At 31.8% G+C, this 70,728-nt stretch overlaps 9 protein-coding genes across 10 annotated transcripts in view; 3 read left to right on the top strand and 6 right to left on the bottom strand.

Moving 5' to 3' along the window:
- LOC137820565 (Melibiase family protein) overlaps positions 1-9,118 on the top strand; it is an 11,866-nt gene extending 2,748 nt beyond the window's left edge. For both annotated transcript variants that reach the window (XM_068624707.1, XM_068624708.2), the window contains 9 exons: positions 312-370; positions 445-510; positions 599-682; positions 1,608-1,672; positions 1,757-1,839; positions 2,166-2,256; positions 2,760-2,818; positions 8,471-8,611; positions 8,809-9,118. In XM_068624707.1, the coding sequence (XP_068480808.1) occupies positions 312-370; positions 445-510; positions 599-682; positions 1,608-1,672; positions 1,757-1,839; positions 2,166-2,256; positions 2,760-2,818; positions 8,471-8,611; positions 8,809-8,919 (759 nt within the window). In that variant the 3' untranslated portion in view covers positions 8,920-9,118. The remainder of the gene's footprint in view (positions 1-311; positions 371-444; positions 511-598; positions 683-1,607; positions 1,673-1,756; positions 1,840-2,165; positions 2,257-2,759; positions 2,819-8,470; positions 8,612-8,808) is intronic.
- A 4,620-nt stretch (positions 9,119-13,738) lies between these two features.
- LOC137820564 (N2,N2-dimethylguanosine tRNA methyltransferase) lies at positions 13,739-16,715 on the bottom strand. The gene is made up of 6 exons (XM_068624706.2): positions 15,986-16,715; positions 15,661-15,861; positions 15,449-15,548; positions 14,819-15,019; positions 14,657-14,719; positions 13,739-14,018 (listed from the first exon to the last, which is right to left on the bottom strand). Exons 1-6 carry the CDS (start codon positions 16,594-16,596, stop codon positions 13,905-13,907), a joined length of 1,290 nt encoding a protein of 429 aa, XP_068480807.1. The 5' UTR covers positions 16,597-16,715; the 3' UTR covers positions 13,739-13,904.
- A 1,104-nt stretch (positions 16,716-17,819) lies between these two features.
- On the top strand, positions 17,820-22,458 carry LOC137820563 (uncharacterized). Its single transcript, XM_068624705.2, has 8 exons — positions 17,820-18,059; positions 19,074-19,250; positions 19,428-19,520; positions 20,161-20,343; positions 20,444-20,546; positions 20,627-20,809; positions 20,968-21,473; positions 21,559-22,458. Exons 1-8 carry the CDS (start codon positions 17,862-17,864, stop codon positions 22,342-22,344), a joined length of 2,229 nt encoding a protein of 742 aa, XP_068480806.1. The 5' UTR covers positions 17,820-17,861; the 3' UTR covers positions 22,345-22,458.
- Positions 22,459-27,324: 4,866 nt separating this feature from the next.
- LOC137820562 (small ribosomal subunit protein eS26y) lies at positions 27,325-29,180 on the bottom strand. The gene is made up of 5 exons (XM_068624704.2): positions 29,044-29,180; positions 28,862-28,954; positions 28,694-28,778; positions 28,469-28,602; positions 27,325-27,594 (listed from the first exon to the last, which is right to left on the bottom strand). The coding sequence occupies exons 1-5, from the start codon at positions 29,044-29,046 to the stop codon at positions 27,520-27,522; spliced, it is 390 nt and encodes a 129-aa protein (XP_068480805.1). The 5' UTR covers positions 29,047-29,180; the 3' UTR covers positions 27,325-27,519.
- Positions 29,181-32,827: 3,647 nt separating this feature from the next.
- Positions 32,828-34,757, top strand: LOC137820561 (small ribosomal subunit protein eS26x). The gene is made up of 5 exons (XM_068624703.1): positions 32,828-32,964; positions 33,044-33,136; positions 33,220-33,304; positions 33,396-33,529; positions 34,504-34,757. The coding sequence occupies exons 1-5, from the start codon at positions 32,962-32,964 to the stop codon at positions 34,576-34,578; spliced, it is 390 nt and encodes a 129-aa protein (XP_068480804.1). The 5' UTR covers positions 32,828-32,961; the 3' UTR covers positions 34,579-34,757.
- Positions 34,758-38,511: 3,754 nt separating this feature from the next.
- LOC137821378 (superoxide dismutase [Mn], mitochondrial) lies at positions 38,512-43,168 on the bottom strand. Its single transcript, XM_068625938.1, has 6 exons — positions 42,570-43,168; positions 41,801-41,847; positions 41,589-41,714; positions 41,416-41,472; positions 40,068-40,145; positions 38,512-38,900 (listed from the first exon to the last, which is right to left on the bottom strand). The coding sequence occupies exons 1-6, from the start codon at positions 42,886-42,888 to the stop codon at positions 38,808-38,810; spliced, it is 720 nt and encodes a 239-aa protein (XP_068482039.1). The 5' UTR covers positions 42,889-43,168; the 3' UTR covers positions 38,512-38,807.
- A 938-nt stretch (positions 43,169-44,106) lies between these two features.
- LOC137821377 (UDP-xylose transporter 3) lies at positions 44,107-48,645 on the bottom strand. The gene is made up of 8 exons (XM_068625937.2): positions 48,180-48,645; positions 47,900-48,040; positions 46,759-46,943; positions 46,186-46,253; positions 45,763-45,895; positions 45,049-45,210; positions 44,691-44,963; positions 44,107-44,595 (listed from the first exon to the last, which is right to left on the bottom strand). Exons 2-8 carry the CDS (start codon positions 48,018-48,020, stop codon positions 44,482-44,484), a joined length of 1,056 nt encoding a protein of 351 aa, XP_068482038.1. The 5' UTR covers positions 48,021-48,040; positions 48,180-48,645; the 3' UTR covers positions 44,107-44,481.
- Positions 48,646-50,636: 1,991 nt separating this feature from the next.
- LOC137820952 (uncharacterized) lies at positions 50,637-57,110 on the bottom strand. The gene is made up of 9 exons (XM_068625307.1): positions 56,798-57,110; positions 55,314-55,539; positions 54,144-54,320; positions 53,883-53,975; positions 53,330-53,512; positions 53,130-53,232; positions 52,865-53,047; positions 51,964-52,430; positions 50,637-51,657 (listed from the first exon to the last, which is right to left on the bottom strand). The coding sequence occupies exons 2-9, from the start codon at positions 55,512-55,514 to the stop codon at positions 50,902-50,904; spliced, it is 2,163 nt and encodes a 720-aa protein (XP_068481408.1). The 5' UTR covers positions 55,515-55,539; positions 56,798-57,110; the 3' UTR covers positions 50,637-50,901.
- Positions 57,111-65,613: 8,503 nt separating this feature from the next.
- LOC137823015 (UDP-xylose transporter 3) lies at positions 65,614-69,394 on the bottom strand. Its single transcript, XM_068628085.2, has 8 exons — positions 69,077-69,394; positions 68,857-68,993; positions 68,048-68,232; positions 67,877-67,944; positions 67,052-67,184; positions 66,418-66,579; positions 66,057-66,329; positions 65,614-65,955 (listed from the first exon to the last, which is right to left on the bottom strand). Exons 2-8 carry the CDS (start codon positions 68,975-68,977, stop codon positions 65,860-65,862), a joined length of 1,038 nt encoding a protein of 345 aa, XP_068484186.1. The 5' UTR covers positions 68,978-68,993; positions 69,077-69,394; the 3' UTR covers positions 65,614-65,859.
- Between the last annotated feature and the right edge of the window lie 1,334 nt (positions 69,395-70,728).

Raw genomic sequence — 70,728 nt, 5'->3', positions numbered from 1 at the left:
GGGTTCAGAGAAAGGGGCTGGTCCCCACAATGTAGTGAACCGTGATTTGAATCCCTATTGAGAAAGATGTTCACATTTAGTGTCTGACCGTCTCTCGATCAGGATTGCCTCTAAAGGAGGATACCTTTACCGAAACCAAAATAAAAGTAGACACATCTTAGAAAAATTATGCGAGTAATGTATCTTGAGCTGCCTTTTGAAATCATTCTTTTGTAACTTAACATTTAAGTAACATTGTTCATGAATTGGAATTGTTACTGGTTATATTTTTCTTTACTTATCAGGAATTTTAACTCAATTCCTTTTAACAGGGTGTAGATTATTTGAAGTATGACAACTGTTACAATCTTGGTATCCCTCCCAAAAAACGGTGTGTTCTCATCTTTGTCTCACCATATTTGTATTAGTTGTTAAATTGAGCCAATGTGGTTGCTTTTATTCCAGTTATCCACCTATGCGTGATGCTCTCAATGCAACTGGACGTAAAATTTTCTACTCATTATGTGAATGGTAATAAAGCATTTTTGGTACTTTGTTATCTGAGCTTAGTTACATTTAGCTCGATAGAATTCTTCATGGTCTGCTTTTGATTTTGCAGGGGCATTGATAACCCTGCCTTGTGGGCAGACAAGGTAGGTAACAGCTGGCGCACAACTGAAGACATCAATGATTCGTGGGCAAGGTTAAAGCTTTAGACTTTGATTTATAACTGGTACCTTTAAAGTTCTATTGGTGATGCTCATGGCTTAACGATAGATAATAGCATTAAACCAGCAAAAGTTGTGGGGTCAAATCAGTCCTTAGATACTGCATTGGAATTGTGCACACACCAACAGATTATTGGAATATATTTAATGGTGTAATGGTTACCTTTTTTGATCCCTTGGCTTGGTAGGAATGAAAATTTGCATAAGGTTGTAGCAATGAGTAGGCATGTGAAAGGAAGGGGAAAGTGTAGGGGATAAATGAGCGCAAAGGGTGGATGGTGTTTTTCCATCTATTCCTGGCAGGCAGAATAGGGAAAAGGTTTAAGAATATTCACATGCTTGTGAATACTCTGTCTTTGAAGAGTAAGAACATCAGTGAGTTCATCACTTAAAGCTCAGATAATCCTACCCAGCCAAATATTATCTTGTTGTCACATAGTAGCTGGACTCAAGAAATTAGATGCACTCTAGCGTACAGTTATTTTAGATCCTAGAATTCATGAAAGATCTATTAAGAATGTGTATGCAAATAGTGATTGGCACGAGTCTCATGACTATTTGTCATAAAGTAACACTAATAATCATGATGATAGAGATGACATTAACATAGTCAGGTATCACATTTGTTAATGTGGAATCTGGATTATCCTGCAGCAGCCATCAATTTTGTTTGAGGTTTGACCCTATGAAATAATCTAATACATTCCCTTGATTTTGTGTATATCTATTACTACAACACTCATTCCATAATTTGTTCTTCTTGGCAAACCATAGGTACCACGTCAAACACTAGCTATCATTTCAATACAAAGTTTTAATATTTGATCAATTCGGAAAATTCCTGTCCAAAATTATCTGTTTTACATGGTTGTATAATTTTTAACTTTTTTTTTTGTTTAGCATGACAACCATTGCCGATCTTAATGATAAATGGGCTGCATATGCTGGTCCTGGGGGATGGAATGGTAAACATCTTGTCTTTCTTGAAATTATATTGAAAATATTAGGAAAACCAGAAGCATTCCTACTTAACTCATTTTACCGGACAGACCCAGATATGTTGGAAGTTGGAAATGGTGGCATGACTTACCAGGAATACCGTGCTCACTTCAGCATCTGGGCTTTAGCGAAGGTGTTGCTTACTTCCTATATTTTCTCCCTGGCATACATCTATGCAAGATTAGTCATCTCAATTTAGTCTGTCATCACATGTTTTTCTATATGCTGCCCCGCAAATAACTAGCAATTTGAGATCTTAGAATAGCAGGCATAGTTGCGAAATTGATACTCTGGTGTAAACAAAATAAAAAACAGGGCTAGTCTGAATTCGTTTTCAGTTTGGCTTAACCATAATTTCTTTTGATTAAAGAATAAAGACAAGCTAAGCTTGCTAAGACTGAGACACACATTTTATATTTGAAACTTCACATGCTCAAAATTTTGAACATGTGTGTGCAGGCACCACTATTGATTGGCTGTGATGTAAGAAATTTGACTGCTGAAACACTTGAGATTTTGGGCAATGAAGAAGTCATTGCCATCAATCAAGGTCGCACCACTGCTTTCTATTATTGTTAACAAGTTGATGCATAACTCCCTCTGTGTGTGATGACAATGATCTTTCTTTTGTTATGTGGTAGTTGGCACTTCCTTCCGTCCTTTATAAATCAAATAGATAATAAAGATGTATTAATTAGTAATTTCGTTTTGTACCCTTCATTTATTGTGAATCTATGAGACAGATACACATTCTTTATGTATTTATTGGTCTATTACCAATACAAGTTTCACTTATTGATGGAAAAATTGTTTTTTGAATTAGGTGTTGCTTGATTTAATGTAACTCCTACTTAAACCAATTACTCCAAAGGGTATTTCTGGAATAAAAGTAAAATTTAGGACATTATTAATTAGAATTAACTTAACTATTTTTAATGTTCTTGGTGAATTTATTATTTGTTTCTTATATAAAAGATCGGAAGGAGTACATTTTTTCATCTATCTCAGTCACTAAGGTTAAGTAAAGATACTGATTATTTTATATCTCTGCAGACTCACTTGGAGTCCAGGGAAGAAAAGTCCAAGTTGCTGGAGTAGATGGTTGTGGACAGGTAAACTATTTTGTACCACCTTGTAAGGAATATATGTATTGTTTTAGAGGTTCATTGTAGTCATGCTTCTGATGTTGATTTAATTGGATTAGATTTCATCAGATTACTAGGGGTTCAATTAGTTAGGTGTTTTAGAGGTTCATTGTAGTCATGCTTCTGATATTGATTTAATTGGATTAGATTTCATCAGATTACTAGGGTTCAATTAGTTAGAAAAAGTCTAATGCAATCTAAAATGGTAAAGCAAGTTAACCTTAGTTTAGGATAAAATTCGTAAATATGAAATAATCTTAAATAAAAAAAATGATGGGTGTTTAAAGGGGGATTCGCCCACTTTTGGATCTTTTTGAGGGAGGATTCACAAGAAAGATTCAACAACAATGAGACCTGAGTTAAACCCACATAAGAGATTGAAACCACCTTCAATTCAAAACCTTAAGGCAATGGGTTTATGAGTCTTCTTCCTTATTTGGTGCTCAACTTTCGTATTTTTACTCAATGCAAGACTTAGACTCATACTTGAATTTTTAACAAAAAATAACTACAAAATCAATATCTCAATAACTAATCCAATCTGTTATAAATATAGAAATAAGGAATACATGTATTATTAGAAACATTTTTATTTCCTTTATCATATTTTTGTTATTAGAGGATATCAAATCTTTTCTATTTATTGTATTTTGATTTTTTTTCTCAATATAAATAAAACACTCATGAAATCTCAGAAACACACGATTTCAGCTTAATGTTTCTCTCTTAATTAAACTCTAACTTAATATCACGGTCTTAAGATTCTTGATTGAATGTAGTTTCATAGTCTCTTATATGAGTTTGTTCATGGTTATTGGTGCTGAATTTTGATGTAGTTAATTCTAGGAGCTTAAGGTCACTCGAAGAATTTGGGAAACAAAGGGAATTCCAATGGAAGAATGGATTCCGATTGTATTGAGTTAAGAGGAAGAATTCAGGAATTACTATTGAAGTTTTTTCTATGTTTTTTCATTCTCATAACAGCCTTATATAGCTATCTATACAGCTTCCTACCAACAGAAAAACAGAATAGAAAAACAAAATTGTGTAACTGCCAAACTAGCTTTGTCCTGTAACAAACCCTTCCCCTTCAAAGAATCCTTGTCCTCAAGGATGAAAATCTGGAAATCTTTGCGTGAAATCATAAAAGAATTCACAGGTAGCATCTTCAGGCAATTGGTGCTTCCATTTGACAAGGACTTTAGTCACAGCTCTGTTTTTTTCTTTTAACTGTCATGTGATCCAGAATTAATTCTGGTTCTCTTATCTGCACTTCAGTTTCTGGAATTGAAATCGCAGTCACCGTATCCCCCACATGGCGTTTGAGTTGCGAAACATGAAACACATTATGAATTTTAGATTGGGAAGGAAGTTGTAGCGTGTATGCCACTGCTACCATCTTGTCGTCAATTGGTAAAGGACCAAAGTATTTCGGTGCGAGTGTTATTTCGAAAAGCTACCGAAGTTTGGCGATAAGGATGCAACTTGACATAAACCATGTCACCGATTTCAAATGTTCTATCACTCCTGTGTTTGTCCGCTTGTTGTTTCATCCTTTTCTGCTCCCTTTTCATGTGAAACTTAATAAATTTCAATGCTTCCTCTCTCTTCTGCAATCTTCTATCAACTAATTCAATTCTTGATTCACCTGGCAAATAAGGGAGATAAAGGGGCGATTGTTGGTCATACACCACTTCATAAGGACTGGACTTAATGGTAGTGTGGTATGTAGTATTATAAAGGATAACTATTAAAGAATATGGATACAAGAGTTATAGAAGAATGCTAATATTAATTGTGTCTTTTCTAATTCTTAATTGTTTCTCCTTATAGAGGTGAATAACCTTTATTTTGTTTTTGTCTGTTATGATTCTAGTATTTATAGATTGATTCTTTATCTTTTTAGCTAAACATAGAATGAGTGTACTGCTTGTATATATTCAGACTATTTGTTTTGATTTCATTGAATAAAAAAGAAGAGATATTTATTCTTATATCCTTTGCCTTGCCTTCCTTTTACTTGTTCATCTTTGTTCTCTTTTGTTCATGTCTGTTCTATTTTATAATAATAACCATTTATACCACTCGTGAGGAACATCTGAACACATACATCGCAAAAATGTCTCCAAACATCTATTAACAATCTCCGTTTGGCCATCCGTTTGTGGATGATATGCAGTAGACAATTGAACCTGCACACCTTGAAAAACCATTAAATCCATCCATAATTGACTCACAAAAACTGCATCTCTATCACTAGTAATAGAGTCAAGAAACCCATGCAATTTAAACACATTATCAAGAAAAGATTGGGCTACTTCAGCAGCAGAATAAGGATGACTTAAGGACATTAGGTGGGCCAATTTGCTCAACCTATCCACAACCACATAAATGACATATTTTACCATTTGAAGAAGGCAGTCCTTCTATAACATCCATTGTAAATATGCTGCCAAATCTTCCAGGTATAGGTAAAGGTTGCAACAGTCCTGGAGACGCAGCTGCATCATATTTGCATTGTTGACAGATTTCACACCTCATAACAAAAGATGTCAATCTTTTGTCATTCATTTCCAATAAAAGACAGCTTGCAGTTTTTTTATAGCATCTTTACCTAAAAGGCCACCCACAGCAAAAGAATGTAACCAAAGAAGAATATCCCTTCTCAACTCAGCATCTTTGCCCACTACTAGTCGGCCTTTTCTGCGCAGAATACCTTGGTGCCATGTATAATGTCTATGAGTGGCTTCCATAGATTGGATATCCTGTATGAGTTGTTTTAAGAATATGTCCTGCTGCTATGATAATATAATTATGTCCATTAAGTCACTTTAGGAATAAGTGTAGTGATAGCCATATTTTCCACTATATCCTTCCTGGATAAAGCATCTGCAGCCACATTTGTATGACCCTGTTTGAATTCAATAGAGAAATCAAACTCCATGAGTTTGACCAACCACCATTTATGCTGGAAGGGTGTGGTCAATGGTTGACTCAATATGTACTGGAGACTTCTATGATCTGTTTTTATAATGAAGTGAGAAGAAAGCAAATAATGTCTCCACTTTTGTACTGCAAAAACTAAGGCTAACAATTCTTTTTCATAAGTGGAAAGAGATTGTTGATGTAAATTCAAGGCACGGCTAATAAAGGCTATAGGATGGTGTTCCTGCATTAAAACAGCCCCAATACCTGTACCTGAAGCATCCACCTCAACAACAAATGGTTTAGAAAAAATTGGTAAAGCAACGGGTGCACTTACCAAACTAGCTTTTTGATCCTGAAAGGCAGCTTTAGCTTCTGCAGACTAACAAAAACTATTTTTTTTTAGCATATTTGTTAAGGGTCTAGCAAAAGTTCCATATCCTTTCACAAATCTTCTGTAATAACCTGCTAGCCCAAGGAATCCACGCAACTGTTTAATTGTTTTGAGCATTGGCCACTGCTGTACAGCCATGATCTTTTTTGGATTAGTGGCTACTCCTTGTTTAGAAATCATGTGATCCAAGTATTCTACTTGTTCCACTCCAAAATAGCATTTAGATTTTTTTTCAAATAGAGATTGTTGTCGCATAGTCATCGGCACTTGTTCTAGATGAATCACATGATCTTCCAATGCTACACTGTAAATCAAGATATCATAAAAAAATACTAACAGAAATTTCCTTAAGAATTTGCTAAATACCACATTCATTAACCCTTGAAATGTTGTTGGAGCATTGGTGGCAAGGTGGTTGGCTCGAAAAAGATATCTTGGAATTGCAGCAGTGTAACATCTTATGTGTGCAATCTCTGGACTGGAAGAAGCATGAGTTGTTAAGAATGCAGCAGTGTAACATCTTATGCAGCACATACATGAAGCATAGAGATATGAACACCCGAATCAATTGTTTTCTCCAGCTGTTTTCTTCGTACAGTTTTCAGTCCTTCTTTAGAAGACCCACGCAATACAAACTTTCTTCCTTTAACCGAAAACTGCATAATCAACTTTTCAAAGTTCTAAGTAATATCACCCCGTAACTTTTCAATTGGACATCAAGAAAATTGTGAGTGTTGCCACTGTCAATAAGGATGTGGATTGGTCGTTTCTTGAAATACCCCGTTACTCTCATAGTTTAAAAATTTGCAACACCCGTAAGAACATGAACAAAAATGTGAGGGTCCAGTGACTGTCCAGGATCCGTGAGAAAATTTTGAGGTGAATCCTCCTCCTCCAAATCTGATGACCGATCATCATTGACTTCTAACACATGAATTTCTAACTTTTTGTGGGTTAGAGCATGTGCAAGCGTAAAAGGTTCATCACAGAAATAACAAAGACCCTTAGATCTTCTTTCACTCATAAAAGCAGGTGTGAGGCTTCTGTAGAGTTGCGGATTGAGTTGGGTTCGATTTTCAGTAGATGTAAAATCCCCTTTGATGGGAGAAGGAAGAGATAGGAGTGGCTTGGTTACAACACTGTTCTTGGGAAACTTCAAGAATTGTTTAGGTGGAGAGCCAGATGTTGCCGCAGATTCATATAACTTTGCCAGCTGTGCTGCTTTCAAAAAGGTGGTCGGCTGGAACATTCGAACCATCATCTGAATGTCATGTTTTAACCCACTCAAGAAACATCTAATTTTATATTCTTTGGATAGGTGTAATCTAGAAACCACGGATTCAAATTTTTCTTGATATTCAGCAACCAATTGGGTCATTGTAAATAACTCTGAATCATTCTGTCAACACTGGCTTAAATTCTGTCCTAACAGGGAGGTTGTCCAGGGAAAAAGATTTCACCAAGATGTGTGCCATTGTGAAGCTTTGCCTTCAAGATTTGAACAATGGCGAGCTTTGTTTTTGACCTCCTCAGCCGTACCGTCAATGGCAAAGTAAGTTTTGCAACGGTAAATCCATTGTTGCTTCACGTCATCACCATTAAAACGAGGAAATTCGATTCGGGCCAATCTGTGTGGTTGTGCCGGTTGGAAATCTGGGCCAGCAAGATGAGTCTTGAAACATTCTTGAACGCGTTCTGCCACAGCAGAGTCTAGCGTCTATCTCATGGAGATCATTATCTCCATGAATCTTGCTTCCAATCTTGCTTCGAGACGGTCTTAACGTAACGCGGCTTGACTACGTGTTGCTTCTGCCATACTCTTGATAGGAAGGTGCCCAGTTGATACCACTGATGTAGTTAATTTTAGGAGCTTAAGGTCACTCGAAGAATTTAGGAAACGAAGGGAATTCCAGTGGAAGAATGGATTCCGATTTGTATTGAGTTAAGAGAAAGAATTCAGGAATTACAATTGAAGTTTTTTCTATGTTTTTTCATTCTCATAACAGCCTATACAGCTTCATACCAACAGGAGAACAGAACAGTGTATGCCAAACTAGCTTTGTCCTATAACAAATTTCTCCGTGTATCTCATGATCATTATCTTTGGAACTTCACTTGTTTGGAGATGAACTTCTTAGAAAAACGAATCAAGAGCGATAAGGCTACTGCTATGCCGTATTCTGATATATTGAATTTGACTTTTTTTTATTTTTTATCAGCATATTGAATTTGAATTTGACTATATGATCCGAATATGCTACTATATGCTAAATTTGGACTTCACTTTTACATCTTTACAGGTTTGGGCTGGTCCTTTGTCAGGAAATCGATTGGTTGTTGCTCTCTGGAATCGGTGCTCAGAAGTTGCTACTATAACAGCTTCATGGGAAGCACTTGGGCTTGAATCTGGGGTTCATGTTTCTGTGAGGGATCTGTGGCAGGTAAGCTGGCCTAGTTGCATGAAACTGCTTAAGTCGGTCTTTCTATATGATCTTATTGGTTCTGTGTCTCATGCTAGAGCTTCTATTTATTTATTTTAGTATACCTTCCCTATTTTTTTGAAAAAAAATCCCTTACTACTGTTGTTTTTCCTATATAAGAGCATATTATGTGTTTTTTGCTCCTTATTATCTTGCAGCACAAGTTAGTAACTGGAGATGCAGTATCATCATTCAGTGCTCGAGTTGATATCCACGACTGTCAACTGTACATTTTCACTCCATTTATAGTTTCTCACTCTGTAGAGTAGCTCATACTTCATACACTCATGTTCATGTTCCATCTGTATAGCACTAGTCATGTCCAGTTTGGATTCGCTGCTTTCATGAAAGGGAACCTATGTTCGTTTTCTTTTCTTCTTTTCTCTTCTCTTCTGTTGCATTATTTGTTGGTTGAACTCAGACATAAACCACTTAGAATAATTTGATATCTTGGGTTTACATCTCAAATACATTGTGTACAAGATTCTTGGGTACCTACTCATTCATCCTCATCACATCATTTCTGTCCTAAAAGTTCCTTTCAATGGATTTATGATGAAAGTTTCTGTTAGAACTATTATTAATGATTTTTTATTTTGATTTTCAATGTGAATTTCAGTAGAAAAAAGTCTTTATGTTTTTCAACTCCTTAACCCATGAACCTAGCAGATTAACAATGAACAAAGGGCATAACAAATGGTCGTGTAGATTCATGTTAGGACAGAGTAACCAGATTATGATTTTGTTTATTAGAGACAAATTTAGAGATGTGTATGTCGTGAGAAGTTTTAGTAGCCCTTCTACCAAGGTTCTGATTGGTAGAGGGAGAAGAAAACAAATGAATAGATGAAAAAAGAAAGAAAAAAAAAAGAGTAGAAAGGAAATAGTAATTATTTGATTTGAGATAAATAAGAAAGAGGGAAATAAATTATGTTATTAATTATTAAATGCATTTTAAATATTTTTTACTACACTAGCTGTTCAAAAATACCAAGAAGACACCAAATTCTATCAAATAGTTTTCTAGCAATTTTAAGTTACCAGAAATTGTCGATTTTAGTGGTTGGGTTTATTTATTTTCATTAATCTCACTGAAAAATTTGGTATTTGTATAGTCATTTAATTGGTTTCTGCATTAGACACAATCCATTGGATATATAATACATTTAACATATTCACATAGTTTATTTAAAACATAATAATTTCATAAGGACAATTTGGTAGTCAATTATTTTTAGCACTAGATTTAATCAATTATAGATAATTCATTAAATGCACGTGAGTACACCAATTTTACTTAAATAATCGATTGTTTTTTCACTAAAATAATTGATATTATATGCATCTAGGATTGAAAAATAGTCGATTATCTTTATACTAAATCGACCATTTTATTCTTTATGTCCTTCACCAATATTTTTTTAAAGGATTATACTCCAAGGTTAATCCTCCAACACTCTAGAAAAGTTAAGAACACACATTTATATATTTCAAACATGTAAATATGTCATTTAATCCCAAACAATGTCATAACATAAAATGAACAATAAGAAATGTTCAAGTTGTAAGAAAAGTCTCCACACCTTAAGTGTAACTCCCAAAGTGAAGATAAAATCAAAGGTGAACAACTCTTTAGCAGATTTTAACACAAAAGAGTGAGGAAAAGATGAATGGAAGCTAAAGAAAAAGAAGAAGAACTAGTGCTTATGTGAGTGATTGCTTTCCTCCAACAAGGACCAAACTTCTCCTCCCTTGTTCAATTTTAAATTCATGGCCAAAGTGAGAGAGAGAAGAAGGCTCTCTCATGTGCTTATTTATATCATCACTTCTTTACCCACCTCCATAAATTTTTAAATTTCCAAAATTATTCTTCATTAAAAAATAAAAATAAAAATAAAAACAATGTTTTATACTATGGATTACAATTCAGAAGTAAAAAATTACAGCTTCCAGATTACGTAATTCAGAAGTCAAAAATTACAACTTTCAAATTACATAATTCAAAATCTATTTAACAACACACAATACTTGATTACGTAATCTGAACTTATTTACAAAAATAAATCTATTAGATTATGTCATCTGAAAGTCAAAAATTAAAAACTAACAATACCAAGCTAAACAGTTTACATAATTTGGTAGGTTTATTTTTTTTAAATAAGTTCCGAATTATGTGGATTATGTAATCTGGAAGTTATAATTTTTTACTTCTGAATTACGTAATCTGTAGGTAGGTAAAACATTGTTTCTATTTTTATCTTTTTATTTTATTGAAGGATAATTTTGGAATTTAAAAATATATGAACGATGGTTGAAGAAGTGATGGAGGTGCAGGAAGAAGCCGTCTTATATTGATTGAAAATTTTTGGAGACAAAACATTCACCTATAAACATTGACTTGAGTAGATGAATTTCAAGTTTGTTTGACTATTTTCTTTGTGGTATGAGAAGACTCTTTTTTTTCCTTGGAGTTTCTTTTATCATAGATAAAAAAGATTACTACTCAAAGTATTGGAACTTAATGTTATTACTGATTCAACATACTTTAATGACTTGACATACAAATGTTTTTTTATATATTTTTATGATATTGATCCTCATAGATACTCACATTAATTAGTTTTGTTTTTCATGCATAAATCATCATAGACACTCAAATTAATTGATTTTTATACAAATATAGCATCATATTCATAAACAAATAGGACAAACTAAATTTAAATATGGTTTTTAATTTCATTAAGTGTCTTTTAAAAATCAATATAATTATTGTTTTTAAATTAATTAGTTAAAGGATACTTTTTTTCTAATTAATATTAACCTCCATTGCATTTCATAAAAAATATAGAGATATTATATCATACTGAAATATACACTACAAGAAAATTATTAAATAAAAATTAATTTTAAAGATAAAAAATAATTAGTCATTATATTGATTAAATTTGATATTATTTTAAAGACTAAAAATTATTAGTATCTAAATTAGTTTCTACTATTAATAAAATTTATAAAGTAGTTTCTAAATTGGTATTTAATTAGTTGTCAAGGTTTTAGTCACCGATTACTTTAGATTTTAAAGTTGATAACAAATTAAATATCAATTTAAAAACTAATTTATAAAAAAATAATTAGTCATTATATTGACTAAATTTGATATTATTTTAGAGACTAAAAATTATTAGTATCTAAATTAGTTTCTACTATTAATAAAATTTATAAAGTAGTTTCTAAATTGGTATTTAATTAGTTGTCAAGGATTTAGTCACCGATTACTTTAGATTTTAAAGTTGATAACTAATTAAATATCAATTTAAAAACTAATTTATAAAAAAATAATTAGTCATTATATTGACTAAATTTGATATTATTTTAGAGACTAAAAATTATTAGTATCTAAATTAGTTTTTACTATTAATAAAATTTATAAAGTAGTTTCTAAATTGGTATTTAATTAGTTGTCAAGGTTTTAGTCACAGATTACTTTAGATTTTAAAGTTGATAACTAATTAAATATCAATTTAAAAACTAATTTATAATTTTTATTAATAATATAAATTACTTTAGATAAAAAAAATAGTATAGTCTCTAAAATAGTATCTAATTTAGTTTATATTAAAACTATATTTATTGTGTCTGGCTTCTTTTCTATTATTTTTTTTCTTTCTATTAAACAATCCACAAATGTTATTGATGGAGAGATAATCTTTACGTTTATTACGGTGAATGTTATGCAATTGAAATTCATTAACTAAGATAATTTTTGTCTGTGTCTTCTTTAATAAGGACAAATATTGAGTTTAAATGAAAATTAAAGGTAACTTATAATAAATTTATATCAATTAGTTGAATATAAATATGACTTTATACATGAAACAATTAAGTCGTTTAAATAGACATTATGTATGTCTAATTGATTACAGTTTGAAATTGAAAAAAAAATGTAGTTTTAAGAGTTTTTCTTATGTTTTAAATTTGTAGAATATTAATATTATTTATATTTAGGATGTTATAGTTAGGATGATTTTGGAATTTAAAACTTGTGCTGCTTGTTAGCTTTATTTAAAACCCATGAATAAAAGCTCAACAACATACTCCACATAGTATATATAATTATTATCAAAATAAGAGGAAGAAAAAAAAAGGCACTCAACTCAATGAAGAAAAGTATGATTTCACATTGAATTCAAACTAGCTGTTGATAGATATTAACTTTTCAAGAGAAGAGGGAGTAAAGAAAATATATGTTGAATTCTAATTTCAATCTTTTAACTTTTCACTTGTAGGTGAATTTAGTTCTTTATCTAATAAAAAAAGTCTACTTTAGTCATTTATTTTTTTTAAATGAATCAAAATGCATTTACATTTAGAGAAACTTAAACAACAGTTAAATCTTACACCTTTTGTATTACATTTTAATTCTATACACAGAATCCATAAATAAAAGTTTACCAAACTCCTCTATATAATACATCTCTTCTTTTAAAAGAATATATTTTGTACTGGATAAAAAAAAGCACCTTAGCTATGCAGATTACTCAGCCAATATGTCCCAGTAAATCATTTCCTTGTAACTAGTAACAGTAGCAATGATTACAATGCAGATTTGGATTAGAAGACCAAAGATTTCAAATGATCTTTGTCTTGCTTGATATGGTTTTGCTGCACTTAGAGTCTTCTATCTTCAATATTTGCTCCTATAAGCTCTCTCATACATATTCCAAAATTGGCAAAAAATAGTGTAGTATGCATATTTTTTACCTATACATGGGAAATTCTTCATTTTTTATTTTTTAAAATTTTATTAAGTGGTAGATTTGTATTATTACTAAACATGTTGAACAAGATTGAAATTGCATACATTTACAACTTTTCCTTCGTATGCATCCTTGAAGCTAAACAAGCTGTTACAGTGAAAACTTCTTTGACTAGGAGTAAATGATATTTGTGATATTTTGGCTTGGGTTAGGGGGAAATTTTGTAACATATTCAAAGGGAAAATAATGTTTTTCTGAAGTAATGAAAATATATATGTAACATTTTTTTATTGCAACAGGTATTATTTTTTAAAATTGTGATCATTATCTGTTGATAAGAAAAAATCATCAAATAACCATAAAAGCATTTCCATAATTAGGTTACAGTTGCAAAATTTTCACTTCTTCTAACTTCTAAACATTTATCAAGCATTGGTACTTGTGACTGTACTATGCTTGTGTGGTTCACAACCAGAGGACTTTCTTCAGCCCTTAAATTAAGCGATAGAAACCTGCAGTAGTTCTTTGGCAATCTTGATGCATTCTGTCATGGGGCAATTTGTCTTGATTGCATTTGTTGCAATGTGAGACCTGCTGGCAGCATAACCCTTCTGCAATAAACAACATTAAAAGCTCAGTAAATATCTGGTTTCTGGAGCTTTATTTGGAGTCAGCATGAACAATGTATGATCTCATTATCTCATCTAACCAAAGAAAGTAATGAAACTGACATTGATTTTAGTATGCTGTTTAGTATTGAAAGAGATTAAAGAGTATTTTAAATTTTTCAGCATTTAACCTCTTTTAGTGTATCTTTTTCCTATTGAAAATTTCCAAGGGAAAGAATACACTCATGATACATAATAAAAGGTAACAACCCTTTCGTTTTACATTTTGGTAAACCATACATCAGGAAACCAATCAGTTTTAGTGAACAAGTAAAGTTTTGGGCATTTACCTAAACAGGGGGCTGTGTTGTGCCATGTGATGTGAACAATGTTAAGTCATAAATGATTTCATGGCTTAACGTAGGAGTTTAATTAGTCATATTTGAATTAATGATCAATAAATACAATTATTAAATTAAGACTATCTATATAGATCAATGTAGTGATCAATAATCTTTTAGCAATTTTGAAAAAAGATCTAAACTAAATTTGTTTCTAACAAAAATCTTCCAAATATATACTCAATAAAGTACACAATTATGGCTTACTTTTTCTCAGATAAAAGATTTGTTAAAGAGTACCTGGTGCATGGCGCTAATCAAGGTCCTCAAACGTGGAGAATTGATTTTTGCACGGCTTGCCATCTGCATAAGTACACAAAATCCACCTTAAGCCATTTTTCTAACCAGAGTAGCTAACATTATTTCGCATTGCAACAAAGATACAATTTCAATAAGAAGCACCTCATCCAACTTAATGTATCCAAATGGTAACTTTGGGTCACTTTCATCCATCATCACTGTTATTAGCTTTTCAAGGCTGTCTTTACCATCACAGCCTATCCATCCCCACTCCTTGGCCAGATTTAGCATGTCCATAAGATAGGCAGCATCATGAAGAGGTCCCGTCCAAAGAGGCCCTGATACCACAAGGGAGTTTGAAACCTGAAAAAGAAATTAAAATAGAAAATAATTTATGCACTCATATAAAGTAATATTTTTCTGCAATATGGTCTGCAGAAAATTTAAACCACACCACAAAACTTGAACGGTTTTCCTCATTCCTGTTCCATAAACCATTCATTATCATGTGTGAATAATAAATGAATCCAAAAGGTGAAGAGGGTTACATCTTAGTTGTATTACATATAAATAACAATTACAACGAAGGGAAAAGAAACGAATACAGTCGGAATTGATTATTTCTTATGCAGTAACAGTTCAGATAGGAGTTTAAGATTAAAAAAATAGAGATGAATAAAATATCATATAAATCTGAGAAGGATTGTCTGGCAATATTCCTTGACAGCACAAGTTAAACTCACAAATATGAACAAACCTCAATGATGAAGTCTCAAACAAACCAGACCATACCTCTGACACGCTGCACGAGCAACTTATCTGACCCAGTTGATCCCAAGAAAACTCATGGGAATTTCCACACTGGTTGCAGTAGCCAATGTAACCATAATACCTAAGATAGTCACAAAAGTAATAAATAAAAGAGTAAAAAACATAGCAAATAAACAAGAACACACAGAAAGAAATGGAAAGATAAGGTTAACACAGACACAATGATACAATACCTACTGTCATGAATCTTCCCGCGATTCAATCTGAGCAAGACTCGAAAAACAGGTCCATGAAAGGCATAGTAAGAAAACAAGGGTGTAATATGATACCCCAACACCGAAGCCTCCCTGGCAACCCCACCAATAAGCATTCGCAAACCAATCTCGTTCGCATACGGCATAGGGCGCACATAAGCTCCATATGCGGCTAAAGAACTGCAGAAAAGCATGAAGTTAACCAACTGGGACCTAAATCCATTACAACAGAACATGCAAATAAACAAACAATCACTTATTAACCATACATAACATAGAGCAAAAGAATAAAAAGGATTCTTACTGATGAGGACGGTGGCCACCAGATGAGTAGCCATCAGTGGAAGTAACATAGAGCAAGCCACCGAATTTCAAAGTACAAATGGCAGACCTCAAGAACGAGGAATCACTCCCAAAAGAATCAACATCAATAAAATCAAATAAATTTTTCTGCAAATAATAATCGGTCATAACCCTATTAGCTTCCAAATGGGTAACCACCCATCTCCCCTCTTCTTCCGAGGAAACTCTGGACAAATTCTCGACAATGGTGCTTCCATAACTCTCATTCCCATCATTTGCCGCAACAAAATCCGCTTCAGCCTCAGCCAAGTACCGAAGTGATCGAATTCCACATCCACACAATGCGTCCAGGACGCGCAACCTTCCGTTGCTTTTCTTGTGTAACGAAGCGGCCAAAACGCCGAGGTCTCGGCCGGTGGCACTTTCCTCTCGAAAAAACGCGTCTCCTGCGCTAAACTCCAAACCCCTTTCAATGAGGTAACTCTCGCGGGTTTTCTGCGGAAAGACTGGAACTTTAGCACCGTCACACTTAATAGCAGAGAAGGAGTTATTTGGAAAATACAAGCGAGGTGACGAAAGAGTTTGACAAGGAGAAGAAAGAATAAATAACATGTCGAAGATTACGCTCAGAAAGAAATGTAACAGTCTAAGTGGTCTTAAGTCAAGTGATGAAAAAAATTGAAACCCTGAGAAATAATGCTTGTGTGTCAATAACGGATAGAGTCCAGACTTTGCTTGTCCAATATAGGTGGTTTTATTTTTTATTTAGTATTTTTTATTTTTTTTTGTATATATAAAGAGCAAGGATCACGTTTCCTGGAACAGGAGAGTTAGCAGCTTCTAACGTCATGGACCACTGTGTCAGTGACTGACAGGGAGGGAGTTTCTTTAGAATTTTAACTGGTGTGAACGTTGGCAATGAGGTTCAGAGCTTATGACCATGCTGCATTCCAGGCAAAAGCTAGAAGCTTTCTTCAGTTTCTGTAGTAAATTCGCTTTCCCTTAACCTCTGTTGTTGTGGGTGATGATCATTGAGGTATGGCTGCAGTGTGGTCTCATGGGAGAAATTTTGTGACTCAAAAACTGCTATTTTCTTTAGTCATCCGTTTCTTGTCCATCTTTGTTCAATGTACCTTCCTTCATGGTCCTCGTGTGACTTAATTGTTGAGTTCTTGAGAGTTTTCTGCATAAAGAACTGATCTTTTACTCTTTTGAGTTGGGAACAGGGTTTGTGGTGTTAATTTTTTGAGTCCTTCTTTTAACGCCTGTGCTGAATTTGATTTTTTGTGAATAATTAGTTATCTGTGTCTTGTTTGTGAATTGTGGCATGCTGTTACATCTTGTTTTATCCATGCTGCCAACCTTGCCTAAGGGGATGAGACTTGGTTGTTGTTATTGTTCCTTATGATACCAAATATCAAATGTTTATGAATATAATTTGATAGGTTTGCATGGCCAGCTGTGAAGCTCTTCAAATCAATCGGTTAAAGTTTTCTATACAACATTAGCCCAGAAAATTTTAGAAGTGTCTCAAAAGCAGTAGCTGGTATATACGAAGACAAGTGCTTCGAAAATTTGGTAAGGAACCGAAAGCTATATATGTCTTCAGTTAACAATTATTACCCTGCAATATTGGCTCATTTGTTTTAAATATAACTAGGTGTAGATGTGCCATATTTAATCCTAGGTTCACCCAAATGGAATTTGCCTAATTGTTTATGTTTTCAGGAATGTGGTTCTCTTATAAAAAGATATTAGTTTTATGGACTATTTTTCTGTTTTACATGCAGTCTTTGAAGTTAATGCCTAGATGTTGTGTTTGTGTTGTTGTCCAGGTTTTTATTTTGCTGGAGGTCTAAGTTATAATATCTGCAGCTATGGATAATAAAAAAGAAAATTTGCTACCAACTCTACATAGCCAGCTGTTATCAATGGATGAGGAACTTTGGAATATGATTGAAGAGAGGGCCCAAGAGATACTATGGACAATTGAACCAAATTTATTATCTGAGGAGAACAGAAAGGATGTTATTCATTATGTTCGGAAGCTGATAGGAGATTACTATGGAGCACATGTTAGAATACTTTGATCTGATAAATCATATTTATAATTTCTTATTGGTAGCATTGGTTTTCTAGATTTGGTCTTTTCTTCCTTTAATGAAGTTGCTTTCTTCCTCTCATAATTAGTTGTCTGCTCTTGTAATTTCTGCTGCTTTAAATGATTTGCATATAATTAGATCCGTTTTGATGTATGCTGCTGTGACTGTTATTTGATTTCTGTATAGAAATTATTGGTGCAAAACTCTTTTTCTCTCTTTATATACTTTCCTTTTAAGAGCAGTTATATTCAAATGTGATTTTATTATTTATTGTACTGTCTTAACATGGTTTTATAACCATGTTGTTGGCTCTTGTATACTTTTACCATACCTTAGATGTGCAGATAGATACCTTCCCCTATCAACTCATCCTTTTCCCCTTCTATATATACATATCTAAAATAACATAAAAATCATGTCATGCAAAACCAAGTTACCATTTACAAGTCTTATGATCAGTATAATCCTTACACTGCTGGTTGGCTTAAACTTTGCATGCTGTATTTTGTTTCCTTTACACTGTGTTCTTCCTCTTACCTTGATCACCAGATAGTAAGATTTTTCCAATTCATATGAACTGACACTTCATACTATCACAAGCTTGTGTGTACAAATTGTACCTTAACAACCCAGAATTTACTGTCAGAATTAGAAAAGAAAAATGTCTGTAGTCCTCCTATAAATTGAATTTATCCATGCCACTAAAACATGTATAGTTTTAAAACTCTGAAATGCATGAATTGAATGATATTGTGGTATATTTTGCAAGTAATTGATTGCTGTGGTACACGTTGTTGACTAGGAATTGGACACTATTTCCAAAAAGGAAAAGGGTTCAAGATCAAATTTACAAAAAAAAATTAAACCTTGATTGTCACTTTAAACATTGAAAGCTTTTTGCTGCCAATAAAAAGTTCATTTCATTATTTTATATTGTTACAGTGTGATTGTAAATGGATGTTTTACCTCTTTGTGAACCTCCTACAGGTTTTGCCATTCGGTTCTGTTCCACTAAAAACCTACCTTCCTGATGGAGATATTGACTTGACAGCTCTCAGTCCGGCAGATGCAGAGGATGATTTGGCATTAACAGTGTGCAGTATACTTGAAAGAGAAGATGACCCTGAATACCAGATAAAAGACATACAACATATACCTGCACAGGTTTAGAAACAAAATTTCCCATTTCAACTGTTATCCTTATCTTCCTGTTTTTTTTTATTTTCAAAATTAATCTCTTTATGTGTTTGACCTGATTAGATAGTAGTGTTTAACCTTTTGTCAAAGGTTATCTGTCTATTTTATGGACTTCCTCTTTTATGTTTTGATGATGAGCTGCAGGTCCAGCTTGTGAAATGTACAGTGAAAAACATACCAGTTGACATCTCTTTCAATCAGATGGTTGGATTCTATACTATATACTTTTTGGAGCAGGTATTTGTTTTAATTAACATTTACACCTAGTTGGGTGTTTTCTGATATCTATTCATCTAGTGTTTAAGATCTATAAGCTTAAATCTCTCTTTGGCACTGAACATTGTTGTACAGTTTTTGTATGCTTAAACTTGATAGTTAAGTGTAACCAAAAAATACTTGACAGTTAAGTATACTTTATCTGTGAATAGTCTTAGTTGTGCTTGTGAATATATGGAGAGTTAGACCTATCATTTTATACATTGGTATTTGGTACTGCACTTCTCTGTGTTTCAGATGTCATGTAGACATGTTGGACTCATTTTCCTGTTACGTTTTTACATATCTGCTTGGTTTCTCCTTCTACTACAGTGTGTGCTATAGATTCTTAGCTATGTTTCCAGGTCCTGCAAAGTCAAAAACTGTGTGAATGATCATGTAGAGACACCATAAAAAAATCTGTCTCCATTCAGTCAGCTTGTTTTTTCAGTGGTTAATATTGATTTAGTTTTTTACTCAGCCCCTTTCCATTTTCTCTATACATGTGTGTTGTCCATTGTATCTCTTCCCAAATAGTTCATCTGTTTCTGATTGAAATTATATTTTCATTCTGTTTCTGTTCAGGCTTTGCTAATTGTTCTAGTTGAAAATAAACTTTTAGGTTGACCAGCTTGTTGGAAAGAACCATCTTTTCAAACGCAGTATTGTCTTAATCAAAGCTTGGTGCTATTATGAAAGCCGAATACTTGGTGCACACCATGGACTGTTATCAACTTATGCCATAGAAATATTAGTCTTGTATATTGTCAATCGTTTTCATTCGTCACTGCGTGGTCCTCTAGAGGTGAGTCATGTCTTCCATCAGGAACATTCTTTGGACCCTTTCAGCATTTGTATTTAAATCTACCTGAAGAATAAAACTACTGAATCGCTACTATCAGCAGGTTCTATACATGTTTTTGGACTACTACGGCTCATTTGACTGGGACAACAATTATGCTAGTATATGGGGTCCAAAAGCCTTATCCTCCCTTCCAGAAATTGTTGGTAAGTGTTAAGTATGCATAAGCCATTGGATGTATTTTCATTCTTCAGTCCTTCCTTTGATTTCAACATGATTGTTGCAGAAACACCAGAATGTGATCAGGGTGGATTCTTGTTCCAGAAAGATCTCCTCAGAAACTACAGGGATATGTGCTCTTTCAGCATAAGAGCATCCGAGAATGTGACTCCTGAATTTCCCGTTAAGCTCATGAACATCTTGGATCCTCTAAGAAATGATAACAACGTAGGTCGTTGCGTCAACTTAGGTAATTTTACCCCCTTAAGAATCAACGGTTTATGGTCAACATGTTTTATACTTTATTTGTGCTATACCTTTAATACTTCATCGTAATGATTAAAAGACTTAAGAAATTTGTGTATTTCCCTCTTCCACTTATTTGCCTACTATTTTACTTATCTGCAGCCAATTTACATCGAATAAGATTAGCTCTTTCCTATGGTGCACGAAAGCTCAAGCAGGTCCTCGCCCTTCCAGGAGAAAACATGGGTTCAGCACTTGAGAAGTTTTTCTTCTGTACTTTGGAAAGGAATGGGAAAGGAGAAAGGGCAGATGTTGACATTCCTGTTTGTCCATTTGGTACTGGAAGATCTGAAGGGTCTGTCTTGGATGGAGATTATGGCAGTTACTATTTTGACTTACAATGTGTTCAGCTATATCCTAATTATTCCATTCCAGTAACAACTGTACTTTCCAGTTCTCCATCTTCACCTTCTCATAGTGATATGTTTGCCATATCAACCCAGCAAAACTGGAGTGAAGGTGATTTCCTGACATTACAGCAAAACTGGAACATGTTTTATCAAAGTGGTAGAAATGTATACATCCCGAGACAGACACTGTATCATCCAACTTACAGCCTTGATGAAGGAGTAAAATCACGAGGAACAGGCACATATATACCTGACTTGGTATTTTGTCTTTCTTATCAAACTCCATCTATATATATTATGACAGCACACAATATAGCATCCTAAAAATGGTTGAATCTTGCAGAACTATAACTCCTACTGGGATATACGCACAAATGCGAACCAGCCAAGGGAAATTTCCTTTACAGAGAACAATGAATTGCCCAAATTTCCTACAGAGCAACTAGAGGAGGAGGTTCATTCTGAGACAAATTTGAATGCTGACTCAACGCCGTTTGAGATCACAAAAGAATACTTCCCCTTTCTTCCAGGCATTCCCAAGGCTACACTGCCAACACATGCACAAGGGCCAGCTCCATTAGCAAAGGCAAGTTCTGAGACAGACAAGGGTGGTGATTCGATGTTATCTGAGCTCTCAAGTGAAGATTTGTCCCCGCTTCTTCCATGCGTTCGCAATGATACACCACCAACACAAGCCCAAGACTCTACTCCATTGGAAAATGCTCATTCTGAGGCAGACATGGGTAGCAAATCGCAGTCTTTTGAACTCACAGATGAAGATTTCCCCCTTCTTCCAAAGGTTTGTTCGGAGACACACAAGGATGGCAAGTCAACATCGTTTGAGCTCTCAAAGAAAGATTTCCCTCTTCTTCAATCCTCTCAGAAGACTGTTCTGTCAGAGTCTGCAAAGTTAACCAAGCAAGCTAAGAGTTTCACATCCTCTAAACTGAACAATATGGAGTTTGGAACTCTAAAGTATTCACAATCACTGAAGGGACAAAGTTTGTCAACAAAGAGTAAGAAAGAAGATTGTGGTGTTTCATTATCTCAAAAAACTGTGATGGTAGTTCCGAATGTGGCAAGTCAGAGGAAACAGGAATCTTACCAAAGCAATAAGAAGATGGATTGACCGTGATAACATGGATATTTTGGAGGGATATGTATCAGCAGAGTTGCAATGTGTGGCTGTGTTGCGATTGGGTCATCTCTAATATAATAACTTAAAAATAATAGTCAATTTTAACCTTTTTCTTTCAACAAATATTATAAAGGAGATATAGAATTAGTTGCTGGTATAGTCTCAAACCTCGTAGGAACAAATAATTGGTTAGGATGCTAAGCAGTTCTCTTCTGCATTGGTCAGAATAGTAATCGTACAAGAGACAGATTCACTTCTCCATTCGGATGAACTTGTACATTGATAATGGTAGCAAAAAACCTTTTGATCTTGTATGGGTCAGTTCTTATGGCTATATTTGAATTAGTAGTGAAAATGAACTGAAACCTTTTGGAAGAAAAATGTTTTACAACCAAGAAATTGTTTACAAAAAGAAAATAACAACTTTGAAAGAATTTCTTTCAATAAATATCTTGGATGATGTTTTGTAAGAAAATACTTCACTTCAAAATTTATTTTAATCTAAATCATTTTTTTAAAATCCATTAGACTTGGTGTTTAAACTCAAATGATTTTACTTAAACTCAAGTTTAAAATCAAATTACACTGACAAGATATATTTGACAGCAGCCCCTAATTTTTAAAACTAAATTATAAAAAAAAAAACACTCTTTGACAGCTTTTTCCAGTGAATTTATTTTAATGAACAATCCATGTCCTCCAAAATGCAAAATCACTGAAAAGTTAAAAACCCAAAATTAAGAAGAAGATGAAGAAGGCTCTGATTACAAAGAGGGAAGAACGAATCTCTAACCATGGTGAGTAGCCGGAAGTTCCTCGGTCTCTTCCGTAGAGTCTCAGTGGTGCAGTTGTGGAGTCACATTTACTTGATTTATAATAGTTCCCTTCCTCCACTAAGTTAAAACGGATTCAATTAATATTTTTTAAATTAAATAAAAAATCTATCCATCTATTATATAGATTATAGAAGGAGAAAGAATTTCTCACACTCAAGTCTAAATATTATATTAACCTTTTTCAACTAATTTTTTTCTAATATTTATTTTATTTTCAATTTATAAAAACAAATGTTATAGAAATTAAGAAATATATTATTGAAATTATTTTGATGATTTAACCGTTCGAATTATAATTAATAATATATATTAATAGTAAGGGGTGATAAAAACACGTCAAAAATTAATAATTAGATATTCGCGATTCACTTATTCTTTAATAATGGTAAAATTTAGTTCTTTCTCTAAATTGCCAGAGATGAATTAGCACACCTCTCCTAAACACAATGTAACTTTACGTTCCAGGGTTTATTTGGAAAATCAATACTCAACTAAAATATGAGGGCAACCAATTGCATGAGCAACATATCATTTTTAAGAGGATTTTTTTAATATTCAAAACCATGTATTAATGATTTCAAATTTTGAAAATCGGTTGTCCTAGTTGATGAAATGTTTTTTGTACGACAAATATAGAGGAACATTATTGGTCTTAGTTGGATAAGACAAGTACAACATATTATTATTGCCTTCGTTATCGTAGAAGATGAGACTCTTTAGGCTTCTACCTAATTTTCTACTGTCACAAATCAATCAAGAGTGCATACTCTAAGGACGATAGTGGTTGGAATGACAACAATTATGTGCATGTCTACTGCATTCAGAACATAGCACATCACTTAATAAGGTGATTTAAAAATATAACACTAAAGAAAGATGTTGTGGACATGGATTATTCTCTTCATTCCTATTTTATTTAATTAATAATTTACCATTTTTGTCCAATTGTTTTAAAAATTGCATTTCTAACAAATAATCGCAGCATGTGAAATGACAAAGACATGTTTCTCTTATTATTACAACATAATAAGAGAGAAAAACCTCAAGGTGACACAATAGTTCGATAATATCCAAAGGGACAAGTGGTCTCTTGCATGGGACAATGGTCAATGGTTGGGATATATGGCTACAATCTTGTAAAGTCGATCAACTCAATGCTAAAGAAAACAAGAAACCTTTCAATCTCTTCTGCATTGATGGCAACATCACTCATTACAACAAGTTTTTCACTGATAGAGGCAAGCAAGTGGCAGCCATGTTATTGGCCATGTCTACTTTGAAGTGGAAGCAAAGGCATTAAAAGATGCAAAGTCTAAGGCAAACACTAATAAAGTGTTTTCCTTTGATAGGAAGAGCATGTGATTTTTAATGGAGGAAATACATAATATATGAGAGGTACGACCACCAAGCTAATTTTGAAGTCTGCTTGGACGAATCATAGTGTGACTATGACAAATTTCAAAAATTACGTTAGGCAATCTCCCATGTGTTTGCTACATGCAAACATGCACACCATAATTTTGCTATGTACATCGCATAGTGTACACATTGGAACATGTCTCTCATATCCATGAAGAACTATTTGAAGAACTCACAAATTAAGAGTATTGGCATTCTCACATTAGACAAATATTATGCCTAAATCCTAAAATGAAAATAACATAAAAGAGAGTTATCTTAAGTCAAGCCAAGTAAGGACGAAAATAAATATAAGGGAATAACATGGTCAATCCAAAAAATATTCTTATTGTCATACTCCTGGACACACGAAAAGAACATGTTCCAACATTGCTTGGAGCATCCACTTCTTGACGTTGATTATGTTCATGTACCATGTATTCAAATATTTAATGAACACGTATTTCTTTTTTTTTCTCTTCATTTTCAACATATAATTTGGTATTTTATTACTTAAGAACAATTTTTAAGTAATAACTAACATCTAAAAATAATTCACAATGATAGTAATGTTACACAGATTGGATACCGCTCTATAATTTGTGTTAAGTGTGGACACATTGATACAAGAAGTGTGCTCATGTCTTCATAAGTGTTTTCTATTATGACACATTGATCAATAAAGTATATATTCACATCCATCCTTTAGAAATGGCTTTTCGGTACACTCACCATCAAAGTGCACTATCACATAATTTTCCATAAATGATTTTTTTATCAGGGCACATAGTACAATAATGTATTTTGTCGCATTAGTCTTTCATAATTGCTTTTCGCCAGCACACACATCTAAAAAATATGTTCCACATCTAAGGAATCCCCCCAACACCAATGTTTGTTTAATGTGTCTACATTTAGACCTATAAAAAATACTTGATCTAACATACATTGTTCATTTGACACATCACAACAATGATGTTTATTTGCATATCAATCCTTCCTCATCTATAAATTCAACAATCCACCACACTCAAAGCATTTAGCTAAAACACATCCTCTCGACCAAACATGCAAAATCTTCCCTTTTTCTACAATGTGAAATTCATCTTCAAATAACATAAACTGATGAAGGAGTCTACTTTAAATGTTCTCTCCTAAATTATCCACACAATTATACCTTATCTCATTTGAAGAAAAATGTGTGCATCACTTTAGGACTTCCCTCTTGATCAAACATACAAATTTTTTCCTCTTTCCACAATGTGAAAATTCATCTTCAAATAACATAAACTAATGAAGGAGTCTACTTTAAATGTTCATCTCCTAAATTATCCACACAACTATATTTTCTCTCATTTGAAGGAAAATGTGTGCATTACTTTAGGACTTCCCACTCAAACAACATTGAACAAGTTGTATTACCGTCAACCTCAATTGATGACGGTCAAATTAGGTACAATGTTGTTCGGATATTAACTAATAACATTAATTTTCAATTGTTAACTTGGAAGTCCCAATTTTCATTTACTATAATGATTGAATTGTAAACCAAGTTAACAATATCTACAAAGAAATTTTGTTGCTTCTAAACTCACCCCGTGCATCAAGTTTTTCCATAAATTCATACCCAATCAGTTCCATTGAAGCGATAATCTACTACAAGAAATTTATCCAATTGATCACCATAATAGAAAGTACAAATGAATACGCTTTCACCTATAAATCAATCCTACAAAAAATCTCAATCTTCCACAACTATTATTTTAATAAACTATTTCACTATTTCACAATTTCGGAATAAAAACAAGTACAAAAATCAACTATGAATGGATGCCTTGATTAAAAATTCGTACACAACTCAATATAAATACAAAATAATGTTAATATGACATAAATGATCAACCATTCATAAATAACCTAACTTATTAACTAATGTGTAACGTGAAGAATCAACCACTACCATTGAACTATTTATTCAAATTAAAGATTTATAGAAAACAACATTTGATGAAGCGATTCAGAACTTACAAACCCACATAAACCATAACAGCATAAAAAGATTCACATTTAAGTGTATGTTATAATGACAATTATGTTTATAAATTCAAATATTTTATTTCACAACTTTAATTATTAAATAATTAAATTTTTCTTTATATTTTCAACATATAAATTTCTTTATATTTTCAACATGATTTTTCTTTATATTTCAACATGTATTTTTTTCTAAAAATCTTATTAAAGATTAATTAATATATAAAACTGTTATACTAAAAATGTTAAAATAAATTTTTCTTAACTAGACATTTCAAAATTCTAATTTTAACTCTAGAATATTAAACACTACCAATTTTTATCCATAATTCCATAACATCTATTATACTTTTTAATAATTATTACAGACTTTTACCTTTCCAATATACTATTAAACATATTGAGAACGTCCTTTCCATTTTCTTTAACATCCACAAAATTATTTACCGTCATATACATAGCAACAAAGTTTATTAAACTAATTTAATTTAATTTCCAATGTTTAATTTTAATTTTATTTAAACCACTATTTATTTGTTAAAGAAGCATTCAAAAATTATAATTCTTTTTTCTAATACCAAAACTTTTTTACATTCAACCAACAAATAATCATAAATTTAATTCCAAAAAATATTACAAAACCAAATTATATTTCCCTTTATAGTGTTTTATCTCTTTCCTCTCTAAAACCAATTAAAACGTATTATCCCCAAAATGTTGAACGTTGTCATTCATAAAAAAAAAACACCAATATTATAGAAAGAAAGATACCATCCAACGACTAGAGAAGATAAATTAGGAGAAAATAACCTTCCACAAAACTGATATTTTCAAAATTAAGTAGCAAATAAAAGTCTATCATAAATTTGATCAGGCCTTTTTTTCCATGTCTTTGCTCTCAGGTTCGGACTGGAGCTCCTGCACCAGCAGGACGAGGTGCTTGACCAGGCTGACCAGGCCTTGGAGCATCATCCTGGTAAAGATAATAAATCATTAAACAGATCAACAAGGGTAGCTGTTACATTAATTCAAGAATCAGTATAAAGATACATAACAACCAATCAACAATGACTAACAATTTCAAATACAAAAAATCATCAGAAATTATTCATACAAATGTAGCACATTTTCCTATTGCAAACCAAATGTTAAGAGAATTCTCTTTGTATATCCAAAAGGGAGGATAACTTTTATTTAACCATCAACTAACTCATTGATATATCAATCTCCCAGCCAAATAGAGAGCCAGATACAAGTTTGATATGATTAGTTCAAATCTTAAATAATGTTCACAGTATTGTAAAACTAATCCACAATATCAAGAATACACCACCAGTTTTGCCTCTTTAAATATTAACTTTACTCGTAATTAAGCCCCAAAGCAGTGAAATTATTTAAGCAATCCAGGAGTATTGAACGCCTCACACTTTGAAGGGATTTTAAATTTGGGAACTCCTCAACATGATTTCTAATACTTCTATAGGACTACTTGAATAGTTCCAAAATAAAATTAAAAAATCTACTACAGTACGAATGATCAACTGGGGAATAAGTAGATCATGGAGATTGTACAATTGAACTAACTTAATACTAAATATGTACACAAAAAATAGGCCGTATCCTCTCCGTTTGAAAATTTTCAAATGTAGTGTACGCTAGGTTCAGTGTCAATTTTTTCAATATTTAAACAATGAAACAATATGTGTACCTGTACACATCAAAACACCATTCTATCTTATCTAAACTGCACTTAGGTAAGTAGCACATTGGGAAAGAATAACATTCAAACAACATAAAACACAATGTCGAGGGGAAAACACAAGGAAAAAAGAGTTATATATAGTTACCCTGCGCCTGATGAATCGCTGAGGAGGGTCACGCTTCCTCCTGTTAGTGCGGGAACGAACCCTAACGACGTGGGAGTGGATGGCACAGGAAACACAGTACTGCATCTTCACATACAATTTGGGAAGAGTGTATTCTACAAATAACAATTAAAAAAATAAATAATTAACATAATCGTAAGTGAAATTTTCAAGAAAAAACGAGAAGGTAAAGAAGATCATTATTACGCTCATAGACGCAAGCCTCCTGCACATCTCTAACTGCAGCTTGCTCAACAATGTTCCTTACCAGAAATCTCTTGATTGCCTTGTCCTGATATATTTTTTGAAACAGCACAAAATCTTAATTGAAATCCTACACATGAATTTGAAGGAGGGAGGAAGTGAAATCAAAACCTTAGGGCAGCATTTGCCGCAGTTGGAGCACCGAATGAATTTGACGTGACCGCGTCCGTGCTTGTTGCGGCCTCCATTCCTGCGCTTGAATGTCTACAAAAAAAATGAGATCCAAGTAAGAGAAAAAAAGAAGAAAAAGGTTCTAGAATTGCAGGAATGGAGGATGAGAAGAGATCTCCAACCATGGTGGGTTAGCGGGTAGATACACGCTCTCCTCTCCTTTCCTCTCCTCTCTAGGGTTTCGGTGCTGCGGCTGCTGAGGTAGAATTGAGAACACCAGAATCCTTTTTATACGAGCCTTTTGTTAACTGGTTTTGTCAATACTCAACGCCTCAGCTAAATTAAAATTAGGTTAAATTAATGTTTTTTAAATTAGAAAAACATATTATAAAATAAACATAAAAATTAATTGAAAGACAATATATATTATATATAATTAAATTTTAAAAAAAATTATTGTCACTAATATGTCTTGGATCCCTCAAACAAAATCTCAAAGTTTTGTAAATCTAAAAAATATTCTATAAAAATCACTGGTGTATATATTTTTTATATTTTACTAGCAGAAACACACGTGTCTATTCACATTTTTCTTTTTACTCAACTTTTACGAGGATAGAAATTTAACATACATATATAAATAATTTTGGATGAGTTGAAATTGAAAAGCAAAAAATGAAGTGCAAAAAAGTGATTGAAAATTAAGGTTATTTTTTTGATATGTGAGATTTGGTAAAAAATATGTGAAAGTATATTCTCGGTTCTTTCCTGTCGTTGTCTTAAAATAAATAATTAAAGGGAAGAGATGAGTCATATAAAAAATGTACATTAATATTAATTAATATATATATATATATTAAGTAATTTGTATGAAATGACAAAATATTTTATTGTATTAATAAAATAAAATATATTAAATAATGATAGAATCGGAAAAAAAATTATGTATAACAAAAAGTGGTAAATAAATTGTGTTTACCAAATAATATGATTATCCAAAATATTGGTCAAGCTTTAGGAAATAAAGCATATACTAAAGAATAAAAGGAAAAATATAAATAACACCATTTTATAAATTTGAATAACCGCACTTTTAATATTTTATTTTGTTTAAATTTATTTCTCTCACGCAAGGTTAATTTTATTCTTAACTAAAAATTTGGTTTTGAACCAAGTGACACTAACAAAGATAAAATTAATCAAATTTTGTAATGGATATTAGTTATCAAAAATTATTTTTAACGAAACGAGTTGTTATTACAATTTTTTTTGGCTAGTTACAATATTTAGCTTTCTTTTGTTATTCAATTTTACTCTGGTAATTTGATATGTATATTTACTTTAATTATATGATAAGAATGTTTTTTTAAATAAATAATTATAATCATAATTATATGTAAACGGGTACTTTTAAATTACTAATTTACAAACGAGTTACTTCTAAATATGTTTCTCAATATTTAGTCCTCCAAAATTATTTTGAATATCATTCAAGTAATGAACAAGAGACTCAAGTAATGTCTGACCATTTTGATAGTGAATATAATTGAATCTACCTTGGCTGGTATTTTCTTAGAAAAAGTCAAATTGATCTCTAAGTTTTAGGATGAAAAGATGGATAAGGAGAAATTATTAAGTGAAGACGATGAACTGGTATAAGAGACTTTATAATTTTCTTTTCCTTTACACAAAATCATATTCGAAATCTGCCTCATGATATTGTTTAACAATGATCTAATGTTTCCTTTATCTTTATCAAATTATTAAGCAAATATCTTCATTCCCAACTAGTCCCAAATTTTATTCTCGCTTCTCTTTTAGATATATTGTTGCCAAAATTGCTTCATATTTGCGCATTGATCATAGGTTGCTACTAGAGATATTGTAGAAGATTTTCTTGAATAATATCTCCAAATGATATTTGCTTTATTTTTTACGCATTTTGTATAGGAGTTTTAATTACAATATTTTGAGAGAATCTCCTTGCATAAAATTAGATTGAATTTATTTTGATTCTTACTTCCTTATAATATAATCGAATCCCCAACTCAACATCTTCCATTTCCATAATACCAATTAGTAGACACTTTAAGAAGATAGTCCAACAAATGCTCTCATTAAATCGTCAGTCTTGTGAAATACTAGATCATTTGTTACCTCTTAAAACACAGAATTAACAGAAATAACAACTAAGGCCAAAATTAATCTAATTAGATGAATCTCAATTAAAACAGTGGAGCTTTGAAGTGTTAGTAAAATTGTGCTCATAATCTATCATTTGATTTTTTGATGTTGATTGGATATGTGAGGTTAATGATCGTAAGTCTATGACAAGATATTGTGTATACCTTGGTTCAAAATCGTTGCCTAGTCTTTCCACAAACATAAGGTAGTGTCACACAACAATATGAAGGTTGAATATCATAGCGTGGATATTGTTCTTGCATAAATTTTTTGGTATTGTTGTTGGTTGAGTTGCACATCAACACTAATATCCCAAAGATTTATTCAGATAACTTAGATGTTGTTCTTCTAAGTGTCAACATGATCATGCACTCTGAAACCAAACACTTTGAGCTTCATTTTGTTTGTGACTAACCACATTCGACAAAAGATAGTGATTTTTGATTTATTTAGCTGCTCGCTATCAAGTTGCAGATCTCAATCCAACCATAAATTTTAAAAAAATGCTTTAGACAATATATATAAATACATTATTCACTCTATATGCATGTTTCTCTATTATATGAGCTAGAATTTTGTTTCTTTAGATGTTGATATGAGAATAAAAATTGTTTATATATATATATATATATATATATATATATAAAACCTGAAAATTTCAAAATTGTCTTAATCTCATCTACCCACACTAGTAAATAGGTCAATCAGTCTTTACCAACTAATTTTTTGACAATTTATAATTTTTTAAACAAAATTTAACTATTTTAATGAATAAGTTGACCAATATCTACTAGGGGAAGCTATCTATTGCACTTCTAAGGTATGGTAAAAAGTATACAATAGCCAACAACATTGTTATAAAACCATAGTATTCCCCAATCAGCTTCCGAACATAATCAATAACATCTTCTATGTTCTCCTCAGATAACACATTTGGTTCAATTGTCCATAGTATGGGCCCTCTCTTCAATCATCTTCCAAAGTTCCTCATCAATTTTTCTTTTTTATCATCCATAACTGCAAATATTATAACTTAAACCTCCAGCAGAATTTTAAATAATATTTCAATAACCTTCTCCTAGAATAATAAACTAAACTAGTGTTTTATTTTATGCCTTGCACGTTAAAATATATAAATTTTTGAAAATATAATTATTTATTATATAAGGAAAAATTATGGTTATAATTATTTATTAAAAAAATAAAAAATTATTCTTATCATATAATTAAAGTAAATATACATATCAAATAATCAGAGTAAAATTTAATATTTCTGATCACAAAAGAACTCAGTTTAGTTAAAATAAATTATTGATAACTAATATCCATTACAAAATCTGATTAATTTTATCTTTGTTACAGTCACTTAGTTCATAACCAAATTTTTAGTTAAGAATAAAATTAACCTTGTGTGAGAGAGAATTTAAACAAAATAAAATATTAAAAGTGCGGTTATCCAAATTTATAAAATGGTGTTATTTTATAATTTTTCCTTTTATTTTTTAGTATATCCTTTATTTTCTAAAGCTTGACCAATATTTTGGTTAATCATACGTGTTATTGGGTAAAATATAGACAGGAGTAATTTTTATAGAATATATTTTAGATTTACAAAACTTAAATTTGAGATTTTGATTGAGAGATCAAGACATATTAGTGACAATAATTTATTTTAAATTTAATTAATTATATATATATAATATGGTGTTTTAATTTTTTTTATAATATTTTTTCTAATTTAAAAAACATTAATTTAACCTATTTTTAATTTTTAATTTAGTTGAGTCATGGAGTATTCAGAAAACCAGTTAACAATAGGGTCATATAAAAGGGATTCTGCTGTTCTCAAATTTATCTCAGCAGCCGCAGCAAGAAAACCCTAAAGAGGAGAGTGTGCATCTTCCCGCAAACCCACCATGGTTTGAGATCTATTATCATTCTGCAATTCTAGAACCTTCTTCTTCTTTTTTCATACTTGGATCTCATTTTTTTTTGCAGACATTCAAGCGTAGGAATGGAGGCCGTAACAAGCACGGACGCGGCCACGTCAAATTCATTCGGTGCTCCAACTGCGGCAAATGCTGCCCCAAGGTTTTGATTTCACTTCATCTCTCTTTCAAATTCATGTGTAGGATTTCAATTAAGATTTTGTCCTGTTTGGAAAAACAAAACAGGACAAGGCAATCAAGAGATTTCTGGTAAGGAACATTGTTGAGCAAGCCGCAGTTAGAGATGTGCAGGAGGCTTGCGTCTATGAACGTAATAATAATCTTATTTGCCGTCTCGTTTTTTCATGAAAATTTCACTTACGATTATGTTAATTATTTGTTTTTTTAATTGTTATTTGTAGAATACACTCTTCCCAAATTGTATGTGAAGATGCAGTACTGTGTTTCCTGTGCCATCCACTCCCACGTTGTTAGGGTTCGTTCCCGCACTAACAGGAGGAAGCGTGACCCTCCTCAGCGATTCATCAGGCGCAGGGTAACTATATATAACTCTTTTTTCCTTGTGTTTTCCCCTCGACATTGTGTTTTATCCAATATCATTTGGTGTTGTTTACTTACTGAAGGGCAGTTTAGATAGAATGGTGTTTTGATGTGTACAGGTAGTGCGCATATTGTTTCACTGTTTAAATGTTGTAAAAATTGACACTGAACCTAGCGTACACTACATTTGAAAATTTTCGATCGGAGAGGATGCAGCCTATTTCTTGTGGACAGATTTAATCTTAGTTAGTTCCATTGTACAATCACCATATCTACTTGCAACATACTCTATATGAAAACATCAGCTTGCCTGGCTTCTGTTCCTTGACGGAGTTAAGTCTTACCCCTCCCATGCCTCAACAGGCCAGTCTTACTTTAGTAGATTTTTGAATTTTATGTTGGAACTATTCTAGCAGTCCTATAGAAGTATTAGAAATCATGTTGAGCAGTTTCCAAGTTTAAAACTCTTCAAATTGAGAAAACTAAAATCATCAACTTAAAGATAAAAATGTTAGGTGTTCAATACTCCTGGATTGCTTAGATAATTTCATTGCTTTTGGGCTTAATTACGAGAAAGGTTAATATTTATAGAGGCAAAACTTGGGGTGTATTCTTGATATCGTGGATTAGTTTTACAATACTGTGAACATTAAGATTTGAACTAATCATATCAAACTTGTATCCGGCTCTCTATTTGGCTGGGAGATTGACGTATCAATGAGTTATTTGATTGTTAAATAAAAGTCATCGTCTCTTTTGGGTATACAAAGAGAATTCGATTCGATTAACAACATTTAGTTTGCAATAGGAAAATGTGCTACATTTGTATGAATAAACTCTGATGATTTTTTCTGTATTTGAAATTGTTAAGTCATTGTTGGTTGATTGTTATGTATCTTTATTCTGATTCATGAATTAAGGTATCACCTACCCTTCTTGACCTGTTTGATGGTTTATTATCTTTATCAGGATGATGCTCCAAGGCCTGGTCAGCCTGGTCAAGCACCTCGTCCTGCTGGTGCAGGACCTCCTGTCCGAACCTGAGAGAAAGTCATTGGAAAAAAAGGCTTCTTGTTGTGCTGAATCAAATTTATGAGAGACTTTTATTTGCTCTACTTAGTTTTGAAAATATCAGTTTTGTGGAAGGTTATTTTCTCCTAATTTATTTGCTCTAGTCGTTGGATTATATATCTTTCTGGCTATAATATTTGCTTTTTTATGAATGACAACTTGATATATAACTTTCTACATTTTTTTTCATTTTTTTAATTGGGTTTCTTGATTTCTCTAATTTGTGAAGTTAATCTGATCTAACCAAATTAATATTTCATATCATCTTTCAATATTATTTAATACTTCGGTAATATAGAAACGCTGTTGAAATTTGATTATTGTTGTGCCTTTTAAAACAGTTATTTAAAAACTCCTTGTTTCGTTTATAATTTTTTCTGTTATTGAATTGGTACAATTGTTTTTTGAAGGATCGTTTGAAGACATAAAATTGTCATGTGCAAAATGCAAAGAACTCGAACCCATTTTAAAGAAAGTATTTTGAAGTGCCAAAATTGTGTTATAAGGTAGATTATTTATTATTTGTAATAAATTTTATAAAAATACAAGTCAATGTTTTAATTGTTTGAATGTTTTTATCTAATGGAAAATGGATGTTAAATTCATAAAAGTTTATACATATGTAGATCATTATAGCTATTAAATAAATATACAAATAATAATAGTTAAATGTGTTCTATTCAAATTAAATAAAATCAGTTTCATTGGTAAGTTTTTAAAATAAATTATTTTTAATTGTTTTCGTGCATTATAAAGAAATGTGATTTTGAAACATTATAAAACGTGTTTATATTATGTCATATAAATATATAAGTTTTCATAAAAAAATAGTATATAAGTGACGGTTTAGTGAACATCTGTGTTTCATATTAGAAGTGTTGACTTTTTTAAATTTCATTTTTACAAAATATTTATTATCTAGTAAAATAAATATCATTTGATGTCTACGAATAATATTAGTTTTTTTTTGGATCGAAAGGTATTTGAAATTACTTCTTAGCCTTAGGTTTATTTCTGAATTTACTTCTAAGCCTTAGGTTTGTTTCCTAACTTTTATCATATTAGTTTTGAACTTTTATTAATTAATAATTTGTAATAAGATACTTGTCTTTATAGTAGAAAGTGATTCTGTTGCTTTTGAAATTATTCTCATACAAGGTATTTGATGTGATGTATTATTTTTTAATTGAAGAATAACTTAATATTTTTTTAAGAAGAAGTCACCTGAATATCATAATACCCTTTTCCATATCTTCTGTACTTCAAATTCTTGTTGTTCTCGTTTCCGGTATGTTGAAACTGTTTTAGGAAATTTTAATATTTTTGTTAACAACCACTGTCGTTGCCACTTTAATTCCTCTCTGATCATGCCTCAACTAATTTTTAAGAATCCGAAAGGATAACACCCATAAACTACTTTGATTTCACTGAAGTGGAACAATGTTTATCATTCAACACAATGATGAAAATGGTTATTTCATTGAGGAGAAACATGATAAAACCAACGTTGAAGAGACTAAGATTAGAGAAGTTTTTTTGTGTTTGAAAATTGAATATGCACATCTATTAAGAATAAAAGATGTCAAATCAAAAGTATTAAGATGATGTAAAAAATATATTAATGTACATGTATCACTACTCTTCATGGTTTGTAACCAATATGGAAGTTAGAATGGAATAAGATATCTAACAATTTTGCAAAGAGTTAAGAATTGAACACACACGAGAGTGTATTGACTACATGTACACATGAAGAAATCGGTAACATTTGACCACATAAAATTCATTGCCACAGTATCTTTCACTTAAAAAAAATAAAATTCACATTGCACATTTATTTTCCAACCATGATAATGATATATACCTGCATAAGCATTTTATTGACTCCATCTCGACACTTATTTTGTGGCTTTTTTCTTTTATTGTTAACGGATTTGTAAAATGTTGACATTGGCACATTCAATTTTCAACACAAGAAAACTTTTCTAAACTTCTTATTTTCCTCAACGCTAGTTCCATTATGTTCTTTTTCTTGTTAGACATACCGTTATCATCGTAATGTTGAACTCTAGCTCCACAAGCATTGCTGCACTTTAGTGAAATCATGTTTATCAGAAACCCTAATAAGCTTTTTAAAGCAGTTTGACAGTCTTATCCTTTTCAGATTCTTAGAAACGAGTTAAGACAGTGATTTGAAAAAATTTAAAATGGGAAATGTCTACAACCACATCAGACATAGATTATGGTCTCTAGGAACCGTCCCAACCACACCGAAAATGTACAAATGTGAATTACAAACTATATGATTTTTTTTTTATTTGTTGGATTTCTCACTTTTAGATTTTCTCCACTTTTATCTTTTTTTTTTCCTGATGTTCTACACCATTTTTTTTCCACTCTCTCTTCTTCCTTCCTTTCCATATTTAGTTTCTCAAATATTTTTCCTTTAAAAACTACTGTGACGTTATTTTCACGGCTGCTTCTTCCTGCACCTCCACACCTTCTTGTGCCACTTCATATGTTTTTTATATTACAAAAATATCTATTTTTAATATTTTGGATTACATGATTCGAAAGTCTTTTTCTAGATCCAGAAGGATTATGTAATTCGAAAACCTTTTGTTATTAGCTTTTGGATTATGTATAGAAAAACTTTCAAATTTTGTAATCCAAAAGTCTTTTTTTCAGATGTGTGATTAGCTTCCAGATTACATAATCCAAAAGTTTTTTCTAAATATGAGATTGACTTCCGTTCGGATTACATAATCCATAAACTTATTTCAAATGCAAAAAAAAGTTTTGAATTTTATAAATATCAAAAACACTTTTAGATCCAAAAACATCTTCCGGATTCTTTCAAATTATGTATGAAAGTGGCACAATAAATGAGAAAATGGTATTTTTATATTTAGTAAAAGGATGGTATGGAAGTTACATAAATGGTATACTATTAATATTTTCCAAAAACAATTTTCACCTTAGTTTTTAAAGATTTTCTGAAGAGAAGTTAGTCTTTTCATTAATAATTCTAAATCATCAGAAGACCATATCCTCATTTATGTGCCCATTGACAAAAATTTTCACTTCTAGATCAGATTGTCTGTAACATTTCTTTTTTCGATTCTTCTCCCTCAACAACTGCAACTTTCTCATTTCCTCTTTCTCAACTTCAATTATTTTTCCACCATGATTAAAACCTTATTCGATTGTTGTCCAAAACCCTACATTCTCAAATACATCCTAATTAGAAAATCCAACCCACATCCATAAAAAGTTAGAAAAGAAAAGGAAATCTTAAATTCTAATGGAATAAATCAAAATCCAACAACCAATAAAGGAGATTGAAAAATACTCCCATTGGAATGGAAGAAAGCACAAAAGAAAGTTGAAGATGGTAAACGAAAAAAATATCCAAGCGAAGCTTCAAGCTGAAGAACACTCTTGTTAGAGAGACATTGACAGTGATAGTTACTGAAATTGAAAGCTGAAGCTTAGACTACGGCCAAAGAATTAAAAGCTACAACACTTTCTTTACTTCCATCTAAGTTGTTTTAGGAACAACAAAAAGTATTCAAAATCTAAATCAGAGGATGTTATTCAAGTAATAAACAGAGCTTCGACAACACTACTTTAAGTTGCAATTTCTTGGTCTTAAAGATGGTGTTTCTATTAACGGAAGAATTCAACTAATAAAAACATTAGAACTAACGTGCAAGAATTTTTCTTTCAGAGGCTTTGTCGGTCATCGGCCATATATTTTAGGGACCTCTTTGATACTTCACTCTTGTCTTAATGCAGGTGTTTGGAATAATTTATTTTGAAAAATAATCATTTTATATCCTAACTTCTAAAAATTTAAAAAATAATAATTTTCCCATGATTAATCGCAACTAAATAACAACTCGCTCAACCAACAAATAATATGGGGCTTGAATTTGATTATTATACTTATTCCAGCAAAAGGATCACAACCTAGAAGCAAAAAATATACATCAACGGACACAAATAGTATCTTAACAGAGCATCAGAAAATCCACAAGACATGAGCAATGCAGCCATAAATGCTCGAGGTTCTTTGGCACAACTATATAAATAGTCAGTGTTATCTTCTACATCACATTATTTTATTCCCCTTCTCTTACCTTGCCGGAAATCTGTCATCTCACAGGTGCCATATCAAGCAGCACTTTCAGACTTTTAGTCTAAGAGGTCTCTTTCTCATACACATCATTGGCATATTTCCAATTAATAACTTTCCAAATGTTCTTCAGATAATCTGGTCTAACATTCTTGTACTGCATTGAGAAAAAACAAGCATACATCAGAAATTATTTTGACAACAGATATGCATCCAGGAATCTCGGAAAGCGTGTCACCTTTTCTTCCTGATTGCCAAATAATAGCAAGATAAAAGTTTCAACATATTGTACGTGACGAAAAATTAATTTATTTATAAACCTGTGAGTATGTGAATATTCTATTCTAAGGTGGGTGTGTGGATTTCAATTTCTAACCAACATAACGGACGTAAAATGAATACTCCATTGTAAGTTGTGACTTTACCTGAATTCTTGAAATTATAAGCTTCACTAAGATTTTGTTTTACTTTGTTAATAAAAAACAAAAACAAAAAATGGCTTTGCTACATTATATACATGTCTTCCTTTGCTAATTTATACAAATGAATGTTTCGTCATACCTTTACATTTCTGTTAATTATTGGACGGAATTTTAGGAAGAGGGGCTTGATTTGGACGGCTGAAAAACTACGAGGACTTTGCTTCAAGAAAATAAACAAACTGAAGACTAAATATGAGCAATTACATAAAACATAGTGACTAAAAGTGTACAAAACCTTCCAATTCCGAAACCTAGCTCAAGAATGGGGGAGGATTACCCAATTCTTATAAGAACTATTTTGGCCCTATCCCTAATCAATGTGAGAGATCTTAACAGAAGCTAATAATAAACTTCTGAGACTTAGGAGAAAGCTATTGCATCATTTCCTACTTGTGTTTATTATTAGTTTATGTTCACTAAAACCAATCAGTAATTTCAACTATCAAAATGCAAATAAATATAAAAGCTATAGAAGAACGTTTGAAGGCGAATTTCAAGATGAAATAAGGCAGTCACACTATTAACTATGTTAGGAAACCAATTCTTTGTAACTGACATTTTATTAAGATAAGTGTTGGGATGAAAAAGCTCTAAAAAAGGCGTTTCAAAATTGAGAAAAAAATAATTCAATTCTATTTTAACTGAAGAGATCTTCTTTTGAAATTCCATTCGGAAACCAAGAATCAATTTTTGCAACCACCCAAACAGACCCTAAATTTGACAGCCCAATATTTCTTTGCATCTCATAAGTCATAACCACCAAACTGAAAATATGCACAGGATTCAAGTAACAATATTACAGCAACCACGCTGTCACTAGTGTATCACCAAGTCATTTTTACCTGTAAGTAGTACGCATGCTCCCAAACATCAATACCAAGCAACGGAACCAGATTTGGTGCCTTGGTAACCAGTGGGTCCTGCAAATAAAATGTTAAAAATTACATCATATAATCAACAGACATATGCATAGAAGCATAAACATAGTTCACTAAAGCTAAAATAATGAGTATGTATGAGGATTGAGAAAAGACAAAAAACTCCAACTAGTTCCTTTTCTTTTCAATAGTTTTCATTATAGAAATATTTATATATCCTGAATACCATTAACATTTGAAGAAGTCCTCTACATTCCAATAATGTCACTTAATTTTAATCTGCACATTTTTGCTAATTTAAAATTGAGTCCTGGCTATTTTAAAATGTTGTAAGCAGGTCCCTCAATCATTAATTGCTATAACTTCATTAAAACTGAACTGACATTACTGAAACTTGTCTTACCAGATCTAGAAAAAAGTAACACCGGCCAAATAGCTTATGCCCCCTTCAACTATAAGTCAGCCATTGATTCAGAGGCAGCAAGATTAAACAGAGCTAGAGAGAAAAAGTTCACCTGAGGTCTATTGGTTGTTTTGGTGGTTGGGTCTAGACAAACAAAGTGATAGAACAGTTCGATAGCCAGATCAGAAAAGCAAAAAATGGAAGACAAAGAGAATGAACAGTTTAAAGAGAAGAATTGAGGAAAAACTGATAAGATATGGTGGCAGGTGGCTGCAGGTCCTCTCGTGCTCAGACTTAAAGCTAAAAAAATGAGAACTTGAGAGGTTGCTCTGTCTCAGCAATGATAACAAGAGAAAATGAAAATGAAAAAGTGATTAAAAAAGGATGGAATGACAAATAAACACTGTTGGTTTACACAGGTAAATATAGTTTGATATGCATATAATAATATTATTTTTGTCCACTAGGCAAGATGTTCTTTACCTAGAGAGATAAGAATTTATGAAGGTAAGTAAAAGACTTGACTAAAAATTTAATACAACGTGTGTAAGGACTCTAGAAATTTATACCTATAAATAAACTTGAAGTCTAAAAAGTCAAACGCAGTTTACAAAGCCATATTACAATATTAAAGTATTGTTTGGTAAAGTATTCTTTGATTGTTGAATCTCATGGGTTTAACATGAGGATTATAGACTATTCCAAATAGTAATATCAAAGTAAAAGATCTTGAATGGTGTGACAACTTACAAGAGATACAATAGAAATACAAAAAGGCATAATTGGAGGCCAAACCAAAAAGACTACTTTAATTTATTTCTTTTTTATTAAGTTACTGCTAATCTATGAAGCCTCTTGGGATCATGTAGAAAATGAGGAGGGGCATTGATGGTGGAAGGGTCAGTTTACCTGGTTGGCAGTGGTTTCAACTACAAGCCTCTTCAACTCTTTGTCCAGACCGAGCCACTGACAAGGCAGTACAGAATAAGTAAAAGGAAACAGCATTTCGAACAATGGCCAAGACATTAAGCTTATGCAAGGAAAGAAAATATTCTGGGAACTTCAGAATCTGACCAACTCACCACCCAACCAGACCCCTGCAGTGCTGCACCTTCTGCATTAACTTTTTGTATCAATGCTTCAAAAGAGCCAAAATGCGTGTCAATAGCCCATCCCAGTGAACCCTTGGGTGGCTCACCACCTCCTTCCTGCAAAAGGGGAGAAGTTTTATTAGGTAAAAGACCACCAAAGACAAAATACTTTCCCATAAAGCAGGATCAAAATACAAACTTACACGAACAGGAGCTAGATTTTTCCAGAAAATAGAATGGTTGATATGACCTGCAGGAAATGATCCTTAGTTGTACATGAACTGAATGAATTAGATAAATTTAAAAACCATGGAAGATATATCCTGGCTTCATCACTCAAAAGTTTTTTTGGTTCATTTTAAAACCAGGCATAATTTCTTACATGAAGAGTAAAATATGAAAAACACAGACAACAACTCCGGATTTCATTGCAGTTATGCAACCACTGTCCATTCTCATCAACCAATCCATCTTAGTATAGAGGCTAGACACCAACCACCCCCTTCGGTTTCCAAGCAGAATGACAAATTTTGGGAAACACACACACACACAAGCACTCAAAGATCCATGTTACACAACTACTGCATTTGGGTGAAATAAAAATTATGTTTGTTCGAGTACGATACAAAACGGAATGGTCGTCATTTTAATCATACGTGCATCAATGGCTAGGATACAATACAATATGTTACTTTCACTAAGCACTACCAGAATCACAGCGGCGTATTAAGAAAATCCCCACTCCCCTGCTTCTATTTTACTCCTGACTTATCACATCAACAAAGGCCAATTAACTTATCACATCAACAAAGGCCAATTAACTTATCATCCAGAACAAACTAAACAATCCACTATCACCTATTCAAGAATCGATTTTAATTCAATCAACAAATCACGCAGTCGCCGTATTTTAACATTGAATAAACCAAAGAAGACATACGAAAAAGAAGAAAGAGAAAAAGGGAAGCGGACCTCCGCCATTGAACTTGATGGCGGCCTGGAGCTTAACGACGGCAGCGGAATCGGCCTTGGCAACGGCATCTTGGAGCTGCTCGAGGGCCTTGTTGTAGTTGGTGATGTAAGTCTGGTGGTGCTTCTGGTGGTGGAGCTGCATGATTTCGCCGCTGATGGCTGGCTCGAGTGCCCCATAGTCGTAGTCGAGATCAGGTAACGTGTACACGTGCAAGCCGCGTGAGTGAGTAGCCACCGCTGAGCCTACTCGGAGAGGGTTGGCGTCATTGCGGAGCAGCGAGGCTAGGGTTTTTCTGGTCAATAGGGCTCGCGCAGCCATCGAGAAAGATACGGATTGAATGGATTTGTAAATCAAATGTTTTGTGGCCAATGCCAACTATATAAGATGATGCAACTAATACTCTTCTTTCAATAATACTTACTAAATAAATTCATGCTTTTCAACTCACTAAACTTACTTTTTTTAAGTAACATTTTCTAAATATAGTGATTGATTGAATATTAGAGAGTGTACACACCACACCAGTCTCAATGGGAGCGTTACAGCACACCACCACCACCCCACGTTATTAACATTTTCCGCCGCTTCTATTTATTTTATTCAGACTCATTTGAAACTAAATAATGAAATGCTCAATCAGAATAATGTTTTATCCCCTCATATTGGGTGCACTTCTATTCTGGTGCTGCTACCTCTCCCATAAAACCCTTCTTTTGTTATCATCATTTGCACCATTTCTATCTGATTCAAAAATACAACTTGTTTTATTACGTATTACATGATGAGAGTGAACTCTTCTCTATAAACATTAATAGGGAAGGAAAACAAAAATACTTTTTTAGAATGGAACTTATATATATATATATATATTAATTTTAACTTTATTTAAAAACTTATTTTCTTCTCATACAATGAATATGTAAAAAGTCACAGTAGAATAACATTGTTGCATCTTGGATTCTGAATTCTATATCCAAGGACATCGCTGCTAGTGAATACCTGCTTCCATTGCCTCTGCAACAGCAAAATGGATCCCGAAATTTCCAGCTTGAAAGAGATTTGATGAGCCCTCATCAAGGTTATATGACATTGAGTCGGTTTTCATCAAGGTTGTATGTCAGTATTTTACAAAGTGAAAGTTTTCCTTACATTAACATGATAAACAAGTATTTACCCAAATATATCCTTAGTAATGGATGCTAATTATTTTGTTTCTTTTTTATTAGATGCTTCTTCATTTCATTCACTCGAAACCATATCTGCCGCACGCTTGAATTGATGTAGACAACAAGAGAAGCAAAATCAACAGGGAAATGAGAAATATTTTTTTCTTGGTACTTCCTTAAAAGAGCATAAGTTTCAATTTATATTACAATATACAAAGAAAAGATAGAGGGCACGAGTAAAGTTCAAGCCAAGAACAGTATATAATGCGGTCGTCATGCTTCGAATAAGTTCAGTTTCAAAAAATAAATAATACAATAAAGACTAGAAGAAATGACTACTTTTGGTATAGGAATACAACCAGGACATATCTAAAACACACAGGAAAAACTGTGAATAAAAGAAAATAATAACCGGTAGGTGTTTATACGTTATTCAGGAAAAGAAAAAAGTTTGAATATCTATATGAAATTATAATGTAACATGATGTGAAAACATCACCAGAAAAGTGTATGCTACTATAAGGCATATCTGTTGGCCAATAGAATTACGACATGACCATCTTGTTCCCCTCCCTAATATTGTTGGTCGGCAAACGGATATTAGACTATAGCTACTGAGAAAAATGACAGGGACATATATTTGGCAGCAATTCCACTTCCTAATTCCAAATGATCATGGGTGTCAACCCTCTATAAGGACTATAACTGTTCTTGAGAATGCTATAACGAAAGCCCATTAAACATACTAGTCATTGCTCTTGCTCCATACAGGGGACATCTGTCTCTGTCCAATTGTATCACTCACAACTGCACTTCCATTTTCCACATTGACCAGAGGATCAGATTCACCTTCTCTTGCCTGGAAACGTTAAGAAGAAATAGTGACAGAATGTACTTCTAGAAATGATTGTGGCAGTGCAAAAAACTAAGACATGCAAAGTTGGCCGAACAAACCTGGGATGCTTGTGATGAAGCTTCAATAGTTTTTTGCTGGTTCTCAAGTGTGCAATAGTAAGAATATAGAATCATCCCCATCATGGCTATCATAATTCCCAGAATGTTTCTCCAGCTAAATGGGTCTTGGAGTAGTATATAACCAAAAGCCAAGACAAGGCATGTCTTCAGGTGTCCAAGAACCTGATAGGTGACAGGAGATGTCTTTCCAATAACAAGGAATGTACTAAAATTGACTGAGATGGAGATAAGGCAGGAAAGAATAATGAAAACCTGCAATGCAGAAAGAAGCAGTTGATAACACGTTTAGAAAAGGAGTTGGAACTTGAGAATACTTGCTTAATAAGTTAACTCTTACCGTCACTTGTGTTGTATACTTGAAACCAAATACATTTTGGTTGGTTAAAAGTTTATCCAGATATGGACCAAAGATTAACAGGGTTGCTGCTTGATATGGACATGATTGATACAGAAGCTGGGTGGAAGAAACCTTGAACTTCTTTTGGATAGTATTTGTCATCTAAAAGCAACTAATTAAGGACAAGACACCAAATAAAACAGTGACATCCCAGGAAAATAAATCAGACAACCATCTGTGTAAAGCTTTTAATTGCAATAAAAACTTATATTTACTGCTAACTATCGTCAAATAACATAAATGAGAGCCCCTAGATAAAGAAAATGAACTTGTCCAAAGTCAAGGGAAACAGGGGCTTCCAGGCCAAAAATGAGGCTCTGCATGTAAAGCCTTGCACAATTTAAACAAGAAAACCCAACAAAAAATGAAGTTAGGGGTATGATTAGTTCTTCAACCACCTCATGTACCTTGGGCAGAAGATAATCGCTTCAAGTGACCAAGGCAAACATAGAATTTTTTTAAACTATAATTTAGCTGCATAATCCATAAATATTGAACATGTTTAACAAATAGAGTATATAATAATAAATGCCAAAGTTGAACACGTTCAAAAATAAGTCCCCAGTATATATAATATTCAATCTATCACAATTGATCAGACAATATTGCGAAAAAAAATTCATGGTAATGCAAGTGAAATTATTTAAAGGATACAATCTGAGCAACACAAGTTGTAATCACTGCAAGAAAAGATAAGAAAGAGCCAAGAGCATTGAGCTGCAAATCTGTGACAGTAGCAATCCCGACACCCAGAAGGAGGATACTAAGGGCAAATTGAATTCTCTTACTGCAATAACAAATGAAAAGACAACAATGAATTTTATTTATTGAAAATACAAAAGGAAGGTAAGCTCAAACAGTTAAATGTGCATAACAAATTGATACAAGCATACTTGAGGTCAAGACATTGAGTGTGTGTGTGTGAGAGAGACATAGAGAGAGGGAGACAACAAATAAGGCAAAAAAAGGTAGGTAAATGAATCAATTCTTCATTGACCATTACATAACTATCATTTCGAGTATATATCAACAATCAAACATAAAAAATCATAGTACTGACAAGAAGCTAAATGGAACCTGAATCTCTTCCCAAGAAAAAGGGTCTCCAACAGTACAGTACAAGGAATGATTGCCAGCTTGGTCATCTGAAAATGAATATCACAAATATATTCAGAGCTATGTAGTACCAACACTGATACGACACGGACACGGAGATACATATAATCTCTAAAATGGAGGACACGGGAACACGAATCTATATATTATATAATTATGAATTATATAAATTGACAATAAAGATTTATGTGCATTAAGTATGTTTCAGTTTTTTTTAGTATAAAGATGTTTTTTATGACTGATTCGAAAAGATTTGTTTATTAATTTTTTAAATAAAAATTTATACAATAAGTTTGAGTTTTTAGAAAACTAATATATTTCTCATTTTTAAAATTGTGTTATACCCATGTTAGAATTGTCAGAAATCAAACAAATATTTTTTGAATTGGACACTTAACCGATAAGTGTCCTATGAGTGTCGTGTCTGATACGTGTGTCCGACTCAGACACGCCATTTAAGAAAAATGTCCGAGCTTCATAGATTCAGAGTCAACAATAGTAAAATGAAAAAAACGGAACCCATAACAAACCTACCTGATAGAAGCCAACAGAATTAAACCCCAGGCTCAAATTTAAAAGTCCAATTGAGATCCCATTTAAAACCCCAAATCCCATTACAGCTTTCTGCTCAAAAGGTTTGTGCTCAAAGAATCTCATTTTGAGAGCCACATGAAGGGAACAAAATGTTACAAGCAGATGCCAGCTGGTCAAAGTTGTAGCTGCAAATATAAAAGGACAAATTTCAAAAACATATATTGAAGTGTAAACATTAAAGCTCAAATTTGCACACAGATAGATGGAAATAACCTAAACCATATCATAAACCAAATTTCAAAGGAGATAAGTTTACGTTCTTTGTCAATAGGACATAAAATAGGTAAATTAAAAAACACAATAATGATAAGTAATATCTAATGTTTAGATACTTCCAGAAAACAAAATCAATGACTATAAATTTTACCTGGCAACTTATATATTATTCACATTACTAAGCAGTTGTATAGATTGCAGAGAAAGAGGTAAAGAAAACAAAATACTTAACTTGGTAACGCCTAGCGAATACAGACAATAGATACGTCCAAAGTGGCAATATTTAATTTAGACAAAGAAGGGATATCAACAATCCAACAGATCATATCAATTTCCGCATATAGTATTCAGGAAACTAAATTCTAGACATAAAGGCAACATGACAAATTGTAAAATTCGACAAATCCAATCTCCAACTAACACTTCTAGTTTCTCTAAGGGCATGGGCAGTTGAGTTGGTGGAAAATGATTGTCAACCAAAAGTGATAACGAAAAACATTTTCTTTTCCACCTTCTCATGTTGAAAGAAGCAAGTATGGCGTAATTTTCATTATAAACTTCCACCTAAATAGCCAACCAGACACACCCTAGGTGAGTGCATAGTCTAGATCGCTGGCAAAATACATCACAAGGAGTAGCAGCAAGTACAATGGATCAACTTCCAGTTCCAACAAAAGAGGCAAGAGGAAGGGAAGGGTTAAAATTATGAATCTTCAATTGTAATAGCACACACGAAATCACACAAACACTGACGGAACAAGTAGGTTAGTAAAGGAAGAAATGAAAGACACAAAAAAGTGGCAAAAATAGAAAACAAAACAAGGGTACAAGCTTGCAACAACAATCAAGAGGGAAGTTATTTTACCGAAAATGAAATGCAATGAACTCATCAACGCCTTATTGCAAATCACAATGGACACAGATGAGACCACAGAAAGAGTCAACGCGCCCACAGTTCCCAGCTGGAAACGCTCTCCCTCGCCCATCTTCGTCTTTGCTCCAAAACCTGAAAAACCAAATCCAATCCGAAACAAAAAGAAGCATCCCCAATTTCAAAACACCAATCAGAAGGGGAATCAGCCAACACCCAAATGACATCAACAACAAAAAAGAAGAAGACGTTGAAACAGCAGAACCAGACATACCCAGAAGATAAAAACGACAACTTTACCCCACCCAGGAGCCGACAGCGGAGCAGGGGGGAGAATTGAGTGAATTGAGCCAAAGGAGTTTACGATTTGGGAGAAATTTAGATCGATTGAGTGATTTAGGGTAGAAAGAGAGTGAATGGTGAGGTAAGCAGGAAAGGAAAGTAAGAAAGTGAGGAAGGAGAAGGATTATGGTTGTGAGGAAGAGCAGTGAGATGCAGAAGAATGGAATGCTTGGTATTGTTGTGATATGTGTAGAGCGGTGAGTGAGGTAGCAAAAGAGATTTGGTAGTAAAACACTTAAAACACTCTGAAAAATGGAATTGATTAGAGTTAATTGAAATGGGGTTTGGTAATGGCCAAAACAGTTAGTGGCTTCAGATCCATAGTCAAAACCAGACTTTGCTTCCAAGAGAAATGTTTGGTAGTAGGGACATACCTCTGTTCAGACACTTTTTTTAACAAAATTTAATGGGCTCAATTATAACTATTAATAATAATGAAAACACACTATCTACATCTAATCTAATAATAAAAAGTAAAGTATCACTGTAGATTAGTAAAGTACAAAATATTATTTATTGGAGCTATAAAATAATATCTGAAAAAAATAAATATTTTATAATATTTTAATTACTTAAATGCTTTTATTAAAATAACTACACTTCACTTTTACTAATTTCTTAAATATTATAATATCAATAAAATTGGTTGTGTTTATTAGAGTGAAAATTATGTATAAAAAACAGTTAAAAAACTACATTATTAATTGTTATGTACTATTATTATGATTGATATTATTTTTATTGATTAATTAATAATAGAAATTTAATTAGTGATGAACCAAATTAATTAATGACGGTCCAAATGAATTAATATTGTTTCTGCAATGAAATTTATCAATAACAAAAATAGTAATTGTTTTTAAAGTTATAATTGAAACAGATTTACTCAGTTGATATTTTAATATATTATTTTAATTTTATAATTATAATATTTTTATTTCTGCTGATTTTTTAAAATTCTCATTCAATTGTGGATTTTTATGTAACTGATAATTATTCTTAAAATATATAAAATATTTTTTAATGAATTAACAGGGCAAAAATTCAAACTTACAGTTATTAAAATTAAACCCCAAATTTAGCTAGTTATTTGATAAATATTAATGATATTTTATGTTTTTCGACAAATAAAAAGTATCTATTTACTGTTATTAATTATAAATAATAGTAAACAGAATTTTAAACGAGTGTATCTAGAAATAAGTTGTTAATGTTTTTCTTTTATTAAATATTGAAAGAATTATTATGATAATATAATTTATCTGTATTTACGACGTAAAATTAAACTCTTTTAAGTAAATATAAGGATACTTAAATTTTGACTTTTTTTATTATAAATAAGAACTTTTTACGAAAAACAACTTTTTAAAACTTAAAATAAATGAATATATTTTCTTAAGAATGTAGTATACTAATTAAATATTATAACTGGTTCCGTTGCTTTTTTAAAATGATTCCAACTTGTTTTTAAAATTAATTATTACATGTATCATGAAATAATTTCATTACAAAATGTTCCGTACGTGTAATTTTTGGATCCCGATGTTTATTTTAGTTTCTTAAATATTCTTTTTTATATTTTCATTCTTAAAAAATGTTAGAAGGTTTGATTGAAAATAATTAAAATTTTATTTTGCATCTATTTTATATATATATATATATATATATAAATATATCATAATATTTTATCAAAGTTTTGCTACAAAATATTTTAATGAAAATAACTAATTTTTTAATGAGTATCTTATTGAAATCTCTTTTCTATATTTTTTATTATTAATAAATTTTAAACATAAGACTTTCCTTATAACTGAATTCATTGTCACTCTTAATATTAATTTTTTTAAATGATTAAAATAAAATATATTTTTTTTAGTACATTAAATTTTGTTTAAAAATAAAATAAAATAAAAGTCACATTGTAATAATGGATAGTGGAGTATGACTTTCTTTTAAAAAAAAATAAAATAATTACTTTTTATTTATGCAGGCCATCGAATTAATCTATCCTGTTTTGTTCAATCTGTCCTGTTTTGTTGTTGATCCACAGAGACTACGAGTATACGAGTATGCGGACAAACCTAAACGGGTCAAGGGACAAACCTAAAGAGATCAACATGCTAAATTAATAGGTTCGCTCCACATTGCCATTTGTAGCTAGACCTGAACTAGACCTACTTGTTTATTTAATGTAGTAATCCAGACCAAATCTGAAACAAGTTTTATGCCGAGGATAAAAAATCTTCCTTTCCCCCTTTCTTTTATTCCATTGTAATACCTTCCATCTGATTACATTTGATCCGATTGTTCCCTTCTTTATTACCAATCTAAATAGAAGCATAATAAGTGGCTCATAAACGATCAAAAGAATAACAGTTTCATACGGATGTTAAATTAAAAGGGAGTTGTCATTATCATTCTGTCCCAGAGTAATGGTATACTACCGACACTTAGATAAGACAAAATTGGTGAACAACTCTCCTACCAATTGTTTCATCCCACCAAGTTCTAGGATATCACTACCAACAAATTCATGTTTCTCCCAAATATACATCTCCAAAGATAAAAGAAAAGGAAGAAAAAGTTGACTTGACACTATTATTTTCCACTTACTCTGCTCATGTATATCCTACAAAATACCTATGTTAACACGTTCAATACATCTTCTCATTGCCCTCGCCAGATTTCTCTTTCCTCTCCGTTGCCACCTTCGGAACTACAATTACAGCTTTTTCTGATAATGAAACACCACAATCTTCTTTCTCATCCCTTGTCGACAAACTTGGTTCTTTCAGTGATTGTGATTTCTTGAAAGAGCCAAACTTAATACTCTTCCATTTAGAGTCTTTTGGGCATGAGGAACTCCTGTCTTGCTTAGTTAACTGACCAGACTGTGAGCAGACGGTTTTGTGATGGCTTTGAAGAAAGGGGAAATCTTTCGTTGAGAGCTCAACTGACGTTGAACTACCCCCCATTTGGGTCGCAGAACAAACCTTTGGAAGAAGGGGGAAGTCTTCTTTAAAGAGTTCAAACAACTGTGGAGTACTGTCATCCATGTCTGTCTCAGAATGAACCTTTACTAATGGAAGGGAGAAATCTTCATTTGAAGGCTCAGACATACTCGAATTACCATAAATTCCTGTCTCAGAATCAATCTTGGCTAATGGAGCACACCCTTGGGCTTGTGTTGACTGTGTAGCCTTGCAATTGCATGGAAGAAGGGGGAAATCTTCGTTCGAGAGATCAAAAAGCCTTGAATCTGAATCACCATTACTCATGTCTGTCTCATAGTGAACCTCCTCCTCTTGTTGCATCTTCGGAGGTGATTTGGGCATTGAAATGTGCTTTGTAGAAGTATATCTCCTTGGCCTGTTCACCCTTGTACGTATACCCCAGTAGGAATTATAGTTCTGCAAGATTCAACCATTTTGGGGATGATATAGTGTTTTATTATCACAATATAAGGTTCTATTTAACTAAACTTCTCCATAAACACTTGTAAGAAGAGAAAATAAGATAAAGTATATTGAGCTTCTCTATAAGCTATAATCATCTTATGCATCTTAGCTTTTGGAGAAGAAAAATAAAAAAAAACTTTTATTAAAATTACGTGCATTAGTTTACTTTCTATTTTCTTCTCTTGTATAAGTGTGTCTATGGAAAATTTATCCAAACAAGGCCTATATAGATAAAGTTTCAGAAGAAAGACATTATACCGAGTCAGGGATGTATGTGCCTGTTCCACGTGATTTCCCTCCTTCTTCAAGGCTGTAAGTTGGATGATAAAGTGTTTGTCCTGGGATATATACATCTGTACCGCCTTGGTAAAACATACTCCAGTTTTGCTGCCTCGATAATGCAAGGATATCATCCTGAGAAGGCCTTGAAGGAGAACTGGAATGTACAGATACTGGCATGGCATAGTTACGATACAGCTGAATATATTGTAAGCCACCATAGTAACTTTCACAATCTCCACGGAGGACACACTCTTCAGATCTTCCAGTACCAAATGGAGAAACCGGAACATCAACATCTGCCCTTTCTCCTTTCCCATTCCGGTCCAGAGTGCTGAAGAAAAACTTTTCTAGTGCTGCACCCATGTTTTCTCCCGGAAGTGTGAGGGTCTGCTTAAGTTTTCGAGCACCATAGGAGAGAGCAAATCTTAGTCGATGTAAACTGGCTGCAGGTATGTAAAAAGGAAGGCAAATAAGTGGAAGAAAACCATAAATTTTAAAAACAAAACCACTATAGTGTTAAATATCATGAAACATCAAAATCTCTAACTATTTCAGTATCATATATAAAACTTCGGATATCAATATATCAGATATCAATATATATAATGATATTTAACTAATCTTTGATGCATTTTCACCAGTCTGCTGAGTTGTCGTGAACTTGTAGATGTTCTTAAACGTAAAGATCTTCTTAACTAAAAAACTTTCCATAGGGTAAAATTTGGATCTACTAAATACCACAAGTCCTGTAATTATTATGAAGAATGGAAGCTCAAGCAATTAAAGTGTGTATGCATACCATAATTCATATGCTTTTTTTTGTTACCATGTTGAAGGTGTAAAGTATCCATAAACTTTAGTAGGAAAAATAAATTACCTATGTTTACACTGCGACCTAGATTGTTGTCATTTCTAAGAGGATCCAAGATGTTCATGAACTTGACAGGAAATTCATGGGCTGTAGGCTCAGATGCCCTTGCTGGAAAAGAACACATATTCCTGTAGTTTCTGAGAAACTCTTTCTGGAGCAAGAATTCACCCTGATCGCATTCTGGTGTCTCTGCGACAAGCAAGCGAGTATGAGTATATCAAGGACTGAAGATTGAAAATGCATCCAACTGCTTACACATTGCAACACTTACCAGCAATTTCTGGAAGGGAGGATAAGGCCTTTGGACCCCATATACTAACATAATTATGGTCCCAATCAAATGAGCCATAGTAGTCTAAGAATATGAATAGCACCTGCTAGTAGTAGTAATTCAGTGTTTTTATTCTTGGAAGTTTAAATACAGATGCTGAAAGGGTGCATAGAATATTATTGATGGAAGACGTGACTCACCTCTAGAGGACCACGCACTGAAGAGTGAAAACGATTGATAATATACAAGACTAATATTTCTATCGCATATGTCGATAACAAGCCGTGGTGTCCACCAAGCAGTCTGCTCTCATAATAGCACCAAGCTTTGATTAAGATAATACTGCGCTTGAAAATATGGTTCTTTCCAACAAGTTGGTCAACCTAAAATATTTCCAATTAACAAAATTAGCAAAGCCTGAATATAAACTTAAAAAAAATGAATTTAATCAGAACATGGGCAAAATTTCTGTTTGCAATTAAAAATGAAGTAATAGTAGAATTTCATTAGAAGGATAGAGATCAACAAGTATTTGAAAGATGTTTTTCAAGAAAGTGAATGGAGTAAGAGAATGGAAAGGGGCTAAGTAAACAATTAAGTCAACGTTGAGACCACTAAACAGCAAGCTGACTGAATGGAGACATGGAATTTTTTTATGGTGTTCCTTACATGACATCTGAAACACAGAAACAGAGCACATGGTATGTAGAAATCAAACACCAATTAGGGGTAAATATTAATTAATACAAATACCTGCTCCAAGAAACGTAGAGTATAAAGTCCAGCCATCTGATTGAAAGAGATGTCAACTGCTATATTTTTCACTGTACATTTCAAAAGCCGGACCTGGAGCCCAAACATAAAAAAGGTAAGTCTAATAACAAAGCTAAGAAGATATCCTTTGACAACAAGAACATTAAACACCACTTCAAATAAGGTCAATCACAGAAAAGGATTAATTCTTTAATATAAAAGCCAGTAATTATAGCAGTTTAAGAAAAATTGTTTCTAAACCTGTGCCCGTATATCTTGTATGTCTTTTACTTGGTATTCAGGGTCATCTACACTTTGAAGTGCATTCAATACTGACTGTGCCAGATCCTCCTCTGCATCTTCATGACTAAGAGCAGTCAAGTCAATATCTCCATCAGGAAGATAGGTTTTTAGGGGAACAGAACCAAATGGCAAGACCTGTAGGAGATCCACAAAGAGGTAAAACATTAATTTTCAATCACCACTTTCATGGTATAACCATAATTAAATCAACTTGTGCAGCAAAAATGCTTTTAATATTTAAGTGCACTCAAGGTTAAAACAAATCTGTAAATTTGATATTGAGTCATCAACCCAATTCCAGAAGTCAACAATGTTCACCCAAGCAATCAATGAATAGGAAAATACCTCAACATCATTTCAGTTCAGGCATTTCAAAGTTATTAAAACTACAGTATAGAGAAATGAAATTTATCAAATGTGGTGGGGGAACTACAGGTTGCACATATTTTTGAATCCAGGCAGTAAATTTTGGGCTGGTTGGGGACAATTTATGCTTGCATGCTTGTGATTCCATGAAGTATCAATTCATATAAATTGCAAAAGAAGCTTTCTTTAGTGGTGGTCAGTCAAGGTGAGAGGAAGAGCACAGTGTAAAGGAAACTAAACCCTAAACTAAAACCTAGCATGAAAATTTTAAGCCAGCCCATAAAAATAAGATTATGTTGATCATAAGACTTGCAAATGATAACATGATTTTTTATGTTTTTTAGATATCGAAATATAAAAGGAGAAATGGATGGAGTCGATAGGGTAAGGCATCAATCTGCACATGTAAGGTAGGGTAGAAGTATAAAAGAGGCAACAATATGGTTGTAAAATCATGTTAAGATAGTGGAATAAATAATAAAATCACATTCAAATCTAACGGCCCTTAAAAGAAAAGTATGACAGGAGAAAGGAAAAAAAATCCATCAATCATTTCTACAAAATATAAAAGAATATTCTTAGCATACATCAAAGTGCATCTAATTATGTACAAACAATTTAAAGCAGCAAGCGAAACAAGAACACACAACTAATTATGAGGGAAAGAAAGCAACTTCGTTAAATGAACAAAAGACCAGATGTAGAAAGCCAACTCCGGCAATTAAATTTACAAATATGATAATTGGATCAAAATCCTCTAACCTCAGAGCCATAGCAACCTCTGATCAGCTTCTGAACATAATCAATAACATCCTTTCTGTTCACCTCAGATAATACATTTGGTTCAATTGTCCATAGTATCTCTTGTGCCCTCTCTTCAGCCATCTGCCATAGTTCCTCGTCAATTGATAACAGCTGGCTGGGCAAGGTGGATGATAACAAATTTTCTCGTCTATCATCCATAGCCCAGATGTTAGAGCTTAGAACTCTGGCAAAAAAAAACTAGACATGTAAGACAACAGCACAAACACAATATCTTGGCTTTACCTTCAGTCACTGCATGTACAACAGCAAATCAGCCCCTAAAACTAATATCCTTTTATATGATAACAAATGGAACATCACTGCTTGGCCACTGTGATAGTCCTCCATGAAAATTTCACACTTAGTATTCCCTCAAAAACCATTAATTTATTAAGTTTGTTATAAGAATTACCATGAAATATCCAGAACTTTAAAGGTAAATAACAGTGAGCAACCAACATGCTTGTAATTTAATTGAACTTGACTCAAGTCTTTAAGCTTCAGATACAATAATGCTGTCAGGGTTTGAATTTTAACTAGGTACACCTTTCCCCTCACCTACCAGTGCTTGTGACTCCAATATGTAATAATATATAGACCCAAGGACTAGTTCAAAATAAAGCTGAAACAGAATATGATAAATGTGACATAACTAGCAGAATCTTTTTTTAACTAAAGCAATGGCAGACATTTAGCAAAGAAAAATGATTGTGAATGAATTCAACAACTGAGATGTTACCAGAAAGGGGAGAAAAGCGTGACTCACTATTTACACTAAAATTTCTATGTTCTTTTTGTTATGCTATTTATTTATGAAGTAAATTCATTTTAATTAGCAAACTAATACAGAACATTTTAACTCGTGGTGTTTTAAATGGTTTCTAGCAACAGATTATTCAGTCTTCCTCCGCCTCTGTTTAACCCAGATTCTCATTTAGGGCTCTATTGATCCTCACATGATCAAAATCATCATCATCATCATCATCATCTCCTCAATAAATGTTATTCTAACTTCTTTTCAAACACTAATCTACCCCACATAAACTCTTCAACACACCAAGCATAACACATCAAAAGCAGGCGACAGGGTTCCTCGCCAAGGTTTCATATGTTACAGCACGTCACAATTCACAAACAAGACACATATATCAGGGCACGCACAAATTCAAATTCAGCAATTGGGTTGAGAGGAAGGGTAGAAAAAATTAACCCCACAAACCCTATTCCCGACCCAAAACCCAAACAAGAAAAAAACTTTGTTCTTGATACAGAAAACGCTCAAGAACTCAATTATCAAAGGAACATTGAACAACGAGGGGCAAAAAACCCATGACTCAAACAAAGAGTACTTTGGGGTCACAGAATTTCTCCCACGAAACCCCATTGCAGCCATACCTCAACTATACCCACAACATCACAGGTTCAGGGAAAGAGAATTTTACCAGAAAAAAACACAAAAAGTTTGTAGCTTTTGTCTCTGATGCAGTCGGCTCGAAAGATCTAAACCTCATTACCAACGGTCAGAGCAATTAACTTTTCAGCAGAAATTCCCCTCCTTCAATGTCATCCACAATATGGCCCACATTATTTGAACCTACTCATTCTGCCGTCGCAGGAACCGGGATCTTTGTTCTTTTATATATATATACACACACAGACACACGTGTGAAAAGAATTAAAACCACCTGAGTCTCGAAAACCACGACTTGACTTTATCCGTTTTGACCCACATTGACTATTTTTCAGGTTTCAATCTTCTATCATTCACTTCGAACACAGATATAATATTTTTTTAAGGCTTAATTATGTCTGAAACTTTCTGATAACATTGAATTTGGTTACAAATTTGAAAAAAAAGAGTTTACTTTTTTATCTCAAAATAGAAAAATGATTCTATTTCCTACTTTTTAAAACCATTTTTAATGTTTTAAATTTAATGATTAAATTCACATTTTTACTGAATTTCAGGATTGGAATATTTTCTTAATTTGAAATACTAAAAGAGAATTTATTCTAAATTTTAGGATATAAAAGTATAATTTATATTTTTAAATAAAGACAAATACAGCTGTTACAACTTTTTTAGATCATAACTCACAGTTTTGGACATGTTAAGGGAATAACAAGATAAGCACATAAAAAAGAACATTCTTATAAGATAGCAGTGATTTTGATTGAAAGATCCAATTTTTTGTTTCATCCATTTTGGGGAAAAGGAAAAAATGAGACTGAACTAATTCAGAATATTTTTAACCAAGTTTGAAATAGCATAAAAAAATTAGGATAATATATAAATGTTTAAATAAATTGTTTTCCTCACCTTAAAATAGGGATAATTTTGTTTTTATCCCTAGTTTGTCCTATGGCTCTAGCTATTAATTTTCTCTATTACACTGCTATCAAAATTAATCAATTTTTTTAATGATGTTATTATATAAGTAATCACATTACTAATGATATTATTATTATGGATTAAAATAAAATAAAATAAATATATTTATAGGAACTAAGATTAAAAAGTAATGTTTAGAAGAATTAAACTAAAAGCCTTAAAAACCTCAATCTTATCCTGAAATCTAGCATAATTCTTCATACGCCATATCATATAACTAGAAAAAATTATTACAACAAGCCTAATCAATTTAACCAAAGGATTATCATCACTCTTAATAAAAGAAAGAAGATCATCATTATTAGAGAAATGAGAAGTGAGAAAAATCTCTTGAACTCAACTCCAAATATGCAAAATATTAGAACATTCAAAAAATAAATGTTGAATAGATTTCTCATGTTTTTCACAAAGCGTACACATAGAACATATATGCAAACCTTTATTCTGAATATGTTGGTCTGTAGGAAGTTGTCCATGAAAAACTTTCCAGAGTAATAGAGTTTTGGAAGGTGGAATAGATGAAGACCAAATGAATTTACCCCAACCACATGGAACTCTTGGTTCCAAGAAAAAAGTCTTAATTGATTTAAGAGTGAAACGACCATACTCATTTAGAATCCAATTAGGAATATCCTGTTCCTCCCTATTCATGATATGATTAAAAAAATAAGGCATCAGTTGCGAAGACAAGGGAATATTCCAATCACAAACTATCCAAAACTGAGAGACTGTATCCAGAATGCTAGCCCCATCAGATAACCCTGCAATATTTGCCTAAAGAAGTAGTAGAACACCATTTATCATTCGAGAAATTAATAAAAGTACATGTACCAACAGTCCAAGAAGTATAATCAAGTATAGTAGAATAAAACTACTTAATTCCATGCCAAAGAGATAAGGATCTATAAACCATTCTATACTCGTATTTTGATTTAAGAACCCTGACTTTCAGGAGAAAAGACCAAGGCTTGTTGCTATAAGCAAAGTTTCAAGCAAGCTTAAGAAGATATGCATTATTTTCATGACGAAGATTAATAATCTTCAAACCTCCATTCCCAAGAGGAGAACAAATTGTATCACAATTCACAATGACTATGTCTTTTTTCAGAATATCACCATTCAAAATAAAATTTCGACACCATTACTCAACTTGGTTAAGAAGTGAAATAGGTCATTTATACATATTACAACTATAAGATAGAAATCTTGTAATCACCACATTGACCAACTGAATCCGACCCATCATGCTAAGAGATTTACCTTTCCAAGATGTTAGCTTCAATTTGACTTTATCGACCAAAGGTTGAAGAAATTGACACTTTGGAGCACCAACAAATATTGGCACTCCTAAATAATTGAAAGGCAAACAACCATGATTACAAGAAAAAATACATTGAATTTTGGTGACAAACCTTGCAGAATTATCCATGGTGAAAAAACTACTTTTAGAGTTATTAACATATTGACCAGAAAAATCACCATATGTTTTAATAAAAATACTCAAATTTCTAAGAGACTTAGTATCCCCCCCTACAAAAAACAAATATGTCATTAGCATATAAAATACGAGAAGGAGTGAGATAACCTTGCGGACTAGCCATATGTAATTTTTTTTTATCATTCACAAGCTTGGAGATATCTCTGCAAGACAAAAAAGTAAAGGAGATAAAGAATCACCTTGTCTGACACCTCTACTGCAAGGAAAAAACCAACCAAACTGTCATTTATTATGATAGAAAGCATAGCTGAACGGAGAATTGTACTAATTCAACTGACAAACGAGGGGTGAAAACCAAAGTGTGCCAAAACTAGTAATAAGAACTTCCAACTCAGAATGTCAAAGGCTTTATGAATATCAACTTTGTAAGCCAGATTACCTCCTTTAACCTTTTTAGAAAGCATGATAATAGCTTCAGAAGCAATACCAATACAATCTTGAATTTGTCTACTCTGCACAAACCCATATTGATTAGGAGAAATTATTCTAGCAGCCACAAGTGCAAGCCTATCCGCTAGTATATTGGAAATAATCTTAAATTTGAAATTAACAACAACAATTGGCCTGTAATCTTTAATAGAGTCAACACCTTGAATCTTAAGAATAAGAGATACTACATTACTATTAATTTATGGGAGAACCCAATTTTGTTTAAAAAAATGTTGAACAACATTGCAAACATCTGTCCCAATAATGTCCTAGCAAGAATGATATAAAACATCTCCAAAACCATCATGACCTGGAGCATTATTACCATTAAGATTAAAAACAACAGTCTTGATTTCTAAAAAATTAGGACATTTAATCAACATCATATTCTCCTCAAAGGAAACTAGCTCAGGAATATAAAAACCAATAAAATCCCCCATATTACTTGTATCCGGAACATTAGGAATAAACTCGGTATAAAGATTTTTATAAAAGTCCAAAATATGATCCTCAATGAGTTTAGGATCCTCAGTAACCTCATTATCAATCTGTAGACGATGAATCCCACTAGAATTATTTCTCCTTTTGACCATAACATGGAAAAAAAGTCGTATTTCTATCTCCATCTTTGAACCATAACATCTTAGCCATTTCTTTTTTAAAAAATATTGACAGTGAATAGCATGATCAAACTTCTCCTTAGCAATCTTTTCTTGACAGAGAAGATCATCAATACCAGACAAACTAGCAGTCTCTAAGTTTTGTTGAATACCAAGGAGTAGACTCTACTTAAGAAGAACTGCATTGTGAACATTAGCAAAAGAATTTTTATTCCAGTCTCGAAGTTCAATTTTCAACATTTTTAACTTATGTTGCAAAATAAACACAGGACAATCAACAACCTTGTTAGCCCAAGAATCATGAATAAGCTTCAGACATGAAGTGTTTTGAAGCCACATAGAAAAGAAACGAAAATTGCTAACATTCCTCAAAGAATTACTTGCAAGACTAGCAATAATAGGGGAATGATTATAACAATTTTTAACAAGAACCTGATAACTACAAGAATCTCATTCATCCAGACACACTCCATTACATAAAGCCCTATCCAGTCTTCTATGAATTCTATGCAACCCTCTCCTTCCATTACACCATGTATAACAAGATCCAATAAAAAGGCATATAAGAAAAATCATTAGTATTAATCCAATAAAGAAATTCACTACAAAAAACCTAATTACGAGTCACCCCCTCTACAGTCATCCGTCGAGAGCACAACATTAAAATCTCCCATAATACACCAAGGTCAAGTGAAGGAACTAAGATCCCTCCACAAAAATCGTCTAGCCAAGTATGTGTTAGCACCATAAACACCTGCAAAGTTAAAACATTTATCATCTAGAAGGCAAGTTACAGAAATAAATTGATCATTGACCAAGAAATTTTGGACAAGATTAGGAACCGACAAACACCAAAGCTTAGCAGCTTTATTAACAATAGGAGACGTAGCCACCAAATGCATATTAACAAATTTGAAAATGACGTCAAAAGCATCGGTGTACGACATCATAGGTTCAACAAGAAAAACCATGAGGGGTTTATGTAATTTAAGTAAACTAATCAAAATCTCCACAGTTTTGTGGTTTCCCAATCCTCTAACATTCCAGAAAGATGAAGAGACATTCATTACGACGTTGTAGAGATAACTACCTTAGCAGTTTTTTTGGATTTTCCAGTCCCCTTATGTGGTCTCCCTGGTTTTCTTTTAATGCAAACTATTTCCTCCCCAGTATCACTGGCATCCTTCTCCATCTCATTAGGATCAACCCAAAATTTTGAAACAACATTTGTAGTTTTCAAACCATCAAGAGAGGAAAAGTGATTTTGCAGAACCAACAATAGTGTTTTAACATCCCTAAGAGATTTAGCCTTCCAATGAGAGGTATGAGACGACAGAGATGGTACAATCACAATAGTAGAAACCTACACATGATGACCATCAATTGGAGTCTTAATTGGTGCTTTAGAATTTGCAGGTGATTTAGCCCTTCGAGGAGAGGTAGAACACAACGGAGATGGTATAACCACAGGAGCAGAGACTTATACATGATTATCATCAATATGATTCGTAACTGAATGTGACTCTAAACCCTTCGCTTGCATAACAACAGGTGAATTCCTTAGCATTCCCGGTTCTTGGAAATCCGAAGTGGGAGTGGACAACCCCTACCTGGATGGGGACCTATCATGATCTGAGGCATCCTCAAGAGGAGGCATATTTGCAAAATCATCCTCCACTCCACTTGTTTTATCAGAAGCAAGGTGTTTCAAGAGTGACCCTACATTAACCCCGCCAGGAGCATCAATGTTCAATTTATCAGTGGAGCCTTCCACGAGCTTCAGCTGCGGATCTTTCTTTCGATACTTTTTACGTTGTTTAGGAACCACGATCCTCTTTTGTTCTTGTTCATCAGAAGTTTTCTTCTGAGAAGGTTTATGTTGAGGCCTAGGAACACGATCATGATCATGAATCACCCGACATTGAGCAAGTTCATGCCCAATCATCTTCCAGTGAGAGCAAAGTGGAGGGAGTCATTCATATTCCACATCAGCTACAAATGCAAAGTTTGGACGTTCAACCAAGAGGTGACCGAGGAGAGGGGACAACAAATTGTTGTTAAGGCTAGTTTTTATGATATTTTTGCTCTAGCGAAAATTGAACAGAAATTCAAGCCTACCTCTCAATCCTATTTTCACTCAAATAAAAATAATCATGTAACTTAACCTTGCTTTCAACCTTGTCTTCGCCCAAGCGAAGAAATTTTTGCTTAAATAAAAACAACACTGCAACTCAACCTAGTTTATGCTCAAATTTCATTTAAACAAAGAATTTTTTGTTCAAGTAAGGAGATTTTTGCTCAAGCTAATTTTTTTCTTCTAGCTTCTTCAAGTAATTCAATATTGAACATGAATGTTTTGATAAATGCAAAATAAATATTAATTTTTATATATTTGATTGATTTGTGGTTTTGTTTAAATGAGTTATATTGTATGACGATACTTACTAAGATTGATGGAATTTGTATGAATTTTAGGACATACATATGAGATAATGTGTGAAATATTATTTATTTTATGTATTAAATATTGACATATATGTTGTAATAGAGATCTCCTTAGTTCCCTAATGGTGTCACACAAAACAAAATAAGATAGAATGTGATGAAAAGTTGATCTTAAAGTTCTTATACACTGTGACATTATGGATTGTGATGAACTTACTATGATCCATGATTTTTCAGTTTGCTTATAAATTTAAGTATTAGTTTAGATCAAATGTTAATGTTAGTATATGATAAGACAAATTTATTGGATATTTCAAAAAAATTAATGAATATTTTATTTGTTAAATCTCATTTTATGAATAGATGTAATTGAAATTAGATTGTTAGTGAATTGAAAATATTATTTTCTTTATACACATTTTCCTATATTAAAATTTTATTACAATCATTTGTCCTTATAAGTTTGTATTTGTATTTTACTGTATGCATGAGACTATAGTAGGACTTTTTTTTTTTTCGTTTACTGATTTGTTAATTTTAATGTTGTTTAATAATGTGATACTTCTAATAACGTTTTTCTTTACTGTTTTCACTATTTTAATTACATAATATCACACTCAAGTTAAGACCCTTAAACGTTTAAAAAAAAAACAAATAACTACAGAAAACCAAAACCGAAAACAACAAGAAATTAAAAATAAACACCCCTAATTTCAAACAGTCCTTTAAGTCAACGGAAAAAAATTTAATGTATCATGTAAATGTTTTTAAGTCTAGTGTCAAAATAATAAAATTAATGTTATAAATAGTACAATATTAAACCAAATAGACAATACTAAAATACCGTAAAATAATAATATTTAAAAAAAATTAATTACCTTATTCGTTCTTACATGAATCAATATTCAATTTAGTATCATAATTTAAAAAAAAATCAATTTCCTCCTATGTTTTTTAAAATGTATCTAAATTTATTATTATTATTATTATTATTATTATTATTATTTTATTATTATTATTATTACTACTGTTATTCCTATTATTTTTTTTATTATAATTATTACTATTATTATTATTACTGCTGTTATTATTATTATTTTATTATTATTATTATTATTATTATTACTATTGTTATTTTTATTACTATTATTAATAATATTAATATTATTTTTCTTAATATTAATAATATTATTATTATTACTATTATTATTATTAAAATAATAATAATAATATGAATATTAAGAAAATTAATATTAATATTAAGAATAATAATAATATTAAGAAAAATAATATTAATAGTAATAATAATATTAATATTAATATTAATATTAAGAAAAATAATATTAATAGTAATAATAATAATAATATTAATATTATTATTATGAAAAATAATATTAATAGTAATAATAATAATATTAATATTAATAAAAATAATATTAATATTAATAAAAATAATATTAATATTAATAATAATAATAATATTAATATTAAGAAAAATAATATTAATAATAATAATAGTAATAAAAATGACAATAGTGATAATAATAATAATAGTAAGAGTAGTAGTAATAATATTAATAATAATAATAATAATAACTCTCAATCTCACCTCTCTCCCCACATAAACACTCCCTCTCCACATAAACACACTTTCTCTTCATATAAACACACTTTCTCTCCTACATAAACACTCTCTCTGCCACATAGACATTCTCTATTTGTCACGTAAGCAACACCTGACGCCGTTAGGTGTGATTTAACGGAAATGATCAATTTGGATATATTTAAAAAAATATAGGAACCAAATTAATTTTTTTTAAAACCACGGTACTAAATTGAATATTGACCCAAATATAGGGACGAATAAGGTAATTAAATCTTTAAAAAAATGTATTATCATTGTCAATATATCTTACGTAATAAAAAATAAATACATGAAAATTTTATATTAGGTAAAAAATAACAAAAATCCCACTTTATGAGTAGAATATATATGTAAAAAATATTTAAAAATTAAAGGTTTAAGAATGAAAAATAAATATTTAAAAAAAATTATATGTCGATAATTAGTGGTTTCTAAATTAGTTTTTATTATTAATAAAATTTATAAACTAGTTTCTAAATTGGTATCTAATTAACTACCAAAGTTTTACCTACCAATTACTTTACATTCTAAAGTTGGTAGTTAAAACCTAAAGTTGGTCCCTTGGTAGCTAATTAGATACCAATTTAGAAACTACTTTATATATCAATAATTGTTTTAGTTTCTAAAATAATATCTAATTTAGTCAATATAATAACTAATTATCTTTTGTCTTCAAAATTGATTTTTATTTAATAATTTTTTTGTAGTGTTAAGTTTGACCCAATTATTTTATATAATTAAAAGTACAAAAGATGGAATTATCCATTTCCTTTTCCAAGTTGATTGTATTTACAACTAAGAATTCTTGTTTTCAAACTAAACTCTAATATACCATATTCACATTTGGTTTAAAATTACAAAAGTATCATTACAAATGTTTATACAAAATTATGTATTTCAATGCATGAATTGAGAATAAATATTTATTATTTTTGAAAAAAATATTTTGATTTGTCTTCTGCTTTGAAAAGTGGTTAAGTTTTGAGTCTCATTTAAAAAACACATACATATCTTAAATATATTGTATAACATATACATCCTAAATGTGTTTTTTTTCTTTGTTGAAAGTGTTTTATTGATGAAGTTGAGATTGAAAATAAAAAATTTAAATATTACATTTTGTCATCTTTCACCAATGGAAGTAAGAAAGTCATTAGATGGTTATATGTACATTTAAGGAAGGAAATTTGAAATATATACATATATATAAACATGGTGTGAAAAATATCTAGTTAATATCTTTCGAGTTATACTTATTAACCATATTGTAGACATGGTCATGTATTTTTCTCTCACTAATATTGTTGGTTGGCTATCACTGCATGTAATGCTTAAGCTAATAGTAACAAGTGAAACAATTCACATATGTAAGTATTTGAGATTTAAGTCGAAAAGCTTCCTAATTAAGAGTACAAATTCCTCTATAAGCCTACATAATACTTGCAATGATGATTTTGGAAAGTTCGTATAGAATTTTAATCTTTATCTTTGTTCCAAATAGGAGGTCTTTTGTTCAAAATTGCACTTGTATTTTCCACACTAATGAGAGTCTCAGTTTCATTGTCTCTTGCCTGAAAATAATAAGGACAATGAAGAAACACAAAACAAGTTTTTTAGTCAATGAAAATAAAAAGAAAAACACAAGGAATGCAAAATTACTCATAAAACAAACCTGTGACACTTGTCCAACCACTTCAACGACTTTTTGTTGACTCTCAAGAACACAGTAGTAGGAATATACAATCATCCCAATCATAGCTACCATAATTCCCAATATGTTCCTCCAAGTGAAAGGATCATGGACAATTATATATCCAAAAGCCAATACAAGACATGTCTTCAAATGTCCAAGAACTTGATAGGTGACTGGAGATGTTTTTCCAATTACAAGAAATGTACTAAAATTCACCGCGATAGAGATCAAACATGAAAGAATAATGACCGTCTACAATGGTAAAAACATTTTAAAAATACATTAATTAAAACAATAATTTATGTTCAAAAGTAAGCACACATGTTTATTTAAATCTCACCGTCACTAGTGTTGTGTATTTGAAAGAAAAAACATTTAAGTTTGTCAGACATTTATCCAAATATGGTCCAAAGATTAACAATGTAACTGCTTGATATGGACATGATTGATACAAAAGCTGGGTAGAAGAAGTCTTAAACTTCTTCTGAATGGTATTTGTCATCTGAAAGGAACTAATTAAGATTTTAACAAATAGTACATGAACACTAAATTAATCTTACATCCAAAAAGTAAAAATGGTCAACCTTTTCTTAAAAATTCATGCACAAAAGAAAATATATACTTTTGTCACAGTCCAACATATAAAGACTAGTAAACTTCTAACATATATATAAAAAGTTACATTAATGTAGATGAAAAATCTATCTCTCAAATGATAAATTCAACATAGATTGACATACTTTTGTTAGGTAATTATTTTCAAGAATATTATTGAAATAAAAACATACACTTAATATATTTTATGTTGCCTTTTTTCCTAAGTAATTAAAAACATATTTGTCATGAAAATTAGTTTGAAAATAGTAACAACTAATGCATATAACTTAAATTACAACATATTCTCTAATCTTATTTTGAAAAGTGTTTTATGATTACATAGTAGTTAAGAGAAGTGAAAGTTTCTTTAAGGATACAATTTGAGCAACACATGTTGTAAGGATTGCTAGTAAAGATAAGAAAGCGCCCAAAGCATTAAGCTGCAAGTCAGTAATTGTAGCAATTCCAACACCAAAAAGGAGGATCAAAAGTGAAAATTGTATTCTTTTACTGCAAAAATAAAAAAATTAACACAATTCAAATTGTCAATTATTACAATTCAAATAATTAGAGTCAATGTCATATGATAACAATATCCGTATTCTAGTATGCGAAAAATTGAGGCAAGAATGATATAAATAAATCATTCTTGAATAATGGATAAGTGCAATATTAATGATAGTTAAAGTTAAAATAACAAGCTAATGAAACTAATAAATGCCTTCAAATTTGTGAAATACTATAAGGGTCAAGAAAACACATAATACCTTAACAACATGTAAATGACACGATGACTTGAAATTAATTATAAATCATTAATGAATCTAATTTCTTAAAAGGTAACAAAGAAGAAGGAGGAAAAACTACTTATGTTAAAAAGTTCATTCAAGTTTAATCTTATAAAATTAGCAAGCTTTTGAGATTTGTATCTAATGAGTATGATATTATATTAAGAAATATACTTTAAGTCTAACTTAAAGTTATAAAATCGAATTATAAGATAAAGTTTACATTCACTTATATACTATAAAATATTTTTATTTTTTCTCAGTGTGAGATCTCCATCAACTTAAAATAATAATACACAAAATAATGTTTTAATGAAACTAAACCAGTTACTAACATATATGAACTTTATAAAGTATAAATATTTATAAAAAAATTCATAAATGTTACATTAAGGATAAAAGACTAAACAAGACCTGAACTTCTTTCCAAGAAAAAGGATCTCTAATAGAATAGTGCATGGGATGATTGCCAGCTTAGTCATCTGAATGAAAATACAATAGAACTTGTGTCACAAAACCTTGAAAAGCTGCGTAAAGAACAAAAATGAAAATGAGAAAAACATATAAAGAAAGAAAAAGTATCACCTGATAGAAACCGACAGAATTGAAGCCCAAACTCAAATTTAAAAGTCCAATAGAGATTCCATTGAGAATTCCAAATCCCATCACAACTTTCTTCTCCAAAGGTTTGTGCTCAAAAAATCTCAATTTCAGTGCCACATGAAGAGAACAAAATGTTACAAATAGATGCCAACTTGTCAAAGTTGTAGCTGCATCAAGGATATGTGTTACACTTCAAATGTAAAATGATAAGTAATTTTCAATTGAATTCAAGGCATAAAAGATTATATATAACTACTAGTTAGAACTCCTTTCATCCTTCCTAAAAATATTACCATTTTAATGTCTTTTGGTTTAAGAAACATTTTCTATTTTCACAATAATTACTAGTTTTTATTTTCTTTTTAAATATTTGTGCATGAACAGCGAAAATAATGGCACATTACTTACTTTGCAAATACTTTAACGGTTTCCTTTCTTACTCTTTCAATCTTTATTCACAAAAGTTCATCTTGTTTTAATTTGTTTGATACTTTGAAAATTTTGGATAGGAAACAGAGAAAACACAAATGTTTAAAAACAATGTGATAGTTTTTAATTAAGAATTAAAACAAGTATGGTTTCTCGAAGTAAACAAGTAAGATTTTGTTGCATTCATTATTTTTTTATGATTTTCAATAATTTCTTTTCTTCACTAAAATTCTCCTTCAGAACTAATCTAATTTGAAACGAAGACTAATCTAAAATTCATTAATGAGTTTTAGATCAAAACACAGCAATGAAAACCAAGAAAATCCAGAGAGATATATGAGTTTGCGAATGTATGAACTTACCGAAAATGAAACGCAGTGAACTCATCAACGTTTTATTGCAAATCACAATCGACACCGATGACACCACCGACAAACTCAATGCGCCAACAGTTCCCAATTGAAATTTCTCTCCCTCGCCCATCTTTTCCTTTCTTGACCTAATCAAACCACAAAAAAAATCACAAACAATGCAGATTTAATCCAAAAGAAAAAAAGAAAACAACACGTTGGAGAAATTTACACGAGGAAGATTTGAATTTGGGAGTGAAACTAAATGGGTGTCAAGGGATTGTGAGAAGAAGTTATTGGATCTGATGATTATAGAAAATCTACGATTCTGGGGTCATGGAAGTTTGTAGGTACAATGGTGATTAGCACATATGCAGAGATAAAAGGTGGTTTAGTAAAATGAAACATAAATGGGAATGAAAACGAAGAGTGAATTGAATTGAATTGGGAAATCGGAAATGGAGGAAAGTGATGGAAGAGTGAAAATGCAAGATCAAAACGTGTGTCTTGTTCTTCTTGTTGTTACATTTAGGAAGAGAAAGAAAGACTTAATTTTAGTGCCAAAACCTAATTAATAATAAACATTACATCTTGTTTGGAACTTTACTAAAATATTCTTGGTTTTACAATGCTTAATTTTTACCTAAAAAATTATGAATGGTGATGCACCTTTCTTGATCTTACTTTACAATGCTTATGTTTTTGTTCTGTGTAGCCATTCATTCACTAATGAACTAACTCTCATTGTATTTCATTTTTAGAATAATGTTTAGGGTATAACACATTAACATATTTTTTTATATAGTGGATACAATATTTAATGTTCTGTGTTTTCAATGTTGTTTTATAAAAATATTAAGACACGTCTTCAATTTATTGTGGTAAACGCAACTGTTGCTATGCATAAATTTAATTTTATTTATTAAGCTTTATTGGATTTTTTTTAGATAACTGGGACATAATAATGTTTCAAATATTTAATTTTTTAATCATTATTGCGGATTATATATAAGATATTTTGTAACTGTTTGAGTAGAAAATGCTTTACACTTACGTTGAAATTAAGTTTTATTTTTCTAGCTTTGAGTATAAAAAATGTATACTAATAAATAATAAAAAATGATTTTATATATAATTTATAAAAGAAACTGTTACAAAAGTAAATAATATTATTAGCGAAGACAAATGTTACAAGCTATGTAGCATAGATAGGGATACGAACACTGACACGATAATACGGACACGAAGATACGTATAATTTCTAAAATGTAGGACACGGGAACACAAATCTATATATTATATAATTTTGAATTATATAAATTGAAAATAAATATTTATGTGCAAAAGTATGTTTCAGATTCTTTTGGGAGCAGGAAGATATTTTTCATGACTAGTTCAAAAGAATTTGTTCCTTATTTTTATAATCATAATAAAAATTTATACAATAAATTTTAGTTTTTAGAAAATTATTGTATTTATACCTTATAAAATTGTGTTAGAACCGTGTAGGAATTTTCAAAAATCCAACAAATATTTTTTGAATTGAACACTTCACCGATAAGTGTCCTACGAGTGTTGTATGACTATCAACACCGATACGTGTATCCGACACGGATACACCCATTTAAGAGAGAAGTGTCCGAGCCTCCTAGTTTACAAGTAGATGTACGTTACACCCTCCTATGTGTGTTTAATCATTCTACTATTATATATTCACAGTCAAATAAAAATCAGTTTTTTTTTTTTTTTACATTTATAATTGTGACCTGAACAATTAGTACCATTCAAATATAAATTTTATTAATTTATTTTGAACTTGTAAACAAATATAAAACAATTTTCTTTTACAAAGATAATAATGGAACACCATCTTGATGATAATAA

This window comes from Phaseolus vulgaris, chromosome 9 (assembly GCF_051622355.1).
Source record: "Phaseolus vulgaris cultivar YP4 chromosome 9, ASM5162235v1, whole genome shotgun sequence".
In the NCBI taxonomy this organism is placed as follows: domain Eukaryota; kingdom Viridiplantae; phylum Streptophyta; class Magnoliopsida; order Fabales; family Fabaceae; genus Phaseolus; species Phaseolus vulgaris.
This window is presented reverse-complemented; position numbering and strand designations above follow the sequence as displayed.

Bases quoted from the DNA above. Each gene is read 5' to 3' on its own strand.
- LOC137821378 (XM_068625938.1), bottom strand. From the start codon at position 42,888: ATGGCTGCGCGAGCCCTATTGACCAGAAAAACCCTAGCCTCGCTGCTC. The intron at 41,715-41,800 runs GTAAGTTTGTAT...CCCCTTTTGCAG, and splicing joins AAAATCTAGCTCCTGTTCGT to GAAGGAGGTGGTGAGCCACC. The intron at 40,146-41,415 runs GTAAACTGACCC...TTTTATTTGCAG, and splicing joins TTGAAACCACTGCCAACCAG to GACCCACTGGTTACCAAGGC.
- LOC137820563 (XM_068624705.2), top strand. From the start codon at position 17,862: ATGGATAATAAAAAAGAAAATTTGCTACCAACTCTACATAGCCAGCTG. The intron at 20,344-20,443 runs GTGAGTCATGTC...TACTATCAGCAG, and splicing joins CACTGCGTGGTCCTCTAGAG to GTTCTATACATGTTTTTGGA. The intron at 21,474-21,558 runs GTATTTTGTCTT...TGAATCTTGCAG, and splicing joins GCACATATATACCTGACTTG to AACTATAACTCCTACTGGGA.
- LOC137820952 (XM_068625307.1), bottom strand. From the start codon at position 55,514: ATGGATGATAGACGAGAAAATTTGTTATCATCCACCTTGCCCAGCCAG. The intron at 52,431-52,864 runs GTAATTTATTTT...ACATACCTGCAG, and splicing joins AGGTCGCAGTGTAAACATAG to CCAGTTTACATCGACTAAGA. The intron at 51,658-51,963 runs GTATAATGTCTT...TGAATCTTGCAG, and splicing joins GCACATACATCCCTGACTCG to AACTATAATTCCTACTGGGG.
- LOC137820562 (XM_068624704.2), bottom strand. The intron at 28,603-28,693 runs GTAATAATGATC...TGTTATTTGTAG, and splicing joins GGAGGCTTGCGTCTATGAGC to AATACACTCTTCCCAAATTG. The intron at 27,595-28,468 runs GTAACTATATAT...TATCTTTACCAG, and splicing joins AGCGATTCATCAGGCGCAGG to GATGATGCTCCAAGGCCTGG.
- LOC137820564 (XM_068624706.2), bottom strand. From the start codon at position 16,596: ATGTTATTTATTCTTTCTTCTCCTTGTCAAACTCTTTCGTCACCTCGC. The intron at 15,549-15,660 runs GTATTGTATCAT...TGACTATCTTAG, and splicing joins GGGAAGATTCATGACAGTAG to GTATTATGGTTACATTGGCT. The intron at 14,720-14,818 runs GTGCTTCTTATT...GTACTTATGCAG, and splicing joins GATACATTAAGTTGGATGAG to ATGGCAAGCCGTGCAAAAAT.
- LOC137823015 (XM_068628085.2), bottom strand. From the start codon at position 68,977: ATGGGCGAGGGAGAGAAATTTCAATTGGGAACTGTTGGCGCATTGAGT. The intron at 66,580-67,051 runs GTATCCTTAAAG...AGTTCCTTTCAG, and splicing joins CAACATGTGTTGCTCAAATT to ATGACAAATACCATTCAGAA. The intron at 65,956-66,056 runs GTTTGTTTTATG...TATTATTTTCAG, and splicing joins TGGTTGGACAAGTGTCACAG to GCAAGAGACAATGAAACTGA.
- LOC137820561 (XM_068624703.1), top strand. The intron at 33,137-33,219 runs GTTTTGATTTCA...AAAACAAAACAG, and splicing joins GCGGCAAATGCTGCCCCAAG to GACAAGGCAATCAAGAGATT. The intron at 33,305-33,395 runs GTAATAATAATC...TGTTATTTGTAG, and splicing joins GGAGGCTTGCGTCTATGAAC to AATACACTCTTCCCAAATTG.
- LOC137821377 (XM_068625937.2), bottom strand. From the start codon at position 48,020: ATGGGCGAGGGAGAGCGTTTCCAGCTGGGAACTGTGGGCGCGTTGACT. The intron at 45,896-46,185 runs GTTCCATTTAGC...TTGTTATTGCAG, and splicing joins TTTCTTGGGAAGAGATTCAG to TAAGAGAATTCAATTTGCCC. The intron at 44,964-45,048 runs GTAAGAGTTAAC...TCTGCATTGCAG, and splicing joins AGTATACAACACAAGTGACG to GTTTTCATTATTCTTTCCTG.